Source organism: Rutidosis leptorrhynchoides, chromosome 2 (assembly GCF_046630445.1).
Source record: "Rutidosis leptorrhynchoides isolate AG116_Rl617_1_P2 chromosome 2, CSIRO_AGI_Rlap_v1, whole genome shotgun sequence".
NCBI lineage: Eukaryota > Viridiplantae > Streptophyta > Magnoliopsida > Asterales > Asteraceae > Rutidosis > Rutidosis leptorrhynchoides.
In genome coordinates, this window is record NC_092334.1 from 505501390 (window position 1) to 505573478 (window position 72089).

The window sequence follows — 72089 nt, forward strand, 5'->3', positions numbered from 1 at the left end:
TAATTTAGTAGTCTCATTTTATGTATATAACTCATTGTTAATATACTTAATGAGATACTTACTTATCATAATATCATGTTATATATATATATATATATATATATATATATATATATATATATATATATATATATATATATATATCCATATATATATCATCATGTCGTTTATAAGTTTTAACGTTCGTGAATCGTCAGGAAAACTGGGTGGTCAATTGTCTACATGAAACTCATTTCAATAAATCAAGTCTTAACAATTTTGATTGCTTAACATGTTGGAAACATTTATACATGTAAATATTAATCTCATAATATATATATATATATATATATATATATATATATATATATATATATATATAATCATGGAAAAATCCGGTTATGACATTAGGGATTTAATTCTCGGTGAAGACACTAGTAGGAGAAGTTCGGGGGAATTGTTATCCGGTTTTTTGTTAAGTACCGACAACCGTGGTAAGAAAATTGATCGCGGTGTGAAGAAGAGTAAAGGGAAGTTCAAGAAGAGGTATCCATCGAAAGATCGAAGTGATGTTAATTGTTGGGGTTGCAATCAAAAGGGGCATTATCAAAGAAATTGTAAGAATGCTCCGATTAAAGATGTTAACTTAATCGTCAAAGATACGGAGGATGCATTATTATGTAGTATTGAAAGTTCGGTGGAGTATTGGGTCTTGGATTTGGGAGCTTCATTTCACGCCACACCCACTAAGAGCGTGATGAATAATTTTCGGTCGTATCAAGGTAAAGTTAGATTGGAAAATAACAAAGGTCTCGAGATTAAAGGTATAGGAGATGTTGTATTGAAGACTACTCTTAGTTCTAATTGGACTTTAAAAAATGTGAGGTTTATTCCTAAGCTAAAAAGGAAGCTAATCTCGGTTGGTCAATTAGATGAAGAAGGTAATGAGGTTACTTTCAAGAATTGCCAATGGGAGGTGATTAAGGGTAGTAGTGTCATGGCTCATGGACACAAAAGGGGAACTCTTTATATGGTTGATATGTTTAAAGAAGACACGGTGATTTGCTACGGTTGATGTTAGAGTGATAAGGCTAAAAAGGAACATATATTTCATAGCAATATCCCTCCTAAATAATAGGTTTTCATATGTAATTGTATTATATTTTCATTGTAATTGTTTAAATAAATAAGTGCGAAGACAAAAGGCGAAAACGAAGATTTGAAGACACAAACGTCCAAAAAGCTCAAATGTTCAAGATACAATTCAAAAGGTTCAATTTATTGATGAAAAAGGTCTAAAAATGACAAGAGTACAAGTTACAAAACGCAAAGTACAAGATATTAAATTGTACGCAAGCACGTTCGAAAATCCGAAACTGGGACATGAGTCAACTATCAACGCCCGATTCAATGGACCAAAAATTATGAGTCAACTATGCATAAGAATAAAATATAATATATAAATAATTATATAAATTATTTATATATTATAAATATATATATAATCATGTCGACAAGCTATGAGACAAAGGATCCTGAGCTGGATTTTCAAACTCCACGACTCGCGGAGTTTGAAGGCTAAAAACTCCACGACTCGCGGAGCTGTCAGAAATCAAAAGGCCATGCATTCTGCCGAGTTTATAGATAATAAATAATATAATAATACTCTGTAATAAATAAATAAATAAATATATATATAATATATTTAGTATAGGGTAGTTTTATATTAGATTAGTTCGAGTTATGTAAAAGTTATTTTTACGGGTTTTTGAAGTCGAAATTCTGTCCGTGTAACACTACGCGATAAATACTCAATGTAAGTTATGTTCTCCTTTTTAAATTAATGTCTCGTACTTAAGTTATTATTATGCTTATTTGAGCCAAAGTAATCATGATGTTGGACTAAATATTAAAGACGGGGTAATTGGGCTTTGTACCATAATTGGGGTTTGGACAAAAGAACGACACTTGTGGAAATTAGACTATGGGCTATTAATGGGCTTTATATTTGTTTAACTAAATGATAGTTTGTTAATTTTAATATAAAGATTTACAATTGGACGTACCTATAAATAACCACATACACTCGATCGGACACGATGGGCGGGATATTTATATGTACGAATAATCGTTCATTTAACCGGATAAGGGAATGGATTAATAGTCTATGGAATTATTAAAACAGGGGTGGAATTATGTACAAGGACACTTGACATAATTGATAACAAAGTATTAAAACCTTGGGTTACACGCAGTCGATATCCTGGTGTAATTATTAAACAAAGTATTAAAACCTTGTTACAGTTTAAGTCCCCAATTAGTTGGAATATTTGACTTCGGGTATAAGGATAATTTGACGAGGACACTCGCACTTTAAATTTATGACCGATGGACTATTATGGACAAAAATCAGATGGACATATTAAATAATCCAGGACAAAGGACAATTAACCCATGGGTATAAAACTAAAATCAACACGTCAAACATTATGATTACGAAAGTTTAAATAAGCATAATATATTTTATTTCATTTTTCCTCGTACTTTTATTTATTGTCATTTTAATTATTGTTATTTATTTTATATTGTTAGTTAAATATCGTCATTTACTTTACGCTTCGCTTAAAATATAAAATCGACAAACCGGTCATTAAACGGTAAAACCCCCTTTTATATATTATTAATATAATATATTTTGTACGAATATAATTGTTTAAAATATAATGTGAAATAAGCCAGCTCCCTGTGGAACGAACCGGACTTATTAAAAACTATACTACTCTACGATTAGGTACACTGCCTATAGTGTTGTAGCAAGGTTTAGGTATATCCCATTTGTAAATAAATAATTAAAACTTGTGTAATTTGTAACGTATTTCGTAGTAAACTATAGTACTATCACGTACCCCCACGCTACCACATCAAGTTTTTGGCGCCGCTGCCGGGGAACTTGGCGAAACGCTAGATTTTTAATTTATTTTTGTATAAATATATTTATATATCATTTTAGAAAAACAATAAAAATTTAAAAAAAAAAACCGAAAATGCAAACTCCACGACTCGCGGAGTTTGCAGGCTTAAAACTCCACGACTCGCGGAGCCACCCTGACAGACGCACCCAGAACCCTAATTTGGCATTTATTACGAGTATAATTTAATTATTATTATTAAAACTTAATTAGGTTTATATTTAATATTAATATTTAGTTTTAGTTTTAAAATTAATTTGTATTTTAAATATTAATTAGTATTATTAAATATATATATATATATAAATTAATACTTTTATAAAATAAATAATATAAAAATAATATTTTTATAAAAATAAATAATTTTTATAACTTTAAGTTTATTTTTAAATTTTGTATCTTTTCATTTGTTTTAGCGTAATATTTGTATATTTTTCGTTCGTAGCTAGTTTTAAGACATAGTTTTTGCCGTAGCTTATTTTTATTTTCTAGATTTTTAGGCTTTGCCGTAAAATCCCTTAAGTGCTTTTTCTTTAGACTAAGATTTAGGTGCTTTAGAATTTTGCAACGCCGTTTTTCGCTTTAGTTTTAAATAGATTTTAGTGCCTTTAAGTAATTGCCGTTTTCTAAATAAAATTGCATTTACCTTTAGACCTTTAGGCGCAACTTTTTAGATATAATTTTTAGACTTTTAAGTTACGACGCGCTATTTTCTTATTTTTATTTTTTGACGTTTTTCGACGCGCATTCTTTTTCTTTCTTATTTCTCGACGCTTTAGTTTTTAGGACTTAGAAATTTTCTCTACTTCTTCTCTAATAATTCCAAACGGAAAATTATTTTAAGTGGTTAAATTGATAGACATCCAAATTTTCTGCTTCGTAGTAATAGTTGGATTTGTTAGTGGCTGAGTTGTGAGCTTCCGATTTAAAGGGTTCTGGCTCCCTGCTGCATCTATTGGCTATTCGAAACGTGGGCAAAAGCAGAAAAGTCTATTAATTTGATAACTTATATAATTTTTATATTTATAACTAATAGGATAATTAAAATTTGGTAATAAGCGCATTATGAAAAGTCTCGAAGATATTTTGGAAACTTTTTACGACATACGAAATCAATACTCTCAACCGAGTGTTGATGACAATTCATTCGGTCAATCTTGGATCACGAATGACGAAACAATAACTGGTTGTGAAATCTGTGGAGATTATCACTCAACATGGGAATGCTATTATTACGTTCCTATGGAAAATTACGCACCCACGGAACCTGAATGGAATGATTATGAAGAATACAATTCAAATTGGGATTATTCCCAAGAATATTTCCAAACTCAACAACCAGTAGACGAGGAAAATTACGTGTCTGAAAATTTATTAGACAATATGAAAATCAAACTCGAAGAACTCAATGCTCAAAATGAACAAATGAGAGAGTTTGTAAACCGGCAAGCTGAAACTCTATCAGACTACATACCTGTTGATCTGAGGAGTATTGTACAAGAAAATCTCATATCATCGAATTTTGATGAATTCGAGAGCTCCGAAATCACCAACTATCCCGATGATACTTTTTATTCAGTCTTACCAATTTCACAACATAATGACACATTAGCCTCTACCGACGAAATCATCAATCCATCAATGGATGATGAAGAAGAAGTAAGGGTGACAAATTGGTACTCTTGTGAAAACGATAACGTTGAAAATTTTACCCCCGAGGCCAAATCGAACTTCACCATTACACAACCTTCCAACCCAATATTCTCAATAGACGAGTCATCTACCGAAAATGAACTACGAGCTGTAATAGATAATGACACCTCGGATTTCACCCAATTGGGTAATAGAGGTGAAAACTTTGATCCCGAGAATAAACGGAAGGATATGTTAGGAATTGTCCACCCTATAGAAATATGTATGTCGGTGTATATCGATCCATTTGACCAAGAACCAGAAAAGAGACATATCCATTTACTAAAAGCTACACTTAAAAAAGAATTAAGTAGTGACGATCGGGTGGGTCTAAACTTTAAACCCATTGATATAATATATACCACCCGAGATGTAAATAACTAGCTCACTATTTTAATTCTTGGAACTTATTCTACCGACTTCACATGTCGTCAGCTAAGTGTGGGGAAGTTTAACCCCACTTAACGTTAAATTAGGGGTTCGGGTTAGTGCATAACTCGTTAATAAAAATGCATGATTAGGGTAAAAGACGCTTTTTCAAATATTAGTAAACAGTTCAGAAAAGCAGCCGTTTTTGAAAAAAAGCATGTGTGATAAAACAAGAAGGAATGAACGATGAGGCGCGCCATCTATCATTCGACGAGCTTTGTAATTACAAACTGGGTATTTTCAATCACTTTTCTACACTAATCGCCCTCATGAATTTATAATTAGAGTCTGATTTCATGCAAATGAGGGCATTGCATGATCTCAAGTGTGGGGAAGGGTTATAAATTCTCTCGGGTTTACACTTGGTTTTATTTGCCAAATTTTGTGAAAATTTGAAAAATTTTCAACTAAATGAATTCAAAATCATGTTTATACATATTTATGAACGATGAAAACTAGGTGTTAATACCGAAATTATCGTTACCTCGGAAAGGACATAAATTGAGAAACACCCTAAAACGATTGAATTCATTTAAAATGGAATAAAGGAGAATAAAAAGGCAAAGAAAGAAACTAAGTGTGGGGAGAATGTACCAAGTTATTCAATTAAAAACTATCTATCACATGTTTCTGTAAAGTTATTGCAGGTACTTTTATTTTGGACGATTTTAATCAGTTTTACCCGATTTACTGTAATACTTTTGAAAGAACGATGGATCTACACAATGAATCAATTCCATCATTAAAAGGAAGTAAAGTCTTCCGAAAAAGACACGCGCTTCTTGATTTAGGTCAAGAATTTGTCGTCCAGACCAGCTGTAGGTTGACGAAAAATCTAGAAAAGTCATCTCTAAAATCAGCAGGAAATCCACGGACCTCAGCATCAAACAGGGTCGCCAAGTGGTCAGATTTATCCTAACCATGAGAAGGATTTATCTCGTACAATGGGGGGCACCGTGCAAATTAGCTTGATAAGACTAATGAATCAGATCCCCAGAAAGGATAATCTCCTTAAAGATTAAAAATCAGCTTTTAAGCCTGATATTACTCAATCCTTGAGATTGACCTTAAAGATTGAGAATTACAAACTCATGGAATTCAATGATATCTAAACTCGAGCTTGAACGAGAAAATATTTTGATCAAAATTAAAACCGATTTGTTTTCTGAAAACCTATTTTCAATGCGTTCATTACCATTGAACGTAAAATCCTAGGAATTCATATGAAATTCATTAGGTCACCTGAACCAAATCGGGTGTCAACCGTAAGAATGGTGGTTGCATAGCATGGTCAAAGACAGGACCTTGTGCCAGACCAAAAAATTATAAGGGTGAGCTTTACTATTACTCCTACAAAGGATAGTAATTGAGTCCGACACGTTATAGACCATAATTAAAAGCATGTCAGGGGACATTGCCTTAACAGTTGCTTGTTCAACGCTTTCCTTTACAACCGGACGGTAGTTTACCGAAAGGTAATATACGGAGCAAGTATACTGGACGTGTTGCTTTCCTAATACAAGGTTAGCAAGTGAGTGACACAAAACCATAATTTTTGAGCTAAAATTTTCAAATCTGAAACCCACAAAAACATTTTGCAAACACCGGTGAAGGGTTATTCCGGAAAACTTATCTAGGATAAAAGCTAGAATGAATTTTTAAAAGATCAAATGTTTTCATAAAGATCCAATTTCCTAAAGGATCTAAATTTTTATAGTCATGTGGGACTGTAAACCACATCGTTACTACCATTGTTCATACCGCCATCTCAAAATCACTAATGTATAAAGTGTGAAGAATAAAAGAAGTGATTCGTGTGATGTATGTTTTTATTTCAAGTTCTGTATTGCTTGAGGACAAGCAACGCTCAAGTGTGGGGATGTTTGATAAGGCTAAAAAGGAACATATATTTCATAGCAATATCCCTCCTAAATAATAGGTTTTCATATGTAATTGTATTATATTTTCATTGTAATTGTTTAAATAAATAAGTGCGAAGACAAAAGGCAAAAACGAAGATTTGAAGACACAACCGTCCAAAAAGCTCAAATGTTCAAGATACAATTCAAAAGGTTCAATTTATTGATGAAAAAGGTCTAAAAATGACAAGAGTACAAGTTACAAAAAGCAAAGTACAAGATATTAAATTGTACGCAAGGACGTTCGAAAATCCGGAACCGGGACATGAGTCAACTATCAACGCCCGACGCAATGGACCAAAAATTATGAGTCAACTATGCATAAGAATAAAATATAATATATAAATAATTATATAAATTATTTATATATTATAAATATATATATAATCATGTCGACAAGCTATGAGACAAAGGATCCTGAGCTAGATTTTCAAACTCCACGACTCGCGGAGTTTGAAGGCTAAAAACTCCACGACTCGCGGAGCTGTCTGCCGAGTTTATAGATAATAAATAATAATAATAATACTCTGTAATAAATAAATAAATAAATATATATATAATATATATAGTATAGGGTAGTTTTATATTAGATTAGTTCGGGTTATGTAAAAGTTATTTTTACGGGTTTTTGAAGTCAAAATTCTGTCCGTGTAACACTACGCGATAAATACTCAATGTAAGTTATGTTCTCATTTTTAAATTAATGTCTCGTACTTAAGTTATTATTATGCTTATTTGAGCCAAAGTAATCATGATGTTGGACTAAATATTAAAGACGGGGTAATTGGGCTTTGTACCATAATTGGGGTTTGGACAAAAGAATGACACTTGTGGAAATTAGACTATGGACTATTAATGGGCTTTATATTTGTTTAACTAAATGATAGTTTGTTAATTTTAATATAAAGATTTACAATTGGACGTACCTATAAATAACCACATACACTCGATCGGACACGATGGGCGGGATATTTATATGTACGAATAATCGTTCATTTAATCGGATACGGGAATGGATTAATAGTCTATGGAATTATTAAAACAGGGGTGAAATTATGTACAAGGACACTTGGCATAATTGATAACAAAGTATTAAAACCTTGGGTTACACGCAGTCGATATCCTGGTGTAATTATTAAACAAAGTATTAAAACCTTGTTACAGTTTAAGTCCCCAATTAGTTGGAATATTTGACTTCGGGTATAAGGATAATTTGACGAGGACACTCGCACTTTAAATTTATGACCGATGGATTGTTATGGACAAAAACCAGACGGACATATTAAATAATCCAGGACAAAGGACAATTAACCCATGGGCATAAAACTAAAATCAACACGTCAAACATCATGATTACAGAAGTTTAAATAAGCATAATATATTTTATTTCATTTTTCCTCGTACTTTTATTTATTGTCATTTTAATTATTGTTATTTATTTTATATTGTTAGTTAAATATCGTCATTTACTTTACGCTTCGCTTAAAATATAAAATCGACAAACCGGTCATTAAACGGTAAAACCCCCTTTTATATATTATTAATATAATATATTTTGTACGAATATAATTGTTTAAAATATAGTGTGAAATAAGCCAGCTCCCTGTGGAATGAACCGGACTTACTAAAAACTATACTACTCTACGATTAGGTACACTGCCTATAGTGTTGTAGCAAGGTTTAGGTATATCCCATTTGTAAATAAATAATTAAAACTTGTGTAATTTGTAACGTATTTCGTAGTAAAATATAGTACTATCACGTACCCCCACGCTACCACATCATAGAGCTAGTTCTACTCTATGGCACCGAAGACGCGGGCATATGGGTGAGAAGGGTATGAAGGTTCTTAGTTCGAGTGGGAGGATTCCGGATTTGAAAAAGATAGAGCTAGGGTTTTGCGAACCATGCACTTATGGGAAGCAAAAGAAGGTGACTTTTGTTAAATCGGGGAATTCACCAAAGTTAAAGAAATTGAAGCTAGTTCATACGGATGTTTTTGGGCCAACAAATGTAGAATCACATGGAGGTTCTCGTTATTATGTTACCTTCATTGACGACTCCACTCGAAAGGTATGAGTTTACTTTCTTAAAGCTAAATCCGAAGTATTTGGTACTTTTGTGAAGTGGAAAGCTATGGTTGAGAATGATACAAATTTAAAGGTCAAGTGCTTAAGGTCGGATAATGGAGGAGAATATGGTAGTTTTGAGTTTAAAGACTATTGTGCAAAGCATGGTATTAGAATGTTGAAAACGGTACCGGAGACACCGCAACACAATGGGGTCACCGAACGTATGAATCGTACGTTGAATTAAAGGGCTAGAAGTATGAGACTACATGTTGGTTTGCCTAAGATGTTTTGGGCGGATGCGGTTAATACGGCGGCTTATTTGATTAGTAGGGGACCCTCAACACCATTGGGTTTTCGAATTCCCGAGGAAGAATGTCTAGGTAAAAGAGTTAGTTATGATCATCTTAGAATCTTTGGGTGTAATGTTTATGTGAAGACCAAAGATATTAATAAAGATAAACTTGAAGCTAAGTCAAAGATGTTCATTGGTTATGGTTCGGAGGAGAAGGGCTATCGTTGTTGGGATAATGAAGCTAGAAAAGTTATTCGATCGCGTGATGTTACCTTTGATGAAGATTCGGTTTATGGCAAACCGAAAACGGGGAGTCAAAAACCGGATCAAGTTATTCTTGATGATGTTTCTCTTGATGATCTTACGGGTTTTAGTGGGAGTTCGGGGAACAATGAATTGTCGATTAATGGTGATAGGTCGGATCTTGACAATGATGGGGATGGTTCGGATAGCGGTGATAATTTCGAACATAGTGCGAGTTCTAGTGATGAAGAGACTACTAATGAAATTGGTTCAACCATACCAGTTGCCCCTATACTTAGACGAGCGACTAGAGTGCTCAAACCTAATCTTAGGTATTTTCCATCAATAAACTACTTGCTCTATACCGAGAATGGTGAACTCGAAAATTACTTTGAAGCAAGAAAGTCCAAAGAATCCATACAATGGGAGCTTGCTATGAAAGAAGATATGGGGTCACTTGAGAAGAACAAGACTTGGTCACTAGTAAAATTACCTCATGATAAAAAGGCGTTGCAAAACAAATGGGTATATAGAATAAAGAATGAGGTGGATGGCAAGACGAGGTACAAAGCACGGTTAGTGGTTAAAGGGTTTCAATAAAGGAAAGGGGTTGATTACCAAGAGATATTTTCACCAGTGGTGAAGATGACTACTATTCGTTTGGTACTTTCGGTGGTCGCATCCGAGGACTTACATATACAACAACTAGATGTGAAGACTACATTCTTACACTAGGATCTTGATGAAGAGATCTATATGAGGCAACCCGAGGGCTTTGAGATAAAGGGTAAAGAGAAGTGGGTTTGTATGTTAAAGAAAATTTTGTATGGATTGAAGCAAGCACCTCGACAATGGTACTTGAGATTTGATGAGTTTATGAAGAAGGTTGGTTTTGTAAAATGTGAAGTGGATCATTGTTGTTACTTAAAGAAATTCAAGTCTTCTTACATAATCTTATTGTTATACGTTGATGACATGTTGCTTTCGGGTTCTGACATGTCCGAGATCAACAAATTGAAAGATATGCTTTCAAAATAGTTCGAGATGAAGGATCTTGGTAGTGCTAAGCAAATACTTGGAATGAGTATTGTGCGTGACCATGCTAAAGGTGTTCTATACTTGTCTCAATCTAAATATATTGAGAAAGTAGTAGAAAAGTTTAATGTTGATAAATCAAAGGCTCTTACTATGCCTTTGGGTAGCGCAATGAAATTATCGAAGAATCAATCACCTAAAATGGAAGAAGACAAAACGGAGATGAAAAAGGTTCCGTATAGATCAGTTGTGGGAAGTATTATGTATTCCATGGTTTGTACGAGACTGGATATAGCTCATGCATTGGGAGTTGTAAGCGGTTATATGTCTAATCCTGAGAAAGAGCATTGGGAAGTGGTCAAATGGTTGTTTCGTTATTAGAAAGGTACTTCTAGTATGGGATTGTGTTTCACTAAGGGAAATGTTGTACTTAGAGGTTATACGGATGCAAATTTGGGTGGATTTGGTGATTCGGGTAGAGTACTACGGGATATGTGTTCATGGTTGGTAAGGTGGCGGTTAGTTGGATGTCTAGACTACAAAGGAGTGTTGCTTTGTGATGTTATGCGAGATGTATACAAAATAGTAGTATTTTTACTACAAAATACTATTAAATACGATACAATTTTACACAAGTTATTTATTTATTTAAAGAGTTGATATACCTAAACCTTGCTACAACACTTATAGGCAGTGTACCTAATCGTACAGTAGTGTAGTTTTTAGTAAGTCCGGTTCGTTCCACAGGGAGCTAGCCAAGTTTAACGCTATATTTTTAAAAATTATATTTGTATAAAAATATATATATAGGAGTAGTATTATTATTATAAAAGGGGGTTTTTACCGTTTAATGATCGGTTTGTCGATTTTAAAACTTTAGTCGCAGTTAAAATCTAATGTAAAATATTAAAAATAAATATAACTTAATTTTAAGCGTAAAGTAAATAACGATAATGAAATTGCGATAAATAAAAGTGCGATAAATAAAATGACAATAAATTAAAGTGCGATAATTAAAAAGTACGATAATTAAAATGACAATAAATTAAAGTGCGATAATTAAAAGTGCAATTAAATATGAAATAAAGGAATTATGCTTATTTAAACTTCCGTAATCATGATGTTTGACGTATTGATTTTAGTTTTATTACCATGGGTTAATTGTCCTTTGTCCTGGATTATTCAATATGTTCGTCTGGTTTTTGTCCATAACAGTCCATCAGTCATAAATATAAAGTGCGAGTGTCCTCGTCAAATTATCCTTATATCCGAAGTCAAATATTCCAACTAATTGGGGACTTAAACTATAATTACACCAAGTGTCCTTGTATATAATTCACCCCTGTTTTAATAAGTCCAGTGACTATTAATCCATTCCCGTGTCCCGTTAAATGAACTATTATTAGCACTTATAAATATCCCACCCATCGTGTCCGATCGAGTGTATATGGTTATTTATAGGTACGTCTAATTGTAAATCTTTATATTAAATTAATAAACTATCATTTAATTAAACAAATATAAAGCCCATTAATAGCCCATAGTCTAATTTTCACAAGTGTCGTTCTTTTGTCCAAACCCCAATTATGGTACAAAGCCCAATTACCCTGTCTTTAATATTTAGCCCAACATCACGATTACTTCGGCTTAAATAAGCATAATAATAACTTAGCTACGAGACATTAATTTAAAAAGGTTGAACATAACTTACAATGATTAATAATAGCGTAGCGTTACACGGACAGAATTTCGACTTACACCCTTACAACATTCGCTAACATACCCTTATTATTAAAATTAAAATTAAAATTAAAATTAAAATTATAATATATATATATATATATATATATATATATATATATATATATATATATATATATATATATATATACACGTGAGATTGAGAGATAGAGAAAAAGGTGTGTTTGTTCGCTGAAACTCGTCGCCTTTTATAGATGTGGCCAGCATTTCAGGGTCATGCGACCGCATGGAATTTTCACTTCCAGGCCATGCGATTGCATGGCCTGCTTTTCCAGCTCACATTTTGTTGTTTGCTTCTTGCCGACGGTTTTATATAATAATATAATATATATACAATTTTAAGAATTAATTATATATTATATTATATTCATGTGCATAGTTGACTTGTAATTTTTAGTCTGTTGCGTCGAGCGTTGAGAGTTGACTCTGGTCCCGGTTCCGAATTTTCGAACGTCCTTTTGTACAATTTAATATCTTGTATTTTGCGTTTTGCGGCTTGTACTCTTGTAATTTTGAGACGTTTCTCACCAATAATTTGAACCACTTTGATTGTACTTTGTACTTTTTAGCTTTTTGGTCGTTTGTGTCTTCAATTCGTCGAATCTATCTTTTGTCTTCACCTTTTATTATTTAAACGAATATCACTTGTAAATAGAACAATTGCAACCAAAATCTTGTCTTTCTTGAGGGATAATGCTATGAAATATATGTTCGTTTTTAGCATTATTACTTTGTCAACCACCGATGCCGAGTATATGGCTATTGCGGAAGCTTCTAAAGAGCTTGTTTGGTTGAAGAACTTCTTGTGTGAGTTAGGTAAAAGACACGACAATTGAATCTTATATTGTGACAACCAAAGTGCAATCAATCTCACGAAGAATCCGGTGATTTTCATAATCGTATGAAACACATTGATTTGAGGTATCATTTTATTCGAGAATGTATTGAGAATGGTACTTTGATATTGGAGAAAGTCCTTGGTATGAAGAATCCCGTGGATATGTTTACTAAGGTGGTGTCAATGGACAAGTTGAGGTTTTGCATAGCCTCAACGGGTCTTCTCATGAACTAATGAGAAGGTGGTGACCGACTAGGGAGATAGAGAGATGATGATTCGATTCTAACAAGAAGTGTTGAAGACCTTGTATCAAAAGTCTGCTTATCCGGCGTATGTGATAGGAGTGTGCATGTCACAAATGGAGTTTAGCGGTAAAGGGTGCTTTGGCGATCTTGGTTAGTTTGTTGATATGATGGGTTGATAAAAGTGAGTCATGGTTTTTACTATCTTCAAGTGGGAGATTGTTGGATGTGAAGGATATCAAAACAAGTCGAAGGAATCAGTTCAAGGGAAGAGGTGCGATGCTGCCATTGAATGGCGCGACATGGCCTAATGCATAAACAGAGCATCAGATTGGAGAAGCTTCTGCCCTGGATTTTGCCTTGGAGGCGCGGCGCGGCCCAATATAGCCGCGACGCGGCTAGGCCTGACGGGCAGTTTCCATATTTACGTTTTTCTTGTTCTCCAAGGTGTTTCCTTGTTGTTTTTAGCCTATATAAGCATCCTATTGTAACCCTTATGTATATGCACGAATTATATCAATAAAATCTCTCTAGTTGGTCTATGGATTAAAGTAATCGACATTCGATTACATATAACCACGTTAAATCTTGCGTTCTTTAATTTTTGATTATTGTTCTTCCGTTTGTCGATTGTGGAGGGGTAATTCTCTGGAATTACTCTATTGTTTGGGTCCTATAATCCTTACAGATGTATATTGTGTTTGTATGTATATATTTTTTTTATCGGATGTATGTTTTCTTGAGTATGTATTATGTGTTTAGCTTTGTTAAGCTGTTTGTAATCATGAAATATTATTTAATCATTCCATATTGAGGATGTAGTGATATACATTTGTAAAGCAATATGTAATAGCATGTATTTTGGATATGGAAATTAACACTATCTTATTTGGTTTATGAAGGTTCTTGTAATATAATGTCAATACATTGGTACATAATGACAAGCCCATCTACTAATAAAAGCACATACAATTTCTTCAAGCATTACAAATATTTTGGAGTTCATGTTAATTAGATGAGCTAATTTTTTTTGCAAATACTTTATAGATCTGTCATTGGACATTTGCATATATATTTTGACAGAAATTGGTTATAACATCGTACGGTTTTAAAGGGCGCTTGCAAACATGTAAAGATGGATTATGATGATGGAAAAGCAAACATGAAGCTACCATTTTCATCGGGTCATCAATTGTGGCATTTGATATCTATTAGTAAGTTTGGACAGGTTTCACACATCTTGCTGCCTTTTAAGAATGCTCTATTATACGTGATTACAAAACATGCGATGTAACATCCCGCCTTACCATGACCACAATATTGTTAGCTATGCCCACAATATTGTTAGCTTGAAAACATGTAAAGATGGATTATGATTATGGAAAGCAAACATGAAGCTACCATTTTCATCGGGTCATCAATTATGACATTTGATATCTATTAGTAAGTTTGGACAGATTTCACACATCTTGTTGCCTTTTAAGAATGCTCTATTTTACGTGATGTAACATCTCGTCTTACCACGACCACAATATTGTTAGCTTTGCCCACATGCACACGGCTTGTTCTTGGCGACCACACGGCTTGTTCTTGGTCACCTTTCCTAGTACTACTCCCGCTCGAGCTCCCTTAATTTTAGAGTTCTGAGGGGATCTACTGTGATTGTAGCCCCAAAACGTGTTGTGTCTGGTAAGGATGTGAATTACCTTATAAGGGACTCGCACTTTATTACTTAAACCGATGTATTTTTTGATGAACCAAACAATGCAAAGATCTATCAATGAGTTTCAAACGAATCTATAGTCAATGGAATTCAAACGAATCTAGAGTCAATGTAATTCAAATGAATCCATAATCAATGGTATTCCTACTAATCCATAGTCAATGGGGTACGACAATCCGAGCTCCAATACAATACAATACAATACAATGGGACTGAACTCGGGCGTAACAACCGTGGGAGTAAAATCCCATCATCATCACTGTCCCAAAAATACCAATCTGTCTCCCGTAATTCTCCCTCATCAATACATCGCTAAAGCATTGAGAAAGTAGATACAACGGGGGTTATAGGTGGTTTAATGATGGTAGGCTCAAAATTCACCGGATCGGATATCTGCGCATTACCCCTCAAAACATCAAGTGAATCAGCTGAAAAAGTGTTTGGCTCTCGTTCTTTAATTTGCTGGAATAGGCAGCTCTTGGTCCTCTCTAAACGTTGAATGGATTCTTGTTGACTTGCTAGTATTTCCTTCAATTCTTGTATTTGCTGGTTGAAAGCTTCAGTCCGCTCGGTATGGATTCTCATGAAGTCTAAAGATACCTCTTCCAGATTCGACCGACTCTCATCTCGTTGTTGAACTTGAAAGTGTTGGTGAGAAGAATCCTAGGTTGAGTTACCCTCCTCATAATAATCTCATGGCTGGTCCATGGGGGCAAAATGCTACATAAAACTATCATCACACTCCCCGTTCAAATGGTAACCTTCATAAGTCTCACACAATGGCGGATCTTTAGGAGGGTATGGGTGGGCCAAGGCCCTCCTAAAAGAATCGGCTAATACTATTGCTTTGTAGGACAAAACACAAATATCAACCTGGTTCAATGGCTCTAGCTTAATATCTATTTGGTTCAGTTCAAGTCCTGCATCCACTACTTTCCTATATTCAGTTTTTTATTTTTTTTCAATACTATATTAGTAACTAAACTATGATTAATATTTAACTATAATATATATTAATTAAATTAAGATTACTTAACAATTAACAATAATATATACATGAAAACTAAAAATATATTATTAAATTAAATATTTGTCATACATACATGATATCTAATAAGCTATTTTATTTATATAAATATTCGTCGTATATTATGTTCACGATAACCTTTTGTAAATTATGTTCAAGGTTGGCTCCCTCAAATATCATGTTCAAGATCTGCCACTAGTCTCACAAACACCTGGTTCAACCCTAGCTTCATAAAAATGCATATAGCAATCATCATCCACACCTATAAAACCTGAGGAGTCAACCGATCATTAGATACTATGCATGGATTCTGAAGTCATAAAATCATACCCAACCATAATATACCTGTAACCTACTTAATCACACCACATAAAATAAAACAAAAACAAAAATAAAGCAAGTAACTTTCATGGATATAAATTCCCACGAAAGGATCGAATAACTAAAAGCTACTTAAAATCCTAATTTAGAACTGATCCCCGCCAGCGGCCCCAAAAAATTGATGGTATGAAAACCGATCTTTAAATTAAACTAGAAAATATATAGATAATCACAACAGTGGATCTTTCAAGAAAGCGCAATTAATTAAACATAAAAACCTCAATAAACCATTAAATAGAACAATCCATCATCATAAGTTTTACATTAAAGCAAACACAATAATATTTAGCCTAGTAGAATAAATGATGAAACAATGAAATAATTGAACATGGTAGAATTCTTGATTAAATCACTATAATAATGAAAACTAGGTGTACCAATGATGATCTTGATCCAATCCTTGATCTTGATGATGCACTAGCTTGAAAGTGGTGAAAAGTAGCTCAAAACCCCTTCAATTCATAGCAAAATTCGTGTGGAAAACCAAACGTTTTTTTCAACTAGGGTTTACAATTGAAGTAGAAGAGAAACCAAACGTTTTTTTCAATCTAGCATGTTTTTGTATCATAATTCTGCAGTTATATGGATTGAAATAATAAAACGGACGAATATACCCTCACATGTGAGGGATTATCTGTTAAAAAGTGACGGCAGTTTGGAGTGTGTATCAATCACGTAAGTTACACAAAAGACGTACTAATCATGCAAAAAAAATAGTTTGGATGTTATGATACAAAAGAGAACAAACCAACCGCCTAATTTTTTGGGTGATGATACTTCCACCATCAAATTTTATCCTTCCACCATCATTTGATGCTTCTATTCCAACAATATCCCTAAAAAAACTATAACAACAATTTTGTACAAGCCTGTTAAATTATGTAATGGAACTTATTTCATTGATCTGCAAATTACACCAGAGAGGCTGTTATATAGCCACAATACAAATGCCCTAGATCATAAAAGGGCTGAGTCCAATAATAACAATAAATGGGCTAACTAATATATAGTCTAACAATATCCATCTAACATCCCCCCGCAGTTGTAGCGGGAGCTGGGCGAACGCTTAAACTGGATCGAAACTCATCAAAAAGTGCAGTAGGTAGGCCTTTGGTGAAGATGTCTGCAAACTGATACCGAGAAGGGACATGAAGGACCCGAACATGACCCTTAAGAACAAGTTCACGGACAAAATGGATGTCAATCTCAATGTGCTTGGTGCGCTGATGTTGCACCGGGTTACCAGACATGTAAACAGCACTAACGTTGTCACAGTAGACAAGAGTAGCAGATGAAAGCGGACAATGGAGCTCACGTAGAAGATTACGAATCCAACATGTCTCAGCAACGGCGTTTGCGAGGCCGCGATATTCAGCTTCGGCACTGGAGCGTGACGGAGTCTGTTGCCGTTTAGAGGACCAAGATAGTAGATTGTTACCTAAAAATACACAGTATCCAGATGTAGAACGGCGAGTAGAGGGACAACCAGCCCAGTCAGCATCAGAATAAGCAACCAATGAGCAAGTGCTAGATGAAAATAGCTGTAGACCAAGATCCAGAGTGCCCTGGACATAGCGAATGATCCTTCGGAGAGCAGCCATATGAGGCTCTCAGGGATCATGCATAAACAAACAAATCTGCTGGACAGCATAAGAGATGTCAGGCCTGGTAAAAGTGAGATACTGGAGAGCACCGGCAAGGCTGCGATATAAAGTGGGATCCTTAACTGGGGGACCAGCAGTGGTTAATTTGGTGCCAATATCGATCGGTGTGCGACTAGATTTACAACCAACCATGTCTGCACGCTCAATAATCTCATATGCATACTTCTTCTGAGAAAGAAACATACCAGAAGGAGTACGAGTGACAGAAATGCCAAGAAAATAATTTAACGGGCCAAGATCAGTCATGGAGAACTCCTGATGTAAAGAGGTGATAACCCGATGAAGAAAGGCTGTTGATGAGGCAGTCAAGACGATGTCGTCCACATATAATAACAAATAGGCTGTGTCCACGCCGTGATTGTAGATGAATAAAGAGTTCTCACATCTACTGTGTTGGAATCCAACACGCTGAGCATACCCGGCAAATCGCTGAAACCAAGCTCGAGGAGCTTGCTTCAATCCGTATAAAGATTTCTGCAGAAGGCAGACATGATCGGGACGACTAGGGTCCCGGAAACCAGGGGGCTGATGCATGTAGACGGTCTCAGAGAGAGTACCGTGGAGAAACGCATTCTTGACATCTAGCTGATGAATGGACCAATGTCGAGATGCAGCAAGACTAAGTACAGTCCTAATAGTGGCCGGTTTTACAACCGGACTGAAAGTCTCATCACAATCAATACCAACCTGTTGGCTTCGACCGTTAGCGACAAGTCGAGCCTTATATCTGATTAGTGTACCGTCTGCATTAAACTTGTGCTTAAACAATCACATGGAGCGAACTATGTTCGTGTCCGTGGGGCGAGGCACAAGAGTCCAAGTACCATTTTTAATCAAAGCATTATATTCCTCTGTCATAGCGTTATGCCAGTTAGGGTCGTTAAAAGCATTGGAATACGATTTTGGTGTAGGAGAAGGTGTGGAGACGTGGAGATTAAGACATTGAACAGGTTTAGTGGTGCCAAGGCGGTGTCGAGTGACCATAGGGTGAGTGGAGGTCGTGGTTTGAGGTGGTGGAGGTGGTGAGGGTGCGGGAGTGGGAGGAGAAGGAGGGGTAGGAGTGTTGGCTGATGAAGGAGTGGCAACAAGAGGTGAAGATATGTCTGAGAGAGTGCGAGAGAATAGATTTGGAGGAGGGTCGAGAAACTCATATGATGGGGGTGGGGAGGTAGTAGTAGAGCTATAAGGGAAGGAAGTTTCATCGAAGGTGACATGACGGGAGAGAATGATTTTGTGAGTGGCGAGGTCGAGACATCGGTATCCGCGGTGATTCGATGGATAACCGAGGAAGATACACGGGGTGGAGCGTGGAGCGAGCTTGTGAGTGTTGTTGAGGTGGGGATAGCAAAGACAACCGAAAACACGAAGGGTGAAGTAGTTGGGCGGATATTTATAGAGGCGTGTGTGGGGGATTTCGTGGTTTATTGCGGATGAGGGTAGGAGATTGAGTAGATAGGTGGCCATGTGAAGGGCCTCGACCCAGAAAGTAGGGGGTAGGTTTGCTTGAAAGAGGAGGGTGCTTATGAAGTTATTGATAGTGCGAATCATCCTTTCAGATTTTCCGTTTTGTTGGGAGGTTTGCGGGCAAGAAAAGCGTATTTGAATACCGTTGTTTTGGAATAATTGTTTAAGTTGATTGTTGTCGAATTCACCGCCAAGATCACATTGGAAGGCTTTGATTTCAGAATTGAATTGAGTTTTAATGTATGCACGAAATTGAGTAAATTTATTGAAGACTTCAGATTTATTGCGTAATGGAAAGACCCATAAATAATGTGAGTAATGATCTAGGAAAATGACATAATATTTGTAACCACTAAGACTCGGGATAGGTGAAGTCCATAAATCCGAGTGAACAATATCAAATAACGAATTAACATGAGAAACTGAACTACTAAATGGAAGTCTCACATGCTTGCCAAGTTGACAGGCATGACAGAGAGCAGGAGACTTCATATTATTACATGTAATAGAATTATTAGAAGTAAGACGACGAAAAACATCAGTGCTTGGATGTCCGAGGCGCTGATGTCAAATGCTGGGTGTGGTGATGAGAGCATGATGAGGTGGAGATGGTGTTGGATTCGTGAACGAGTAGAGATCTCCGGTGCTATCACATCGGAGGAGCAAGCGGTGAGTCAAGTAGTCTTTCACAGAGAAACCAAACTCATCAAATGAAACAGAAACTTTATTATCACGAGCAAAACGACGAGCGGAAATAAGATTTTTAACTATGTTAGGTGTAACAAGAACATTAGACAGGTGTAAAGGTCGGTTAGCATTAGGCAAAACGCTATGACCAGTGTTGACAACGGGGATGTGGTTCCCGTCACCAACGGTAACTGAAGGATAGATGCAATGATTAAAAACAGTACTTAAATTTTTAATGCTAGAGGTAAGGTGAGTTGACGCACCAGTGTCCATAGTCCAACCGGAATTACCGTAGTCTGGGGTAGTGTTGACATTAAATGCATTGGGTATAAAAGTCTCCCGATGATGCATTGGACCGACAAATGGGCTGTTAATAGGTGCAGCCGGCCCGCTAAAAAAGGTTATAGGTCCAATACCGTGTTGCTGTCGTTGGGCTTGCATAATTTCAATATATACTAATTAAGAATCAACAGCGGCTTCTTTTGTTTTTGTATATGCCGACTAACCCACAAACCCCAAGTTATAACCAAAGCCTTTTTAAATCTTGTTCTGAGTTGAAAAAGAAAAATAATATACTAAAATTAATATGGATCTCCTCTTTTCAAAGTGATACGGAACATATGTATAGATTATTTAATTTTTTTTTTTTTTTTTTTTTCAAGAAAGAGATACACGAATAAGATATATTGGGTGCAAAACAAACACCACTGAATTAATATAAAGCAATTGATATGCGGCTGACACCGTGACACATGATCAATTCGGTAAGTTGTTGAGGATGCTAGATAGATGTGCTTAATGAAAATAATAATAATAATGAATAATAAACAAAAAAATAAAGAGATAAAGGAAAGATGATACTAAATGACGGCTGAGTTTTGTGATATATTTGGAGATGATCGTTTTTCCTTCTTTTTTTTTTTTTTTTTTTTTTTTTTTTTTTTTCACCGAGAATACTTCCTATGAAGAAGAAGAAAGATGTCAATCACAGATGGCCAAACGAAGGGGAAAAGAAATTAGGGTAGTACAAAGTAGGCTCTTTATACCATGTTAAATTATGTAATGGAACTTATTTCATTGATCTGCAAATTACACAAGAGAGGCTGTTATATAACCACAATACAAATGCCCTAGATCATAAAAGGGCTTAGTCCAATAATAATAATAAATGGGCTAACTAATATATAGTCTAACAATATCCATCTAACAAAGCCATTATTAAAGGTAAATTAGTACATCTGGATGGATATAGTAAAATTCAAGGTCGAAATATCAATCCTATTTTTTTTCATTTATGGATTTTTTTTCATTTATGGGTTACTAAACTAATTATTTAGTATTTATTTTATTTTACATTAATCTATAAAAGAATGACAAAAAGACAAAACCAGCTTTGTGGCTGCAAATTGCCTATGGTGATCCCATTTGATGAAACCAATCTTCTTCCTTTCGCATTCTTACCCACCTTTAAGTTTTTGTTATTATTATTACTCATTCAATTTCCAGTAATGAGTGTTTATTAAGATTCTTGATTGACCTACCCACATCAAATTGCAAGTTAAGTTTCCAACTTGTTATTGCTTTTACCCCTAAAAGTTGATTCTTCGCCCACATGGGTGAAGGAAAAAAAAAAAAAGAAACTAAGGATAAGAGTATAACCAGTGAACCCTTTTGTTCTCCTAACACCACTTGTCCATAATTACACGTGTGCTATTTTGACTAGATTTTAGATCAGGCTATCTCAGACAAAGAATTCCGTTTCCATGAGATAAAAAGCTTCAAAATTGGAATTTGGTTTTTTCAAAAAGTAGTTTATTGAAGTGGGAGTTAGGTGTCTGGTGAAAATATAGATTTAAAGTTTCTTTCTTTAGGATTCTTGAAAAGTTGTTAGCTTGAAGTGAGATTTAGGTCATTTTAGAAAAAAGATTCATAATTTTTTAGTCTAGCAATTTGGGGTTTAAGTTACATGAAAAGGTTATATCATCAGTAGTTAACCGAATTAGTAGTATTCTGAGTTCCTTTCTTTATTAAATTAGGGTTTTTATATAATAGTAATTGAAGATGACAGGTGGGTGTAGTATAGTATGGTTTAGGAGAGATCTGAGGATAGAAGATAACCCTGCTTTAGCTGCTGGTGTAAGATCAGGTAAAGTGATAGCAGTATTCATATGGGCACCTGAAGAAGAAGGTCATTATTACCCTGGAAGGGTATCAAGATGGTGGCTTAAACAAAGTTTATCATTACTTGATTCATCTTTAAAAAATCTTGGAACATCACTTATCACAAAGAGATCTTCTGATAGTGTTTTGTCTCTTCTTGATGTTATTAAATCCACTGGTGCTACTCAGCTTTTTTTTAATCACTTATATGGTTAGTCCATTACTTTAAGTATTTGTTTATTAGTATGGGGTTTTGTTGAAGATTATTATAATTCTCTTTTGTTTATTACTGATTTTATTATATATATTTTTTTTTATATCTAGGGAGTGTTCGAGCGATCTTTTAATATATTAATTGTGATTTGAGTGTCTATTAGAACTCTTTTATTATAAACGTGTAAACGGATTAGGTTTTCCCTTTGATAGGCTACCCGGTAAAGGCGAGGATTTTTTCACAGATGTATGTAGTCTAACCGGGTTATCCCTTACTGTTTTCGACCCTCTTCATTGACACCAAAAAAATATGTTGCTAGTGATGTTTAAACATGATATAGGACCGAACCACTAGACTATGGATTAGAAATCTTCTATTATGATAAATGTAAATGTAAATTTACCGGACTAACAACTATGCGTAGTTCAAACATATAAATATTTGATTATTATTCAATTTGCGTCAATCATTTTATACAAATACATCCAGTACCCCTTAACTGTGATAAGTTAGCTATTAATTGGTTTATGCAAATCAGTAATGTACTATTTTGGTATTCATCCTCAATTAAATAGCTCTGTATTGTATTAGTTTTTTGAATTTTTCTTATGTTATGTAGATCCTTTATCTCTAGTCAGGGATCACCGAGCCAAGGAGATTTTAACTGAAAATGGGATAGTTGTACGCTCGTTCAATGCAGACTTGTTGTATGAACCATGGGAAGTTGTTGATGATGAAGGTCGACCGTTCATTAGGTTTACATCATTTTGGGATCGGTGTCTTCGAATGCCATATGACCCCGAGCCTCCACAACTGCCACCTAAAAGAATAATCTCAGGTTACTTTCGTCATGAATTCAGGCATATATTTGTGTAACTTCGTTCTTCATATGTTTTTGTACAATGGGTTTGATTTAAATAATATATATGTGAGACTCTTTGGGATGTTTAGATTCATGATTTTGGTTTTTTAGTTAGTCAGGGTCAAAACAGTTGGGTTCAAATACAGGTGCAGTTTTGACCCATTTAGTTGTTGGTTTTGTTTAGGTGACCTGTCTAGATGCCCTTCGGACACTTTAGTTTTTGAAAATGATTCAGAAAGAGGAAGCAATGCACTTCTAGCTCGAGCATGGTCACCGGGGTGGAGCAATGCTGACAAGGCACTAGCTACTTTCATCAACGGGCCATTATTAGACTACTCTACCAACCGTCGAAAAGCGGATAGCGCCACTACATCTTTTCTTTCTCCACATTTACATTTCGGTGAAGTTAGTGTTCGAAAGGTCTTTCATCAAGCCCGAATGAAACAAATCTTATGGGCCAATGAAGGGAACAAAGCTGGTGAAGAAAGCGTTAATTTGTTCCTTAAATCAATCGGGCTTCGTGAATACTCAAGATACATGAGCTTCAACCATCCGTATAGTCACGAAAGGCCTCTTTTGGGACACTTGAAGTTTTTCCCTTGGGTAATTGATGAAAACTATTTTAAGGCATGGCGACAAGGTAGAACGGGTTACCCGTTGGTTGATGCGGGTATGAGAGAGTTGTGGGCCACGGGCTGGTTGCATGATAGGATACGGGTTGTCGTTTCGAGTTTCTTTGTAAAGGTTTTGCAGTTACCTTGGAGATGGGGTATGAAGTATTTTTGGGATACGTTGCTCGATGCCGATCTTGAGAGTGATGCTCTCGGTTGGCAGTATATATCGGGTACTTTACCTGATAGTCGCGAGTTTGATCGCATTGATAATCCTCAGGTATGACCATTAGTTTGACTTCATAATTAACGTGAATCCAACACATCTTTCGTGAATTTTTATGATGATTATGTTAATTAATGGTTAAAGTTGCTATAGACATAAGGATTATTGTGATATTCATAGCAAATCACATCAAAGTTTTGATCTTTAATATCAAGAATTGCGTTAAACTTGTGACATCTTCTGAAAATCACATCAATGTTTTGATTTTTAATATCAAATCACATCAAAGTTTTGATCTTTAATATCAAGAATTGTGTTAAAATTGTGACATCTTCAGAAAATTAAGAATTGTTTGTTTGTTTCTGTGATAGATTGAGGGCTATAGTTTTGATCCGAACGGAGAATACGTAAGAAGATGGCTTCCAGAACTTGCTAGACTACCAACTGAATGGATACATCACCCATGGGATGCACCTGAATACGTGCTTCAAGCTGCTGGAATCGAACTGGGTTCAAATTACCCTCTCCCAATTGTTAAAATCGATGCTGCAAAAGCTCGATTACAAGAAGCCTTAACACAAATGTGGCAACACGAAGCTGCTTCTCGAGCCGTTGTTGAAAATGGGATGGAAGAAGGGCTCGGTGACTCATCGGAAGATACTCTGATCGCTTTTCCTCAAGATATGCAGATGGAAATGGATCACGATACCGTTAGGAATCGTACAACCACCACCACAATCCGCCATTATGAAGATCAAATGGTTCCTAGTATGACCACATCGTTGCTACGAGAAGTTGAAGAAGAAGAAGAAGAAGAATCGTCTTCGGATCGAAGAGACGTTGAAATGGATAGCCGAGCAGAAGTTCCTAGTGATGTTATGAATCAGGAACCAGCAAGAAATGTTGAAATTAATACTCAATCATTGTTGCCACAGTTTAATATTCAGATAGCTTTAAGAAACAATCAAGATGCTCCGGCGGAATCTTCTAGCGGTGCAACGACATCTAGGCGGGAACGAGATGGTGGTGTGGTCCCCGTGTGGTCGCCTGCAACTTCTTCTAGTTATTCGGAGCCGTTTGTTGGTGATGAGAATTCGTATTTGCAACGGCATCAACAGATCAACTGGAGGCAGCTTTCTCAAACCGGGTAAAGTCTTCGTATTCAAAGTGATTATCAGATTAGGTGTAGAGGTGGCATAACGGGTTAACCAACCCCCAAATGGGTCGGGTTGGATTGACCAAATCATTTTTGCTCCAAATTTACCCAAAATGGGTCAGGTTGGATTGAACCGGAACATTTTTGCTCCAAATTTTAGATTTTCAAATTCGAACAATATCTGATGTCAAAATTTCTTGAAATATAAACAGGTAATTTATGGGATTGCCAAACGATGTCAGCCGTAAAGGTTTCTGTCAGCGTCAAGGTTTGTCATTTTCCAAGACTCGATCTATGAACAATCTAGATCACAGATTTGAACAGGGAAGGTGAATTTTCTATAATCTAATATTAGTGTATGTGCTGTTCATGTTATTCTTATGCTGTACAGTAAACAAAAAACAGTATTTAGACATAAGAAATGATGGAATCCTCTAAAAAAACCCAGATATTTTTTGACACTTTCTATTTTATGTCATTGTTGTTGTATTTGGACATAATACATTTTCTGACTATTTTGTGCCATCAAGTGATAAAAAGGTGTAACCTTTGTTAGTGAATGGGTTTAAGATTGATAATCTTGGATTATTCTTGAATGGTGAAACATTTTCTTAAACACGTATTTCGAGTTTTCGACCCTATTACTATCTTGACAAGAACTACAATTTGTGTGTGTAGGCAATAAAATCACGAAATTTATATTAGAGAATTTGTACATGACCCTTTGTTTTGACGGGAATTTCGTTATGTATTTTGGCGGGAAATGTCGTTATGTATTTTGGGGGGAAATGTTGTTTTTTATATTTGGTATACTAAATACACCGTTTGAGTCGGGGGTGGCAGGCACCTCACTAGGAGCGCAGAGCCCACACCTGCAAGGGGCACCGCCCCCCTTGACCCAAGTTGTTTTCGAGACAGTTTGAGTTAGCTTGAACTAATGTGCACTCCGCACTCTATAAACTTGTCATTGAGCATGTAACTAGATTAAAATTTCTTTTTAAGTGAATTGCAAATTGCAATCAACCAAAACGTTTGTTGATAACACTAAAAACACCTAAATGACCTTTATGCTATTGAGTGTGAGTACATATTGTTATAAATGATGCTTTTGACACTCTCAACTTCAATATCTTGGTGCTCTTGCTTTGGTTGCCGGAGAAGACTGTAAATAAGAGTCGCGGATACAGCTCCAAGAATAGGCGCAATTATATAAATCCATATATTTTTGAATTCATTAGCCACAACCGCAGGACCTATGCTCCTTGCAGGGTTCATAGAAGCCCCTGTAATTGGCCTACAATCATTATTTAGTATCAGAACCGAAATTTGAACATCTTATTGTTCCATTAGATTAGTCTTATCGGAGTAAAACGAATAATTACCCTGCTATTAGCACATTGAACGCGAGTGTCACTCCAATTGCGACTCCTGCAAGCTCCTTGTTCTGCATTAATCATTTCTTGATCAAATTAATGCCTTTAAATCTTTAGTATTCAAACACAAACAATATCTAGAAAAAGATAATTCGTACTGATCTATCATCGGTTGCAGCACCATTAATGATGAACATCAAGATGAAAGTGATGATGAATTCCCATAAGAAAGCTTCTTGATCAGTTGTTGGAGTCGAATACCTAGTTACAGTTGGCAGTGTATCATCTTGATGGTTGAACAAAACTTTCAAAGTGAGGCATGCAAGTGTAGAACCCAATATTTGAGACGCCACATACATTGGCAACTACAAGATCAAAATCCCATATCAAAAACAAACACGAAAATATATATTATTAATAATAAAAAAAAGCACGGTTCTTACGTATATCAGAGGCAATTTCTTGTTAAGAGTAAAAGCAATAGAAACGGCAGGGTTTAAATGGGCACCAGAAACATGTCCAAGTGTATAAATAAGAGCGATCAGACAAAAACCCCACACAATTGCAATCCCCAAGATCGTTAAGGATCGATCTCTATCTACCAGTGCAGCGCCACACCCTATGAAAATCAAGATATACGTACCTACAAGCTCTGCGATAATCTAATTTTGTTAACAGAAACAACAAGTCATCAGTAATTTCAAGTTAAACGAATAATGGTGAAAAACCCCTGATAAAAAGATTGAAAATTCGCTACCTTTTGACAATATGACGGAAGAGCAACAACATTACTGACATCTTTTCTAGGTGTCATTGAAATTTGTTTGTTTTTGAGTAACCGGCAAAGTGTTATTAGGAGCGTGTTCTTGTGAAAATGTATAAGGTGTTGAAACTGAGTCATTCATCGCTCAGCTTTAGAGCTAGAAAAGGTTAAGTGTGAGGTTTTTAAACTTGAGAGAAGTTTAATTTCTGCAGCAGATATGGGGTTTGATTGTTAGATTTATTTGATTTTGATGTAAGATGTAATAATTCATATGGTTAATAATACAAGAGATGAAGCCGGCTATTGAAGTGGATGTTTGTAAGTGAAGTTGAGTGACTGAGTTAAAGTTAACATGTATAGACAATGCCGTATCAAGAGTTATACATTTTTCACTGTTGGAAATTAGACATATTTGTATGTAGTTTTTGGATGTAAGTTTGTAATAGTTAGTAAAAGCCGTAGGATTTATTATGCCATAATCTGATTAGGTTAATGTTAAATATCCAAAGTACATAGTTAAATTTTAACAGGATTCTATATCCTTATCCATATATGAATTACAGGTCCGCTAAGATTAGCATTTATGATCCCTATATACAGGGCCCTTGGTTTAATGAGAAGGTAACAATTTGCATTATTCTATGGTATCAGAAGCCCTAATACAACCCGATTCCCATTCTTCTCTAAAAAGATAATCATTTAACAATTAATCGTAGATGTTGTATAGTTTCAATCATTTTGTGTTTTGTTGTTGTTCTGCTTCTTTCATCATCATATGAAGTTGTTCTCCCATTTAGAAAAACAAGATTCCATTCAAGAAATAATAAATTAAAATCATCTTGGCATCCACTCAGCAAATCTCAAAAATTTAAGTTCTAAAGAAACAATAGCAACTCATTGACCCCTAAGTCCTAACTACTACTACTATTAATTCATTAGATTAATAGACATGTTGGTGGTTTTGAAGTACAGTGGAAGAAAATCGATCATACGGCCTGTTATGGATTATAGACATGTTGGTGGTTTTGAATCAGGATTTGAGTTGGATGAGCCTGGTATTATTTTCGGAACGCTTGATGAGGCTTCTTTGATCGGGTCAGGGTCCAAGATGGTCTGTAGTAATGGGTCACAGTGAGTGGGTGATGGGAAACCCAATGATCTTGTTTCTGAGGATGGGCTTCTATGTAAAGAGTTTAATTTTGGTTCGTTTGCGGTTGACAATGTCGATTTGGTGAAGCTAGATTCAACAATTGACAAAGGAGTTATTTTCGGGGATAGTATGAAAAAAGCATCCAACGTTTATCCAAAGTCAATTGAAAAGGATCTTGTCGAAAGGACCAATGACGTTTCTTTTGATGTCTTGGAGCCAAATGATAAAAACATTACGTTTGCGGTTAGATTGGATCGTTTGAAGAAAGAGAAAAAGAAGGAAGATTTATTGGCAAAAAGAAAGGTTGAATTGAATGGTGATAGGCCCAAACCAATTTTGATTGGTTGTAGTAGTGGAAGATCGTATTGTGATTGCGAGGTCCCATCATGTGACGGTTTTTTGTAAAGCGTGGATTATTTTGAACAAGGATGTCTCCAAATGTCTACTTAGTGAGGTTAACCCGAAGTCAAGAAAGAAGGCAAACGAGGCTTCTACTTCGGGTGTTTATAAGCTTAAGGATAACATTGATGACGTGGATTACGGGGACGCAATTCAAAACTTTTTTATGGGTCACAAAGATGGAAGAGTTTGCGGTTCATCGACAATTGGGAGAGGAAATATGTCCACGGAGGCTTTCGCGGCGTTCGATGTTATGATGACACGGTTGGCTGGGGAGCGCACCGGGTGATGGGTCTGCTAACGTGTTATCTTACAAGATTAAGAATCGGTCCGGGAAACATTCCTTGAAAGAGACGGTCAATGGAAGGTTGAAAAGGGCCGGTCCTCGTGGTTGATTGCTTTTATCCGTATTATATTCTTCGGTTGGTTTCGATCCTTGTATTATCGTGAATATTTTCGGTTTTTTGTTTGGTTTTATGTTTGTTAGGTTTTTTTTTTTCGGGAAGTTAGTGAGGCTCGTTTATAGATAATTTTGTTTAGTTGGTTGTTTTTTTGGTGCGAGCTTCTCCGTTTTCCCATTGCCTCCTTTGTACTCCTAGTTGAGGGCGTTTTCCTTTGAAAAACGACCTCGTTTCTATGAGTTTTCGTTTTTTCTCCCAAAAAAATAAATAAATAGCATATCATTGACAACAATGACTTCATCATGTATTACTACAGCTACAGCTACAGCTACAGCTTCAGGTACAAACCTTGCGTTTTTCAGTTACTAAATAACGGTTTTCTTCACAATAAATAAATCCTTGTAGTATTGTTAGTTACTTCTTTAAGAAGTACATGCCGTCTCTAAATTCCAACTTCTCTTCTGCAACTAGACTGAACAAGTAGCTTTGCAGTTGTTGGAGTGACTTGTCATATACAGGATCCGTCACACAAAACATCTGCAACCAACATACACGTACGTCTCACTATTTCAATTGCACCTATTATTACACATATCTCACTAGCACCTAGGGATAGAAAAACAGCCAGAGCAAATGGGTTGGGTAACGTTTCAAAAGGGCAAGTTCGGTCCCTTTGAATAATTAGTGTGTGGAAAGCGATTTTACAATACTAAACAGTAGAGCTTTAGTATTTATAAATATAAGAATAGTTTTGCTAATGTGTGCCCCTGTGGTAATAGACGTTATTGATGTAAAGGTGCATTTAATGACCCCGTAATTTCCTTAAATATCATAATATATAGCAAGTGCACGCATACAAAATGTTGATATTAGATTGAACTAATGAGTATATATAACAACGTACGAATATTGTTAGCATCTGAATATACGTTTTGACTGTCTCATCGGCTTAAACGATTTCTAAATGACTCATTTGATATCCCAAATCACTCAAGATTCATATACAACCTGAACTGATTAATAAAGGTTTAAATTGTTCTCGTAACACGGGTTGTATACGTCACGGGATTGATCCCACACCAATGGGTTTAGGGCTATTCCGAATCAACTAGCATGAATCTCACCTAAAAGTCAGTCAAGAGTAGTCAACGCTGGTCAACATCGGTCAACAATTCAAATTCTGGATTACTCGATCAAAGTGGGTATTTGTTGTTCAAAATGGTCAAAGTCAAACTTGAAGTACTTTTGGACAATTGTATTTTCATATTTTTAAACAATTATGTTTATGTTTCTAAAATTATATTTATGTTTATATTCTTTAAAGTAAACATTTAGTTTTAAAATTTATTATTTTTGTATAAAAATATTCACTCAGATTAGTCCCCGCCTAGTAGTTCCTACAGTATCTCTGCCGACTAAGCCCCAAATAGCGATTTTTACAACCTTGCAACTAATTGGTCTATTCATATAATAATAATTGTTTTGTCATCAGAGATTCAGAGTAACAATACGCTACCTTGACAGCGTTCTGAATTCGATCCAACGTCATGCTGCCAAAGTTTGTAAGCATCCCCATGATGAATTTCTGCAGCAAAAGGTAGAATTTGTCATCGGACATATGCAGATTTAGCCTACCTTCTTAATTGATGCTATAGTAATATCTCATGATAAGCCCATAAATCATAATCTTGAGTTAGATCTATCCTTTAATGCACTTTGAAAAAAGTATTTGCGAGCTGAACTTGTGATGATTTAATTTAAACATATCAGGTTCACACAAGTGCAACAGAACTGATTATTTATGGGCTGGCTAAATATATACGATTTTAGGCTTTTAGCAACTTTTTTTTTTGGTTCACAAACTGTCTCTACTTTGTTCTACCAGAATGTCATCTTATCTATTATCCTCTTAACCATATTGAACATGCTAAACATTCAAAAATCTGATAATATAACCATAAACATCACTAGCGAATCCAAACAATATTTTTTGCCGCCCATAAAAATCGACTATGTAATATCACATAATCACTTCAATGATACACATCTGAACATCCCCAATGACAAACATACCTCATACACGGTCATTTCTTTTCTTAATTGATCCTCAGCTGATGCCACTAATCTTTCAGCATCATCGTCGGCTACCAGATCATCACTATTTGTCACAGTCTTACCACCATCAACCATGGCATCCACCAGAGTATACAAGGTTTCATTAGAGTCAGCACCCAAAGACTCTGTAACAATCCCCTAATTCACAAGAAACACGAGACAAAAGTGAACATAAATAATAAATAATGGAAACTTCATAGAAGAAATATAAAGGAGGGCAACCTTGCTTATCCAAAAATTTATCCTCCTTTGAAGTGTGTCTACTGGAATCCCAATGGCAACTGCAAGATCCTTAGAAGTCCACCTGTCAACAAAATATGCAAGTAAATACTTTGATCTTCTTCTATTAAGAAGCAAGAGGTCTTAGGTTCAAATCTTGTGGTGGCCAGAGAACGCTTTGGAAACGGTCACGGATTAATCTGGTTAGGCCGTGACTATATTATAAATACTCGCTTTTCCCGAGTAACCCGAACAGGGAAAACCTTATCACTTTATTAAGAAACATTTAAAAAAAAGTTATTACGTGATGAACAAAGTTGGTGACCATACTATGGTTGTGAAAGTCCCCCAATAGGCCAACTAGTCCCCAACTAGTCGGGATTTTGAAGTAGTCCGAGTAGCCTCCAACCTAGTAGATTTATTTTGGCAAAGTTGTCAAAAGTCCAATTTAGTCGGTCAAAGTCGGATTAATTAGTTCAAATACCGACAAAATCATAGTTGGTCAACGTCTTACTAGTCCCCGACTAATTTCCGACTTGGCCGATTAGTCCCCTACAAGGTCCTGTCTGACTAGTTCTGGAATAGTGACTTTTACAACCATTGGACTATACCTTGTTTGATCCTGAAATTGCATAATGATTGAAGCATGTACAGGAGTGACTATGAACTGCAGAGTTCTATCTTTAAATTCCAATTCTAACTGAAACAGATGAGCGAGCATTCTTATCAGTTCAAAAGTTAGATAAATCAACAACTATAATCGAAAGATTAATTCAAGCGACTGACCTTCACTGTACCAAGGTTTTTCTTCCATAGTAGCTTGCGAGGAGTTTTAATTTCATGAAATCTCTTGGCATAATCGCTTAAAAGCTGGTCAACAGGCTCGGGTATATTGACATCCTCTTCCTGTAACATTGTTTCTGATTTACTATTATGTGAAAGATAGATAGATACAGTTATATATGAGTTGTATAAATATCTTAACCTGTATAGGTGGCCAGAAATTTGAAGATATGATTGTAGCATCAATAATATCAAACGGAATTTCATGGTCCCAAGCGTCAGCACCTATAGTTTTAGGTGCATACAATGTTCAGAAAATCATATCGATGCATCAATGATGAAGTTAATTTTTATGTTACCTGTTCGAGATAACTGATTGATGGTAGTTTTTATATTTGTGTTTGTCCGTTTAGAATCAATCAGATCAGTCAGCATGATCTCACATTTCTGCATGCTACTTTCACCAAAATGTATCTACATACGACGAAACAAATTTAATCATTAGATAACAAGATGCAAAAGCTAAGCCTGTAAGCCCTAACATGACATTTTTTGTAAATCACCTACCTTGAGAAGCTCTAACGTGCGTATTTCCGTATCGATGTCATAATCAGTTTTGTTCAAAAGCTTTTCAGCCAACATAACACGATATTCGTTAATCAATTGATCTTTTGAACCGATTATACCAACAATCATCCCTAGTACATCTACTTTCCTTCGATATCGACTCCCCTTACCGGGATCAGCTTCAACGGGGTCGGGTTCCCAGCTGATAATTGTTCACAATACAACATCAGATATTTATCTTATCATAGAAATATACGAGTTAAATGTCTTAAAATGCATCACAATTACTCAAAAATCTACTGTATGTTCTATTGTAAAAATATACGAGTTAAGTGTCTTAAATGCATCACAATACTCAAAAAACTATTGTATGTATCCGACCAAACTATAACTGTAATTTGTTGATGTGGCAGGAGTTTTTATGACATCGGATCTTATATGGCTACTACCTAAACAAAAAAACTACACAGGTTAATTATTAAGTCATCAGATACATCAATGAACTCGAGGTTGGATACATACAATATAATTTTCAAAGTTGAAAACAAACAATAGCATTTCAGAAAAGATTGACACAAAGAAGATGAGACCTAAAGGTTTTGTATGCTGAATACCGAAGACTGTAAAATAACTTAATCATGTCTGCAGCACTTAAAAGCATATTTCTAATTCTGCGAATTTGCAAACAGTATATCTTCATAAACAAACAGTCTGCACTAAAAACGTCTACGGGCACACATACATAAGACATAATAAGATCTCTGAAAAACAAACACCTTAACCTTACTAAATGATGATCCATAACAACATACCGTTGGATATCAATCCATGCTTGTTTATCATCAGTATTAATATCGTCATCAAGACTATTACTTTCTTGATTTTCTTCATCTCTGTTTAATTCTTCAAGGAGACTATCTCCATTTCCAGGGCCGTTATTATTTCCGCCAGTGCCATCGGTAAGCATAGTCACAATACATTTAATGGTATCTTTTCTTCCTCTAAGGTATTCCCTAATTGGTTCACCGACTGCTTCTAGAAAAACTCCAGCTGGGTCTATTGTTCGAAGTGCTTTTATAGTTGAAACATATTGGTGCAATATATCATTCGTTGAAGCACCCGCTGTTAACAGCCGGTATCGTAATGCAGAGATGAACGAATCCACTAGTTTCGAGTGTTGTCCGGTGTACTCAAGGCATTGTTTCAAGTCCTCAATAGCAGGTGCACTGTAGACATGAATATAATGTGCAAATTAGTTCATCCCCAAAAGGCTGAATTATGTATTTGTTGATAATTAACCTGTCAGGATAGTCGACAATGATCTCGAAAAGTTTAGCGATTCTTAAATCTTGCAAAGTTTCATAAGCAAAATACTCCAAACCCAACTGCCATCTAACGATTCTTTCAGATGGTTTACCAGCACCAGAATAGCATGATGATGGGCTTGATGCTAGAGGTGATTTTGTACTAGAAGGGATAAAAAATCCGACTGAATCACCAAGATAATCAAGAAGTGCGTGCAAAAACTTAAGAGGCACCGCCTACACAAATCAGCTTTATAGTGTTATAATAAAAAAGTAATCAAATTTAAATAATTTCAATCCTAAACATTATTATAACCTGTATCCATCCCTTAATAGACTCCAAAACAGAACACCTGTAATCATCGCCAGCTAGATCATGAACTTTAGCCTGCCATAGTTCAGAAAACATGTTAAGCTACTATACATTATAATGTGAAGCGTTTGATACAATTTTAAACACTTAAAACCAGTAAATATGCACCTTCAAAAGCAAAAAAATTGCAGAAGCATATGCATCTTCGGTCATAGATGTAAATCCAAGACTTCTGAGATTGTGAACAACGATCCCAATATTCCTCACTAGCTTATTCTCCATATTTTTCTTCTGATCATAGCTTCCATCTAACTCCATGCCATTTTCGTTTTGTGTTTCATTATCAACTTCATAATCCCCAGCCATAATTGCACTCAACTCCTCTAATTTTTCTTTAAAGTATCGATGCAGTACCTCTACAAACACATCAATAGCCAGATATTTCACAATTCTAACATAATTTCATGACGTAAAATGCATATAACACATCGTTAGAAACGCATACCAGTAAATTGCCGTGGCAGAGTGGTCATAAGAACCGATGAAACAATTAAACGATATTTAGAAAACAAGACTTTCTCGATATCCATCAATTGTACTTCGATTAATGTATTATTATTATTATTACTATTTTGGCATAGCTGTAAAACATTGATCAACATCAATAAACACTTCTCTTGATACTGTTTTTCCATCGATATTTCTTTCAACGCTTTACACAATAGCACTTCAACCTCATCCTCTAGCATCTGCTTAATTACAAAAGTATATTTACTATCGCTACACACACACATACATACATATACATATAAGTTATGATTAAACAAGTTAAACATTTACATCTTCATCATTCATCTCATGGTCTGGTACATTGCTGTAACCATTGAAATTATTCCAAAACTTTGGTACACTGTGCTTCTCTAATATCTCCTGCTCACATCAAACAACATTACTGAATCAGATTAAACAGTAACAATAGTTGATTGTTCTTTGAATCACCTAATTAGAGATGTATTCATACTTGGAGTGATGAAAGGAAGTGTTGTTCAACTAGAGATTGAAGACCGTACTTGCATAGACTACAAACATGCGATTCAAACTTTGAATATAATGACGTTATATTGACATCAGCATCACCACCACCATTAACGAGGGTTTCTGTTATGAAACAGAAACTGTTCCAGCTTTCTAATATCTCAGAGATTGAAGCTTGTGAGAGTGCATCGAAATTATCCATATTGTATACTGATGATAATGCGTCAGGTGTCATTTTGCCGAGGGTTTGATAAAATTAACAGGCAAATGAAACCCTAATTTTGAAATTATCAGTGATAGAGAAATAGATAGGCAGATTTGGCTTTAAAACCCTAATAATAATTAGTAGGTGAATGAAGAATTTAGCTTATGAATGAATGTGAATTTTCCGCCATTTTAGAAATTAAAACAGTGGATTTTGAACTGGGGATATAAGCTATAGAATGACGTGACATTTTTCATAGGTAAAAACTCCTCAGTATAAGCAGTGTCCATCTACATTTTTGTCTTATAAATTTAAAGGAAGTACTCACACACTCATTTTTCATTCATACACACTTAAGTTACTATTATAACCTTACTTATAATAGTGAAAGTTATCTCCCTACACAAACTTAGGGATATAATTGTAAGTTTTAAGGTAAAAAGTGTGTATAGATTAAAACTGGGTATGTGAATATTACCCCCGTAAACTTATAGTTATAGTTATATTTCTAAATTAATCTAGGAAGTTTAATTATATTATCATTTATGATTATAATAATAGATAATTAGGTGTGAATGGATAAAAAAGTTGGTGTATGAGGATCACATTTCATAATTAATATTAACTAGAGCTGAATCGGGCTGCGCGATGCGACGGGACCTTTCGGGTTGCATATCATATTTAGCATAGTGTGATGACCCGGAAATTTCTGATCGAATTTAAACTTAATCTTTAACGTTTCCGACACGATAAGCAAAGTCTATGAAGTTGAATCTCAAAATTTTGAACTATTCAATTACCCTTCGATTGTTCTCAACGATTCGCGAACAAATATATGTAAATAGATACATATATATACTATAACTTGAAAACGTAACAAAGTGTTATGAAAACGATACTGTGCATTAACCTTATTGATTTGATTATATGATTGATATATTTAACTTCGGAGTTAAAAGATTATGCCAAACGATTGAATTAAAAGATATTTACTGAGTCCCTTAAGGATTATGATATTATTACGGGTCTCTGTTGTAAGGTCCACGTTGATTTGGGAAATCATTCATGTTTAACGGTATTCGGAATTAATGGTAAAGTGATTGTTTAAATAACGTAATTTGGACACATACAATAATAAGGAATATTAACTGTTAGAATTAGATATATGAATAACTTGCAAAGTGTATTTAAAACGTGTTTATATATATATTAGATATATTTGATTTCAAATTAATTAAGTAAACGATTGTTACGCTCTCTTATGAATTCGATTGATATTTAGATATGTCATATAGTACATAAAAAAGTAATAAACGCTAGTACATAAATGAACTACTTAGTTAAGTTTTAAAATAAAAACGTCATATGATATAATAAATTTGAGATTAATTTAATTATAAAACGTTTTGAGTAAAAAGGATACTATTATATATATATATATATATATATATATATATGTATATGTATATATAACGAGGCGATAATTTATAGAAGTAAATGACCAAAACACTCGAAAGTTTAAGATATACTTTGAGTGGTATAGTTTATGGATAATTTAAGGCTATATTTTGACAAAGGTACGTGACACAAAACGTAAAATGCAAGTTTTCTAAGTGTACGAAAGGACATTCGAAAAACCGGAACCGGGACATAAGTCGAGTGACAACGTACGACTTATCGGAACAAAAATTACAAGTCAACTATGCACGTGAATTTAATATAATATATAATTAATTATATAAATTAAATATATTATATATATAATAAATTAATATGTCGATGAACTAGATTACAAATCAGATGTGAGCTGGAATCCTAGGTCATGCGATCGCATGGCCATAACACACAGAAACCATGCGATCGCATGGAGTATGAAATCTGGCCACACTATAAAGCTCGAGCATTCTGGTCTCTGTCTTACACACACATATATCATACTCCGTATTTATATTATTATTATTATTATTATTATTATTATTATTATTATTATTATTATTATTATTATTATTATTATTATTATTATTATTATTATTTTTATTATTATTATTATTATTATTATTATTATTAAGATTAATATTATTATTAATCTTATTATTATTAATATTATTAATTAGTATTATACATAAAATACTACGACGATGTTATGAGCGTGTCACTTTCAAAATGGTTTTCAAGCGGGATAGAGCTAAGGAAATTATGGGTTATTGCCAAGGAGGTTATGGGTAATGTTCGGGGGTATATTTGTGAATCAAACCTAGTGTTTATCATCTCCGTTGCGTCTACGTACTTTCCTCCAATATTGAATCTCAATATTGATACGTAAGCACTCATATTTTATCTTTTATATATTAATTGTGTATCCATGTCTAGTGCTCGAGTATATATATTTATACATGCTTGTATGCTAAATTTTGTCGTTAAACAGTTTATGATGAATCACGAATTAAATACATATATTATTGGTAAAAGGTATATGATATGCATGTTTTTGGAAAGCTGGCGAAAAATCAATGACTTTTCATTTAGATATCGAATAGTTTCGATGAACGGATTAAGAGATATGATCAACTGAATTATGATTAACGTTAATTGAATTTGCTTTTGAATCTGCAATTAAGATTTAAACAACTTGTCTACGAGATTGATAAAATAGATTTTTGAATATTACCAACCGAGTAAATGACTCCTTATATAAGGTATGTCTCGTTTTGTTAAACTATTGTCAAAATTGACTTTTTGAAACGACTTTGGATAACTTTTGTATGTCGATCTCGAGCATTAGGATTGTGATACACTATGACCAGACCTAGCTTGATAGACATTTATTGACCAACATATGTTCTCTAGGTTGAGATCTACGGTTATTTGGTAATCCGAGTTTCGATCACATTTTGGTGAACGACTTTATATGCTGCTAAGGTGAGTTTCATTGCTCCCTTTTTAATTGCTTTTGCAATCTATATTTTTGGGCTGAAAATACATGCAATTTATTTTAAACGCAATGGATACAAGTACATACTAAATTCTACACTGAGTTTGAACCGAAAATCCCTTAGCTTTGGTAACTAGTAGCTGCCAGTACATAGGATATGGACTGGTGGGCGCGAATAACAGTATATGGATCCATAGGGCTTGACATCCCCGTCCGAGCTAGAGCGCTAACCTTTTAACGGACGTGTGTTATTTGAGTTTAGGACACGTTGGTTTGCGTGTATTAAAATGAATGGGGTATTTATCATTATAACATTAAAGCTTAGTTACCAGGGTGCTCTGTTATGTAGAATCTATTGATAAACGTTTCTGAATGAAACAACTGAAATCTTGTGATCCACTTTTATATACAGATTATACGAAACACTAAAACTATGAACTCACCAACCTTTGTGTTGACACTTGTTAGCATGTTTATTCTTAGGTTTCCTAGAAGTCTTCCGCTGTTTGCTTATGTGTTAGACAAGCTATGTGCATGGAGTCTTACATGACATATTTTTCAAGGAAACGTTGCATTCACCAAATCATCACCATGTATCTTATTTTGACTGCATTATCAACGGAAGTACTATTGTAAACTATTATATTACGGTGATTGTCTATACGTAGAAATCATCAGATGTCGAAAACCTTTGATTTAAATATTCATTTATGGTGTACCTTTTCAAAAGAATGCAATATTTACAAAATGTATCATATAGAGGTCAAATACCTCGCAATGAAATCGATGAATGACGTGTTCGTCCATATGGATTTAGAGCGATCGTCACAGTTGGTATCAGAGCCTTGGTCCTAGCGAACCAGGTCTTGCATGAGTGTGTCTAACTGATAGTTGTTAAGATGCATTAGTAAGTCTGGACTTCGACCGTGTCTGCATGTCAAAAGTTTTGCTTATCATTTCTTGTCGAAAATTACCTGCTTATCATTCCTAGTCTAGACACGTTTTACTGCATTGATTGCATGAATAGTGTATAGACAAAATTCATATCTTAGCGTATCTGTTACTGTAAACTTTTCCTGACATCTTCCGAAAATTTCTCCGTGATTTATGGAATTTGGTATTATATATACATATGTAAATTATGTATTGAAGAATACCAAACTAAATTATATAATCTAATTCATATCAAAAATCATCTCCCTAATTATACAAGATGGATCCCGTATCTAGTTCAAATTCCTTAAACTCTGACAGCTATTCCGATATGGATATTCACCTGAATTCCGAAGACAGTGTAATCGGAATGGATCAACCAATTAGCCATCATCTATTCTAGATGAATTGGGGATGGGTTCGTAGCCTGCTTAATTATTGGAGACAAGAAGAAGGCGATCTCTTCCATCCACCACATTGCCCTCTTGGCGAAGAACCTGAAGCACTTACCGGCGAAACTGTTTGAGACACCATTTTCTCTCTCATTTCCAGAGTATCTCGTCACGATAATATACTATCTCAAATTCTGGATCTTATTCATCCGCTCGTCCGAACCGCCAATCATCCCGGTGTAGTAGAAGAAATCAACGAGCTTCGCGCTCGGGTAGTGGCTTTAGAGAATATGGTGCAAATGTTACAAGCACCAGCAGCATCACCGGCATCAACAGTATCACCAACAACAACACCAACAGTACCATTACCACCACCAACAACATCCGCATCGCAAACCTCAACTTCAAAATCTGTCCCACGAGCATCAACGTCATACGCACTGTAGTTACCAAGAAATACCAGCAACAATAACCGATGAAGTATTAACTCATTTCCCCTGAAGAAATTTTATGTATATTTAATATATATGAATTTTGAAATCAAAATAAATCTTTTCGTACTAAGCTATTACGTGTGAATCTTAACTGGTAGGTACTACTCGGTTAGTTCATATTACTAATATGCAATGATGTACATCCTTCCTTAACAACTTAACCATTGTTAACTACAATCTCTATTTCAACTTAATGAATTCCATTTCATAATAAACCAAGTGTATTATTCAATTACATAATTGATTTTACATTTTCATTTTCGATATACTCGAAACTTTCCAGAAAACATCATTTTTACCTTGCGAAGTTAGCAAGAGTTCCATAAGCACTAACATGATTCACTGAGGAAATATCAATAAAATTGAATAACGAAGTATTGATTACATTAGTAAAATACTCCACGAAGATTATGAAATCTTTTATGTTTTAGAGATTATTCATTTATAATCCAGCCAAAAAAAAAGTAAATGAGCTTAATATAATATTAACTCATTAAATCTGTATTATATCTGAAGAAAATTTACATACATTTTCATAAAGACGGTAATAAAAATTCTTTTGTACAAAGTATTAATTGTGAAATCTTTAACGGGTAGGTAATACCCGAGAAATATATAAGTTCGTAATTAATATGTTACATTGTACATTCTTCAACTTTGATTCAAAAATTATTAACAATGCTCACAACGATATACAATCATTTTCATACAAATGCAATTACATATTCTGATATTGATGGATCAGAATCCAAGTCATAACTCTGAACCGGTGACATCATTCTTAGATCTCTACATCTTTCAAATCTATACTTTGACTTCAAAACTGTGCAAGATCCTTTAGCGTTATTTTTACCGAAAATAATCTTGCAATTTCTTTTTCAAAGTATCCAGTTTTACCCCACTACCAACCAGTCAATTTCGACTTTTCAGATTAGTCTTATTATAACCTTGACATATACATTTTTGTTACCGGGGAACCTTTTATGTTCCACCACATTAGCAGTAAATTTACCAACAACTTCATTGATCCTTCACCTTCCGAAAAATCCTTATACTCATTGAAACCCTATCATGCACTCATCCACATCTTATAACGGTAATTGCCATACCAACTACCGGGAATTAGCAATCAGTATTTTGAATCTCACAGCATTTTCTACGATAACAGTTATATATAGATAACATCTATCTTCTAGACTTACATACTTCGAAGGTGAAGTTTCTGAAAAACATACCAAACTATGAACTAGTTCTCTGAAATTGGAACAATGCTGATAAAGCAGCAAAAACGGTAAACGACTTTAACAGTCAAAAGTTTAATGATAAAGAATAGTATGGTGATAAAGCTGAGAAAAAGAGAAGGTTTGGAATTGAAAAACGGATTGAGCAGACCATGAAGGAGGCTGTGGACAAATCACAAAGACTAAATCTACCTTCAAAAAATCCAAATGATTCCGTGTCTGCTGAAATCGTTAGCAAATACCTTGCTCCTTACTCTAAAACCTTTGCGGACAATATTCTTCATCATCATCTTATCTTAAATATTCAAAGATATCATCGTATCTCCCATTATAAATATCCTCCATATTTCTTAAGATATTTTTCGAAACCATTCTTATCTGAAATCATTACCTCTTCGCGCTATCTGTGTTACATCATAAAAGAAACTATTTTAGTTTCTAAAATCTGAAAAATTCGAAAAAATGAATGTTTTGAAGTAATGTTGGGAACTGAAGCATGAGTTAGTATAATATAATGACACTTGATCAACGTGATTATATTACAGTAAGTCATGCTGAGTTTCTAATGGAACGTGATAAAGGTTCACAGATCCCACCCTCATCATGAACCATGTTACATAACTCTTTCATTCCATATAATCTCTAAATATATCAAGAAAATATATTTCTTGATGATTCAGTCTTTTCCGGATATTCTAGTAATTTGACAAATCAAGATCGTGCCATTACAATTTCTTTCTTAGAACATTAACTATGTTCATTTCAAAATCCATACCTATGAATTCTGGACCATTATTCGCTTGACTTGGAGGCGGGAAGAGAGAACGAAAACATGAAGCTCCGAAATATAACGAAGAATATAAAGCCCGATAACAAACTCGAAATTACAAACCGTGTATATCAATGCGTATAGCAATATAAAGACACGGGAGAATGAAAAACACTATAACCCCAAGGTAATGGTAGAAGAAAATAACTTCCTCTGGTGGTAGATGAAAAAGAAGAATGACAGATATGAAAGTTAGAAGTATATATCAAGAATCAGAACTGGATGAAGCATTTCACAATCTTTTGAAATTATGAAATGAGGAAGAAGATGTAGGAGTGATGAAAATAATGAAAATGAAGTGGTTAATTTATAGTAAAATATCAGACATGACAATCGAAGCAGATTACACATTTAATCAAAGAAAATCCTAATTTTCGCAAATTCCGAAGAATCAAATCTTATTTAGATAATGAAGATTTTCTATTCCTTAAATTCCGAAAATCAATCGTTACTACGTCAAGAGATAGAACGGCTCTCTATTCCTTCATTTCACTCTATTACGATAACTTCTCTCATACGCTTCGAGTAATTGGATTGTTTTATCCATATTATTCAACGGTAATAAAACTCTATTTATCAACTCATGTACGTCATGAAAACATTTTTATTATTAGCCATGACGACCTCACTCAAATTTCAGGACGAAATTTCTTTAATGGGGAGGTACTGTGATGACCCGAAAATTTCTGATCGAATTTAAACTTAATCTTTAACGTTTCCGACACGATAAGCAAATTCTATGAAGTTGAATCTCAAAATTTTGAACTATTCAATTACCCTTCGATTGTTCTCAACGATTCGTGAACAAATATATGTAAATAGATAGATATATATACTATAACTTGAAAACGTAACAAAGTGTTATGAAAATGATACTGTGCATTAACCTTAATGGTTTGATTATATGATTGATATATTTAACTTCGGAGTTAAAAGATTATGCCAAACGATTGAATTAAAAGATATTTACTGAGTCCCTTAAGGATTATGATATTATTACGGGTCTCTGTTGTAAGGTCCACGTTGATTTGGGAAATCATTCATGTTTAACGGTATTCGGAATTAATGGTAAAGTGTTTGTTTAAATAACGTAATTTAGACACATACAATAATAAGGAATATTAACTGTTAGAATTAGATATATGAATAACTTGCAAAGTGTATTTAAAACGTGTTTATATATATATTAGATATATTTGATTTCAAATTAATTAAGTAAACGATTGTTACGCTCTCTTATGGATTCGATTGATATTTAGATATGTCATATAGTACATAAAGAAGTAATAAACGCTAGTACATAAATGAACTACTTAGTTAAGTTTTAAAATAAAAAAGTCATATTTTATAATAAATTTGAGATTAATTTAATTATAAAACGTTTTGAGTAAAAAGGATACTATTATATATATATATATATATATATATATATATATATATATATATATATATATATATGTATATATGTATATGTATATATAACGAAGCGATAATTTATAGTAGTAAATGACCAAAACACTCGAAAGTTTAAGATATACTTTGAGTGGTATATTTTATGGATAATTTAAGGCTATATTTTGACAAAGGTACGTGACACAAAACGTAAAATGCAAGTTTTCTAAGTGTACGAAAGAATATTCGAAAAACCGGAACCGGGACATAAGTCGAGTGACAACGTACGACTTATCGGAACAAAAATTACAAGTCAACTATGCACGTGAATTTAATATAATATATAATTAATTATATAAATTAAATATATTATATATATAATAAATTAATATGTCGACGAACTAGATTACAAATCAGATGTGTGCTGGAATCCTAGGCCATGCGATCGCATGGCCATAACACACAGAAACCATGCGATCGCATGGAGTCTAAAATCTGGCCACACTATAAAGCTCGAGCATTCTGGTCTCTGTCTTACACACACATATATCATACTCCGTATTTATATTATTATTATTATTATTATTATTATTATTATTGTTATTAAGATTAATATTATTATTAATCTTATTATTATTAATATTATTAATTAGTATTATACATAAAATACTACGACGAGGTTATGAGCGTGTCACTTTCAAACTGGTTTTCAAGCGGGATAGAGCTAAGAAAATTATGGGTTATTGCCAAGGAGGTTATGGGTAATGTTCGGGGGTATATTTGTGAATCAAACCTAGTGTTTATCATCTCCGTTGCGTCTACGTACTTTCCTCCAATATTGAATCTCAATATTGATACGTAAGCACTCATATTTTATCTTTTATATATTAATTGTATATCCATGTCTAGTGCTCGAGTATATATATTTATACATGCTTGTATGCTAAATTTCATCATTAAACAGTTTATGATGAATCACGAATTAAATACATATATTACTGGTAAAAAGTGTATGATATGCATGTTTTTGGAAAGCTGGCGAAAAATCAATGACTTTCATTTAGATATCGAATAGTTTCGATGAACGGATTAAGAGATATGATCAACTGAATTATGATTAACGTTAATTGAATTTGCTTTTTAATCTGCAATTAAGATTTAAACAACTTGTTTACGAGATTTATAAAATGGATTTTTGAATATTACCAACCGAGTAAATGACTCCTTATATAAGGTATGTCTCATTTTGTTGAACTATTGTCAAAATTGACTTTTTGAAACGACTTTGGATAATTTTTGTATGTCGATCTCGAGCATTAGGATTGTGATACACTATGACCAGACCTAGCTTGATAGACATTTATTGACCAACATATGTTCTCTAGGTTGAGATCTACGGTTATTTGGTAATTCGAGTTTCGATCACATTTTGGTGAACGACTTTATATGCTGCTAAGGTGAGTTTCATTGCTCCCTTTTTAATTGCTTTTGCAATCTATATTTTTGGGCTGAGAATACATGCAATTTATTTTAAACGCAATGGATACAAGTACATACTAAATTCTACACTGAGTTTGAACCGAAAATCCCTTAGCTTTGGTAACTAGTAGCTGCCAGTACATAGGATATGGACTGGTGGGCGCGAATAACAGTATATGGATCCATAGGGCTTGACATCCCCGTCCGAGCTAGAGCGCTAGCCTTTTAACGGACGTGTGTTATTTGAGTTTAGGACACGTTGGTTTGAGTGTATTAAAACGAATGGGGTATTTATCATTATAACGTTAATGCTTAGTTACCAGGGTGCTCTGTTATGTAGAATCTATTGATAAACGTTTCTGGATGAAACAACTGAAATCTTGTGATCCACTTTTATATACAGATTATACGAAACACTAAAACTATGAACTCACCAACCTTTGTGTTGACACTTGTTAGCATGTTTATTCTCAGGTTTCTTAGAAGTCTTCCGCTGTTTGCTTATGTGTTAGACAAGCTATGTGCATGGAGTCTTACATGACATATTTTTCAAGGAAACGTTGCATTCACCAAATCATCACCATGTATCTTATTTTGACTGCATTGTCAACGGAAGTACTATTGTAAACTATTATATTACGGTGATTGTCTATATGTAGAAATCATCAGATGTCGAAAACCTTTGATTTAAATATTCATTTATGGTGTACCTTTTCAAAAGAGTGCAATATTTACAAAATGTATCATATAGAGGTCAAATACCTCGCAATGAAATCGATGAATGACGTGTTCGTTCATATGGATTTGGAGCGATCGTCACACATAGCGTTATGTATTTACAGAATTAAAAACGCGTTATTGCGGGTGTGTTTGGACACGAGTGGGTAGTACCTAGTAAACTTAATGGCGTGCGTTTTTTTGACGCCGGAAAAATTGCGTAAAAAAGGGGGACGGTACGATCGATATGATGTAGTTAGTTTGGGTTGTTTATCATACGTGTATACATATATACGGCAGATATGCCGAAATATTTAGCGTTTTTTAGAAAATGCCCGCGTCGTGTGTAGTTAGTTTCGTTGCGTTTGTGAAATTATTTCGAGTTGAACGGTGATGTCGGAGAAATTGAACTCTTGACGAGCGGCAAGATACGGCCCGCTAAAATTTTGGGTGGAATTTTGTTTAAGTTATCTTAATAAAATGGGGAGTGATCCGTACACCACCAGTTTTTAGCCGTACACCACCAAACATGCATTATGATATTGTACTGTACAATAATGTAAAGCATGTTTGGTGGTGTACGGCTAAAAATTGGTGGTGTACTAATCATCACCCTAATGAAATATTGTTTTTACATTTTTTACCCCTAAGAAGTTTGCAAAGGTAAGACAGTTTGGGGGGCTGCTTTGTACAGGTAAGACAGTTTGGGGGGTTGTTTTGGAATTTTTTTTTATGTCATTTCTTACTTATCAAACGGCCAAATGTTGTTGGTCTTTTAGTATATGTAGAAATATTAATATAATATATAAATAATATGTACTCCGTATTAAATAAAAATAAATTAAACAAATAGAAAGTGATTCTCACAAACTACTTTTTAATCCATATACACTTAATTAACTATTATATTATATTATATTTAGAATGATGATAAAACTTCAATTTCCTAGATTAATCTAGGGATGTAACTGTAAGTTTATGAGACAAAAGTGTACACAGATAAAAAAAAAATTCATATGTGATAATCATCTCCCTAAATGTAAATATAACATAAATTATATACAAGATATGGAGCTGATCAAGAGGAAGCACTTTTTGGAGAAAGAGAAGTAGATTTTAATTTATTTTTCAGTTTTTTTTTTTAACTTTCACAAACATTAAAATTATGTGAAAATATGAATATTTAAAAAAGACATTTTGTGATAAATGTTATTATTCTTACCATAAAACGCTCGAAGAAATAACATTCATCCATAAATATTTCTGATAACATTCATCGTGATGCATCTTATTCTTCGAGCGTTTTTTTTCATCTTCTGTGAAGTTTTTTCCAAAAAACGCTCGAAGAAATAACATTCATCCATAAATGTTTCTGATAACATTCATCGTGGTGCATCTTATTCTTCGAGCGTTTTTTTCATCTTGTGTGAAGTTTTTTTCAAAAAACGCTCGAAGAATAACATGCATCACGATGAATGTTATCAGGAACATCTATCGATGAATGTTATTTCTTCGAGCGTTTTCTCGTCAAAATAATAACATTTATCACAAAGTGTGTTTTTTAAATGTTCATATTTTCACGTTATCTTAATGTTTGTAAAAAAATTTCAAAAAAGAAAAAAGTTTTAGTTCTCCCCTAAAAAAAAATTTGCTTCCATCTTAATTGAATCTATATAATATATAATATAAATATTTGGGCTAATCAGGGGGAAACACTCTGTGGGGGAAAAGGAAGTAAATTTTAATATATATTTTTCGTTTTTTTAAAAAGTTTTTGTACAAACATTAAGATTAGGTGAAAATATGAATATTTAAAAAAGACACTCTGTGATAAACGTTATTATTTCGAACAGAAAACGCTCGAAGAAATAACATTCATCGATAAATGTTATTCTTGATAACATTCATCATTTTTTTGGACATCAGTTTGGGATCACCCAGGGGGACTAAACCACCCACGCGTTCATCTCCGGTAGTTGCATAACACACCCTCAACTACTGCCCTGGAGGTAACCCGGACCAATTTGAGGGCATGGTCGGTAAAACCCCCCTCCCCGCTAGCCCCGCACTAAGCTAAAGGCGACCTGTGTGGATACTTCAGGTCAGGGATAACATTGAGTGCAATGTTGCAGCCCAACGGAGGCAAACTCCTGACCTCTCGCTAAGAGAGTTGAGCTACAACTCAATGTTGATAACACGTGTTGCATGTTATTTTTTGAACGTTTTTTTTTTTTTTTTTGTCATCTTTTGTGATTTTTTTTTTTCAACACACCAGTTTGGGAGGTGATACTAAACACAAACAAATTCACATAATGAGTAGTAAACTAATCACAACCGATTAAGATTATCTAACTTCAAAAAAAAAAAAACGCTTCCAAGACTTAGAAATGAAATCATGTCCCAATCCAAATCACCGCCGTACAATTTCTCCGTGAAGCACGACAAGTTCAAGAAGCCCAAGTCCGACCACTGAAACAAAAGATTACTGATACAGAACAAGGATTTTAACCATGGGAGATTGATTCGGGAACAAGCACTTGATGTATGTTATAGTGATCATATAATGTGGTTGAAGATGTAATGTGGTTAAAGTATGCTGATTTTGGGATGGGGAATGAGTTTGTTGATCACGCGACAGATGTTGGGAGACCAGGCAGTTAAGTTGTTACCTACGGTTGAGAAAGAACTGGTGCTCCAGAGCCTGAAGCAGAGAAAGGGACGACATGCACCGACGCGTTGTACGAACACCATGATGCTCGTTCATAACCTTTCTATCAACGACTAGGAAATTTGCCCATGTGTCAAGGGCCCATGTGTTTAGGATAACTTGTGTCAAGTCAAATACTAGACAAATACCAATATAATATACCATGTGACCCATGTGAAGCTTGCTACAACCATATATGACCCCAAAAGGCCAGAACCAACTCTGTCCTACCAAGGCCCAAACTGACCAGACTAAGCTGGCCCTAGTCTCTTTCCTGACTCGTATACTAGGCAGACAAAACAGTAATACCCAAACAGCATATAAAGTGCACAACACTGGGAGTTCTGCTAAAAAAGTACCAAGTACTAAAGAATAGAATTTAAATTTAGATATCAAGAATGTAACAAATATTTTCAACATCATAAAACAACAATATCGGCTTTCATTCGAGCCTCGTATATACTATCAACTTATTCTTATAATTAAATTACATCATATAGAAGTATACTTTGAGCCATAAGCTTCATGTATAAAAATTCCTCACCTATACTTTCGTATAATTACAACGGCCCTATGCTGCATAGGAGTTTGTTTGGTCCGTTCAGCAGATCCGTTTACTCTTCAATATCACCTATAACTTGAAGTTCCACCGGGCTTTCTTTTTCTGCCTGAAAGTTCTTCAATTTGACGGCGATAAATTGCTTAAAAACGAAGATAATGAATATTAAATGTTGTTATAATGAGTTTGTCTGGCTCCTTATTAAAGGTTTCTGGCAGACAAGAAGTTTTTCATCATTGTTACTCTCGATCTCCACAACTCGTGCTTCCCATCTTAATCTAGCTGTCATGACTCTGGCTGACTCAATCAGAGGAGCAGTGTCTCGTAGTATCACCCAACCCTGCATTTGATTTCCATAACGATTAGCAAAACGAAAATACCGTGTTCTATATATAACGTGTTTTAGTACTGACTCTGTTCTGATTTAGATCAAATAATCAGTCTCAAAACAGAATAATTTTCAAAAAAAAAAAAAACAGCGTATACACACACATAGATAAACACGCAGACCTTGTATCCACGCACCCTTTAATTCATTATTTTTTATATAATGTCTTGCATAAATCTAATAGAATTTAGATTACATGAGAAATTAAAGATACCTCTGGACGAAGTAAGCGGTCGATCTCATAAAAAAGATCCAGTGTGCTGCATCGAGACTGCTTTACAGTTTCAAGGGTTAAAAGTCCATCAGCATGCACCATATCATAAGTCCTAGGGTAAGTTGGAAATGCTTCACACCTAACAAAAACATCCCAAATTAATTTAAAAAAAAAAAACTAAGCATTATGCACATTAGTTTATTGTGAAAATGATTTGAAGAAGAGGTGTCATTTTCAAATCATTTACTTTTGATGGGTGTATCAGATTATATTTTATCTCTAGCGGGTATAATCAAAAAGTGGGCCAACGAAAAACATAAACTGTGTCAAAAGTCCCCAAAGAAATAATTGCATTTCATTAACGAACGGATAAGATTTTCCTTGTTCAGGCTACCGGGAAAGAAATTTTTTGTACAAAAGGGCTAACCGGGTTATCCCATAACCATTTCTGACAAAAAGAGAAAATATCAACCCAATTCAAGTTGTATTAAAAATAACCCATCTTGACCCATTACCCAACCCAGCCGCCCTACCCATCTTGTCACCTAATTCCAAGTATAAAAAAATATAGGACGTACCAGTCATGCAACACTCCAACGAATCCCCTGTCTAGGATAAGAGGAAGATGGTTGACGCCACTTGTGGGGACCACATTCATGACCCATACAGATTTTTTTGCATCCAACAATGCAGAATTAAAGCCACCAAAATGGGCATTCATGTCCAACACATTTCTGACCATATTATAAGGCGGAATTGGATCCTCCTCACCAGGTCTCTTTGGATGATCTGAAAATATCAACGGGGAGAGTAGAGACCAATAATCTCGAACAGCAGATTTCCAGTTAACGTTATCTTCCGTGAAGTCATCAGGAAGTACACCTGACAAAACCATACAAAAACTTTCTTATAAAAAGTTATATATAAAGGTAGTCAAACTAAGTTGACCGTGTCAATAATAAAAGCTTACCATGAACCGCAAGTTCTTTGGAACTCAATGTAGCTCGAGACGGCCAGGTTGGCCTATCCTCAATAGGAACCCATCGCCGGCTCCGGGTCCCACCGATGCATGCCACAAGTGGATGATAATATGGAGATTCGACATCACGACCATCTTTGCAGATTAAAGGACCCGGCCCATGTTTCCTATTAATGATGGTAGTTCAAGGATAATATTAACATCACTCACAAGTCACAACTTTGGATCAAGTTATAGAGATGGCAAGATGGTCAGGTTAGGTAACGGGTCAAAAATGTGATAGGATAGAAGCTGGTACTTTTTAGTACAAATCGGGTTGGCCCACAAACACTTTTAATATGGCAAAAAAAAAAATTATATTTGATTACATATACTCTTTAATTGTCTTAATTATGATCATAAGCTATTACAATAATAATCTGAATCTTTGAACAAAATGAAATGGAGCTATGTATGCATTGAAAAGATTTTGGACAACTTCCAAGTCTCAACCTTTTAACCCAGTCCACTTCGTCGAGATTTGAAGACTCGACCCATTCAAGATAAAATTCAAATCGAATTGTTCATAAGTAGATGAACCAAAAATTCAAATAGCCACCCCTAAACTAGTAATCAAAGATTATGCATTATTAGTATGGAAAGGCGGTTAAAAAAACGATGAAGATAGAAACGGTGTTAAATAAAAGAATGTACCTAGAAGCATAACAACTTTTCTTGCTAGGTTTTTTCCAAACAACTGTTTTATCTTGTTGTGATAACAAATCCCAACAGAGATCTTTTGCAATATTACGCACAAAATCCCATCTTTTTAAATTTTCCTTATCGCGCACAGAAGCTGGTGTGTTAGCAAATGGTGACGTCCACACAAAATATCCGCCAGGCCTCAAAACTCGGTTCACCTCTATTAAATGTACACCATCTGTAACAAAACACAGAAAAATAAATAATAAATAGAGTTTTAATGAAACCAGCAAATAAATGTAAGTAAGACACAAATGTACCTTTTTTATCCCATTCAACATCATCCGATGCACTATGTATCATGTCGAACGAAAGTGACGGGAACGGTAACTGTTTCGAAGTAAACGAGCCAACGATTGCAGGGAGACCACGTTCAAGCGCGATTTCAACTTGACTACCCGAAGCCTCGTAGTTTGCAATACACATTGTTAAAAGCTGTTTCGGAAATAAATGTGCTCCTAAACTACCATACCCACAACCTATATCTAATATAGTCCTTACCTGAAATAAACGCACACAAATCATAAATAAATAAAAAATAAAAGAACTTTACCAGAATGACATGTAAAACAAAATTACTTACTCCAGCCTGTACAAGATAAGACTCGTTTCTCAAACCGATCATTTCTGCAATCTGATGAGAGTAGTCTTCTATATTATCATCTACCATTGAAGACGCAAAACTAAACGAGATCTGATCTTCATCTAACATCATCATCCTACAACCATATAATTAATTATTATCAGGGCCCACACAATTCAATATATCAACGGAAAAACAGAGACATTTAAACAAATAGTAACAAACCTTTTTGTTAAGCTTCCTGATGAAAGTACCTCCTGTGCAGTAATTTTGACATTATCTATCCAGATTACATCTCTACCAGTAGGCCACCTATGGGGAATTTTGTACTTGGGTGGAGCAAGAATTAAACAATTCTGCTTCGACATGGGCCCACAACGACGGTCAAACTCTTTCCCATCGGTCAAACCCGACTCAAGATTTTCAGTTACATTGAAACAAGGTACATAATTTTCGGATTCAGTTGAACAAAACTCGGATTCTTTGAACCTAGACGCACCGAGTGAGAGCTCGCCAATGTCCCACAAGTCTGACACAAGCCGTTCTTGCAGCTTTCGATACCCACGAACCGTATGACCTTTAGATGCGTTCGTGAGCGATGTTGTCCATAAAAACGACACTGTAAGACCGAAGATCACGATCGCAACTAAAATGAACTTAAGAAAAAGTAACGTCAGCATATGGCGATTCTTTAAGGATGTTGGATGGGTAAATGGATCTGAAACGGATAATCCATTTTCGATGGAATCTTGTTTGGAAGATGAGTTTTCAAATAGAAATTGAAATGGATTCCTTAAAGATAATGATACTTGATCAGATGATGTTTTCAAATTCTTATCAAAATCTGTTTTAATCTTCATTTGTGAATCTGCTAAATAATCTTGAATGTTTCCTGAAAGTCTTCCACCACCCACAACACCTCGATGAAGAGGCCGGGACATTCTCCTACATTTAAACCAGCCCAGATCATTCCATATCTCATAAAACATAAAAAAGAGCCTATTTTTCAAAGTAAAACAATAACATAACATATTCATTTAAAGCTTAATATAAGATCTATTCAAGTCTTCATAGTTCATCATAGCTCATATAATAACTCCACTAGATCTAATAACACATGATCAGTTCATTAACTTTTTCAAATAATGCACCAAGATCCTACATTACTGCACTTTACTAAAAACTAAACTGATATAATATCACAATAAAACAGTACCACAGTATAAAAAACAAAAACAAAAATTTAAAAAGAGAAGAAAGATCAAATTTTTACCTCAAAAGATGCAATGAATTCAATCAAAATACTAAGGCCAGCAATTCAGCTACAAAATCCCATCATTTCATAGTACATAACCAATATTTTCAATTAATTTCTCACTAATAAAAAAAAAACAGACACACCCTAATGAGTTTTAATTAATAAAAATCAGAATTCAAGAAAAAAATGGGAAAATATTTGATCTTGCAAATGGATCCAATCACAAGAGTGTGTCCACTACTTATTACTAGTCACTGGTACTCTCTCTATAATATGATGACAGATAGAGACTGAGAGAGACAATATATATATAAAGTATATATACGTATACATATACATACATATATCTATTACTTTGTGACTATATGACCAATGTAGACTAAATGTGTAATATATCAATGTCAACTTAAACGCGCAAATTACAAGCTCGTAATTAATTATATCAGCATAAAGTCAATCAATTCAATGAGATTCACATCTATTTAATTAATTTATTTGAAATAAAATATATATTATATTATATACGAGTATTATACAAACAATCACACACAGGGTAGAATTACCTCGAACCACCAACACCGTCAAAGTGTAGATCTGTATCCACTATTGCCGCTAAAATATATGTGTGCCCACATTTATATATTTATATACGTATATATAAAAATAAAAGAATACTAATTATAGAAAGTCAGAACAAAGTAAACTTTTAGATTGTTACAGTGGAATGGAATGAAAATATGAAATGAAAGAGATGATATAAAACCCTAGAATTTATACAGTAAATGCCAAACGTTGAAGGGGAATTTGGTACTTTGATTGAAAGAGAGCATATGGAATTTAAAACCCTTATTCAGGTTTTATTAACACTTTTTACTGTTTATAAAATAAAATATAACAATATTAATTTATATATTCAATATAAAGTACTCGCACATCACTTTTTAATCCATATATATTTTTATCTCATAAATTTACAATTATTCTCATAGATTAATCTAGGAAGTTAGAACTTATTGTTATAAAATATCTAGATTGGATGTTAATTTTATTATTATTATATTTCTTGCATAGTAATATTTTATGCTATAAATAGACATGTATGGTAGCCATTTAAGGTGCACCATTTCTCTTGAAATATCAATATCAATATTTCTTCTCTCCTTCTTCTCTCTTTTTCTCTCTTTGTTCTTATAACCATTAAAGGTAGTTATAAGCCTACTGAATTATAACACGTTATCAGCACGAAGAGCTTAGTGTAATCAAAGGATATCTCAAACGATCACGAGTCACTAATCAAGGTATGAAATTATTAATAATTTTCAGACTCGGACATATCAAATTTTGGACTACTAACATTTTGAACTACTAATTTTTATTAAGTTCTTAGTGCATTTGTATTGTTCTTATTATATGGTTGGCTCTGCCACCTAAATTATATATGGTCGACACTGTCGCCTAACTATCATTTATGTAATCTAACTTTTACTAACTTCACTAACATTTATATTTATGTTATTTAAGTTATATATGGTCGGTTATACCACCTGAATTATATTTCTGTAATCTAACTTTTACTAACTTCACTAACATTTATATTTATGTTATTTAAGTTATATATGGTCGGTTATACCACCTGAATTATATTTCTGTAATCTAACTTTTACTAACTTCACTAACATTTATATTTATGTTAATAAGACCTCATGATTGTACGCAACACGTCATTTGACAACACGGTACTTTATGTACGCAACACGTCATTTGACAACACGGTACCATGGGTCGAGATTAATTCCGATCAATACGAATACGACGGGGTCTTTATATGTTATCTAACATTTATGATTACTTATGCAATTAATCATTATTTATTTCATGCATACTAATGTTTATTCTTAAATTTATAATTTTAAAAGTTAAAATAAAAAAATAGTTTGTATTTTTATTAAAAGTAAATCTTAAAAGTTAAAATAAGAAAAAGTAGTTTGTACTTTTATTAAAAGTAAATCTTAAAAGTTAAAATACAAAAAGTAGTTTGTATTTTTATTAAAAGTAAATCTTAAAAGTTAAAATAAGAAAAAGTAGTTTGTATTTTTATTAAAAGTATATCTTAAAAGTTAAAGTAAGAAAAAAAAAGGGATGGTAAAATGGAATAGTTTTTTTGTCAAAAATGAAGTATTGAAAATGAAGTGGTCTCCTTCTATAACTAAAAAAAAAACTTTTTTCCAAACAAAGGTAAATGAAAGTAGGACTTAATACAAGAAAAAAGTAAACATCTCCTAGACGTGATAAAATCTATCAATGATAAGTATTAGACTTGATGAGCCAAATGTGACAAAAATGTTTCAACATGTCTTATGTTAATTTTCTAAAATAAGTTATTATTATTCCGAGTTTAACACATATACATATGTTAATTAAAAACAACCTTTTATTCTTATGTAGTGTTGGGTTGCAATTTTGGTTGTATGCCATAATTCCATCCAGTAGAGTGACAATAGAAAACTTTTGATGATAATCAATAAAAAACTTTTTTCCAAACTTGTCAAATGTTTTGTTAAAAACGTGACCGTTGAAAAAAGGAGGTTGAATAATAAAACTTAAAAAACAAATTATTTTTTTAAGAGTGTGCATCAAAATGGCCCGTTTAATAATGGGGAGTAAAAATATAGTCAAATTGTTTCAACGAACAAGGGTTCAATTGGATGTCTCTTAAAAAAAATCCGCGGGTACGGGTGATGGATCCAATGGATCCGCATCCACGACCCGCGGGTGCTATCCCTAATTGTGACAAGTACAAATCAACTAAAAGTCTAAAAAATAAATGCTCTTATAGGGACCAAATGTTCACAATAATTGCCTAAGCTAGATATGAAACAAATAGTTCATAAAAAAAAAAAAGGTCGTTGTGCGTTTTCGGGATGATAGCCGAAATACACTTACAAAAGTAGGTCAGCCGTCAATTCTTTATGGCCATATCAACGTAGATCAATAAAATCATTTATGGTTTTGATAAAAGATTAATTAAAAATTAATTGTTTTTTGGTTTTGGATTCTCGGTAACAAAAGCAAAGGTTGTTTTTGGTTGCCACAACAAACAAAACAGAGGTTGTTGACTTTTGTTGTTAAACATGGCACAAGTGAACAATAACAATAGATTATTGTTTTTGAAAAGAATAATGATGCGTTAATTTTATTGTATAAAATAAAATTAAAGAAAATGGTTTTCATTGATGACTATGAACAAACGCAAACAAAGTGTTTGTGGTATTTGGTGATTAAAAAAAAGTGCATCTAAAGCTTCTACTGAAAATAATATGCATCTAAAGCTTCTACTGAAAATTAATGTGCAAGGTACAACGTATAACTATATGGTCAAATTCATTTGAGCCTTCGGAGTCACAAGTATATGATATATATATATATTACTCAATTAACAAAATAGTAAATCTAAATTAATTTATATGAATAGTAAAACGAAATTAATTAATTTACTATTCACATAAAAAAGCGCATATGATAAAAAGCGCATCGCATATGATAAGCGCATATGATAAAAAACGAATATGATGAAAAGCACAACGCATATGATGAAAATCGCATATGATTAAAAGCGCATATGGTGAAAAACACAGCGCATATAATTAAAAGCGTATATGGTGAAAATGATATATAATGAAAAAGCACATATGGTGATTTATGAAAAAAAAAACACATATGATTATTAATGAAAAGTATATTGTGAAAAAGAATCACAAATGTTTCTTGAAAGAATTCAAGGTAAGATATATGAACCAATTCATCCATCATGTGAACCATTTTGATATTTCATGGTTCTAATAGACGCATCTAGCGGATGGTCTCATATTTGTATGTTATCAAGCCGTAATATGGCATTTGCAAAGTTTCTTGCACAAATTATTAAATTGAGAACACATTATTCTGATTACACCATTAAAAGGATGAGACTTGATAATACCGGTGAGTTAACATCTCAAGCATTTAATGATCATTATATATCTACAGGGATTGTTGTTGAACATCCAGTTGCTCATGTGCATACACAAAATTGGTTTAGCTGAATCAATAGATAAACGCTTGCAGCTAATAACTAGACAATTGATAATGAGTACAAAACTCTCGATATTTATATGTGGACATGTAAATTTACATGCTGCGACATTAATTCGCATTATACCATGTGGAAGTCATAAATATTTTCACTTACTACTTGATTTTGGCCAAGAGCCAAATATTTTCCACCTTATAACATTGGTTGTGCAGTGTATGTTCCAATTGTATCACCACAACACAATAAAATGGTTCTTCAAAGAAAGATGGTAATATATTTTGGATATAAAACATCTTCAATCATAAGATATATTGAACCCATGATGGGTGATGTTTTTACAGCACGTTTTGCTGATTGTCATTTTAATAAAACATTGTTCCCTAGATTAGGGGGAGAAAAAAAAAATAAAAAATAAAATGATGCTTCATGATGTGAACATCAATTAAGGTATATTGAACTCGCACAAAAGAATGTGAAACGAAAGTTCAAAAATAATGCATATGCAAGAACTTGAAAATTAATTACTTTATGCATTTACAGATATAAAAAAAGTGACTAAATCATATATACCAGCGATAAATGCTCCAGCTCGAACTGAAATTCCAAAAGCTGGCAATAATGTCACTGTTGAGTCTTTGCCACGCATCAAACGTGGAAGATCAATTGGTTCCGAAGATAAAAATCCTCGAAAAAGAAAATCAGCTGATAATGAGGTAAAAGAAAGTGTTCAAGAAGAACCACAAATCAATATTCCTTCTGCAGAGGATATTGATAAATGTAAATACTAAAATTGCGATAAACTATGCAATATTATGGAACCGAAATGAAATTAAAATCTCTATGAGATATTTTCATATAATGTTACAATGACATCATGAATAAAGATGATGATCTGGAACTAAAATCTGTCATTGAATATACAAAATGGACATGATTGAGCTCAATGGAAAGGAGCAATACGAGCTGAATTAGAATCGCTCGATAAAAGAAAAGTTTTCGGATCAATCGTTATCACTTTTAAAGATGTGAAACGTATGGGATACAAATGAATTTTTATCCGAAAAGAAATGTGCAAATGAAGTTACAAGGCAAAACTAGACTTGTAACTCAATATTTTCCACAAAGACCAGAAATGAATTAGGAGGAAAACTTATCCTCCTGTAATGGATACAATTATTTATTAGACACTTAATCAACCTGGTAGTTATTTAAATGCATCTCATGAATGTTGTTACTACTTATCTGTATGGATCACTTAATAGTGATATATATGAATATACCTAAAGGGTTAAGGTATCATAAGCATCTAATGTAAAACCCAAGGGAATATATTCCATTAAATCACAAAGATTTCTAAATGGGTTTATACAAATGGTTATGTCAATGTTCTTAACATCATATGAACAAATAAAGAAATCTATGAAATCATTCAACTTCTAAAGAATTATTTTGAAATAAAAAATCTTGAAAAAACCAAGTATTACCTTGGATTGAAAATTGAGCATATGCCTAATGGTCTACTTGTACATCAAACAACTTATACTGAAAAGATTTTAAAATATTTTTTTTTAAGATAAAGTCAATTGGTTGTTAGATCACTCAATATTGACACTGATCCATTTCATCCCCGTGAAGATCATGAAGATATTAACGGATCAGAAGTTCCATATATTAGTGCAATTGGGACTGTTATGTATCTTACAAATTGTACAAGACCTGACATTTTTTTGCAGTTAATTTGTTGACAAGGTTCAACTCAGCCCTTACAAAAAGACATTGGAATGGGATAAACACATATTTTGATACCCTTGAGAAACTGCTAATTTAAAATTATTTTATTCTAACGTTTCAAAACAAGATTTGGTTGATTATGTATATGCAGGTCATTCATCAAATCCTCATAAAGATAAATCTCAAACTCGATATGTATTCCTAAATGGAGGTACCACAAAAATCATGGCGTTCTTAAAATAAACACTTGTTGCAACATAATCAGATCATGACGAAGTGATTGCATTATATGAAACTACTCGAAAATGTGTTTGGTTGAGATCAATGACACAAATCATTATTGATTCTTGTGGACTAGAACGCTATAAAAGACTAACAACTATCTTCACCAACAACTATATATGAAGATAATGCAGCTTGCATAATACAAATGAAAGAAGAGTATCAAAAGTGACTGAACAAAATATAAATACTGACGAGGCGCCAAAGCCATAGACGGTCTTAACGGTCATAAGTTTGATGGAAAAGAATGGTATGTTGGTAAGGCTCAGAAAAAACTACAAGGGAATAGGAATTGAAACAAGGGTTTGAGCAAACCATGAAGGAGACTGTAGACAAATCACAGGGGCTAAACTTGTACATAAAAGATTTAGATGATACAGTTTCAGATGAAAACCTCAAATTCTTCTCATATACTCAAGATCTCGTAAAAGACAACCAGATTAAAATGAGATACGTTCAATCAACAACTCTGCTGATCTTTATACCAAAGCACTGCCAACTGCTATTTTCAGAACACACGTTCATAATATTGACATGAGGCATGTTCAGAAGATGTAACAACTCAGACGTTGCCTACTTGAGGGGGAGTCAACTCTATGCTGCACTCTTTTTCCCTTAGCTAAAGTTTTATCCCAATGGGTTTTCTTTAGCAAGGTTTTTAACGAGGCAGTACTAGTTATTCTCTAATAAAATTGTCATCCAAGGGGGAGTGTTATAAAATATCTAGATTGAATGTTAATTTTATTATTATTATATTTCTTGCATAGTAATATTTTATGCTATAAATAGACATGTATGGTAGCCATTTAAGTTGCACCATTTCTCTTGAAATATCAATATCAATATTTCTTCTCTCCTTCTTCTCTCTTTTTCTCTCTTTGTTCTTATAACCATTAAAGGTAGTTATAAGCCTACTGAATTATAACACTTATATTATTATTGTAAGTATAATTAAAGAGTATAATAGGTAATTAGGTGTACATAGATAAAAAAAAAAGGTGTATGTAAAATCACTTTCGTTAGTATTAGTATGGTATTTATATATTTATTTTATCAATTTTGTAACGACCTTTGTAGCGACCCGTCAAAATTGAAATGTCCCGTTCTTATTGATTAAAAACGTTCCATATTAATTGATTTCGTTGCGAGGTTTTGACCTCTATATGAGACGTTTTTCAAAGACTGCATTCATTTTAAAACAAACCATAACCTTTATTTCATCAATAAAGGTTTAAAAAGCTTTACGTAGATTATCAAATAATGATAATCTAAAATATCCTGTTTACACACGACCATTACATAATGGTTTACAATACAAATATGTTACAACAAAATAAGTTTCTTGAATGCAGTTTTTACACAATATCATACAAGCATGGACTCCAAATCTCGTCCTTATTTAAGTATGCGACAGCGGAAGCTCTTAATAATCACCTGAGAATAAACATGCTTAAAACGTCAACAAAAATGTTGGTGAGTTATAGGTTTAACCTATATATATATCAAATCGTAACAATAGACCACAAGATTTCATATTTCAATACACATCCCATACATAGAGATAAAAATCATTCATATGGTGAACACCTGGTAACCGACATTAACAAGATGCATATATAAGAATATCCCCATCATTCCGGGACACCCTTCGGATATGATATAAATTTCGAAGTACTAAAGCATCCGGTACTTTGGATGGGGTTTGTCAGGCCCAATAGATCTATCTTTAGGATTCGCGTCAATTAGGGTGTCTGTTCCCTAATTCTTAGATTACCAGACTTAATAAAAAGGGGCATATTCGATTTCGATAATTCAACCATAGAATGTAGTTTCACGTACTTGTGTCTATTTTGTAAATCATTTATAAAACCTGCATGTATTCTCATCCCAAAAATATTAGATTTCAAAAGTGGGACTATAACTCACTTTCACAGATTTTTACTTCGTCGGGAAGTAAGACTTGGCCACTGGTTGATTCACGAACCTCAAGTTTAGTAGGTAAACCTACTGGAAGTGACAAGAAATGATCTAGCTTCAAAGGATCTTGGATGGCTTGAAAGTTCTTGAATAGGAAAGATAACCTACTGTATATAACAAAGGTTTCTTGATCTTAGATGATTATTTGGAATGGATTAGAAAGCTTGGAAGTAAATTAGTAAACTTGAAGGGATTTTTGAAGTGTTCTTGAAGTGTTCTTCCTATGATGATTATAGCTTGATTCTTGAAGTGATTTTTGATGAAGATGATGATTAACTACTGGAAAAATACGTTCATAATAGTGTGTGTGTGTTGAGAGAGAATTAGAAAGAGAATTGGAAGTGAAATGGAGTGAATGATGAGTGGTAATTGGTGAGTGGTGAGTGGGGTTAAAAGGAGTTCTAGTTAGTTGACTAGCTCATGGTAGAAGTTATTATTGATTAGTCATACATGACATAATCAAGAGTGGAATCCCATGCTAGTTCCTATTGGTATATACCCATAGTAAGTACGTTTTGAAGCTGTGTATAATACGGGTAAGAATACGACTAGAATTCTTGATGAAAGAAAAGAATGGGAAAGTAACTGTAACCATTTTCGTTAAGTATGAGTGTTTTGATATATGTCTTGAAGTCTTCCAAAAGTATTTTAATACATCTAAATACACTACATGTATATACATTTTAACTGAGTCGTTAAGTCATCGTTAGTCGTTACATGTAAGTGTTGTTTTGAAACTTTTAAGTTAACGATCTCAATTAATGTTGTTAACCCATTGTTTATTATATCTAATGAGATGTTAAATTATTATATTATCATGATATTATGATATATTAATATATCTTAATATGATATATATATACATTTAAATGTCGTTACAACGATAATCGTTACATATATGTCTCGTTTCGAAATCCTTAAGTTAGTAGTCTTGTTTATATGTATATAACTCATTGTTAATATACTTATGGAGATACTTACTTATCATAATCTCATGTTAACCATATGTATATCCATATATATATCGTCATGTCATTTTTACAAGTTTTAACGTTCGTGAATCGCCGGTCAACTTGGGTGGTCAATTGTCTATATGAAACATATTTCAATTAATCAAGTCTTAACAAGTTTGATTGCTTAACATGTTGGAAACATTTAATCATGTAAATATCAATCTCAATTAATATATATAAACATGGAAAAGTTCGGGTCACTACAGTACCTACCCGTTAAATAAATTTCGTCCCGAAATTTTAAGCTGTTGAAGGTGTTGACGAATCTTCTAGAAATAGATGCGGGTATTTCTTCTTCATCTGATCTTCACGCTCCCAGGTGAACTCGGGTCCTCTACGAGCATTCCATCAAACCTTAACAATTGGTATCTTGTTTTGCTTAAGTCTTTTAACATCACGATCCATTATTTCGACGGGTTCTTCGATGAATTGAAGTTTTTCGTTGATTTGGATTTCATCTAACGGAATAGTGAGATCTTCTTTAGCAAAACATTTCTTCAAATTCGAGACGTGGAAAGTGTTATGTACAGCCGCGAGTTGTTGAGGTAACTCAAGTCGGTAAGCTACTGGTCCGACACGATCAATAATCTTGAATGGTCCAATATACCTTGGATTTAATTTCCCTCGTTTACCAAATCGAACAACGCCTTTCCAAGGTGCAACTTTAAGCATGACCATCTCTCCAATTTCAAATTCTATATCTTTTCTTTTAATGTCAGCGTAGCTCTTTTGTCGACTTTGGGCGGTTTTCAACCGTTGTTGAATTTGGATGATCTTCTCGGTAGTTTCTTGTATAATCTCCGGACCCGTAATCTGTCTATCCCCCACTTCACTCCAACAAATCGGAGACCTGCACTTTCTACCATAAAGTGCTTCAAACGGCGCCATCTCAATGCTTGAATGGTAGCTGTTGTTGTAGGAAAATTCTGCTAACGGTAGATGTCGATCCCAACTGTTTCCGAAATCAATAACACATGCTCGTAGCATGTCTTCAAGCATTTGTATCGTCTTTTCGCTCTGCCCATCAGTTTGTGGATGATAGGCAGTACTCATGTCTAGACGAGTTCCTAATGCTTGCTGTAATGTCTGCCAGAATCTTGAAATAAATCTGCCATCCCTATCAGAGATAATAGAGATTGGTATTCCATGTCTGGAGACGACTTCCTTTAAATACAGTCGTGCTAACTTCTCCATCTTGTCATCTTCTCTTATTGGTAGGAAGTGTGCTGATTTGGTGAGATGATCAACTATTACCCAAATAGTATCAAAACCACTTGCAGTCCTTGGCAATTTAGTAATGAAATCCATGGTAATGTTTTCCCATTTCCATTCCGGGATTTCGGGTTGTTGAAGTAGACCTGATGGTTTCTGATGCTCAACTTTGACCTTAGAACACGCCAAACATTCTCCTACGTATTTAGTAACATCGGCTTTCATACCCGGCCACCAAAAATATTTCTTGAGATCCTTGTACATCTTCCCCGTTCCAGGATGTATTGAGTATCTGGTTTTATGAGCTTCTCTAAGTACCATTTCTCTCATATCTCCAAATTTTGGTACCCAAATCCTTTCAGCCCTATACCGGGTTCCGCCTTCCCGAATATTAAGATGCTTCTCCGATCCTTTGGGTATTTCATCCTTTAAATTTCCCTCTTTTAAAACTCCTTGTTGTGCCTCCTTTATTTGAGTAGTAATGTTATTATGAATCATTATATTCATAGATTTTACTCGAATGGGTTCTCTGTCCTTCCTGCTCAAGGCATCGGCTACCACATTTGCCTTCCCCGGGTGGTAACGAATCTCAAAGTCGTAATCATTCAATAATTCAATCCACCTACGCTGCCTCATATTCAGTTGTTTCTGATTAAATATGTGTTGAAGACTTTTGTGGTCGGTATATATAATACTTTTGACCCCATATAAGTAGTGCCTCCAAGTCTTTAATGCAAAAACAACCGCGCCTAATTCCAAATCATGCGTCGTATAATTTTGTTCGTGAATCTTCAATTGTCTAGACGCATAAGCAATCACCTTCGTTCGTTGCATTAATACACAACCGAGACCTTGCTTTAATGCATCACAATAAATCACAAAATCATCATTCCCTTCAGGCAATGACAATATAGGTGCCGTAGTTAGCTTTTTCTTCAATAACTGAAACGCTTTCTCTTGTTCATCATTCCATTCAAATTTCTTCCCTTTATGCGTTAATGCAGTCAAAGGTTTTGCTATTCTGGAAAAGTCTTGGATGAACCTTCTGTAGTAACCAGCTAGTCCTAAAAACTGGCGTATGTGTTTCGGAGTTTTCGGGGTTTCCCACTTTTCAACAGTTTCTATCTTTGCCGGATCCACCTTAATACCTTCTTTGTTCACTATGTGACCGAGGAATTGAACTTCTTCCAACCAAAATGCACACTTTGAAAACTTAGCATACAATTCTTCCTTCCTCAATACTTCTAACACCTTTCTCAAATGTTCACCGTGTTCTTGGTCATTCTTTGAGTAAATAAGTATGTCATCAATGAAAACAATGACAAACTTGTCAAGGTATGGTCCACACACTCGGTTCATAAGGTCCATGAACACAACTGGTGCATTAGTTAAACCAAACGGCATTACCATAAACTCGTAATGACCGTAACGTGTTCTGAAAGCAGTCTTTGGAATATCATCTTCTTTCACCCGCATTTGATGATACCCGGAACGTAAGTCAATCTTTGAATAAACAGACGAGCCTTGTAGTTGATCAAATAAGTCGTCGATTCTCGGTAGTGGGTAGCGGTTCTTGATGGTAAGTTTGTTCAACTCTCGGTAGTCGATACACAACCTGAATGTACCATCTTTCTTCTTGACAAACAAAACAGGAGCTCCCCACGGTGATGTGCTTGGTCGAATGAAACCACGCTCTAAAAGTTCTTGTAATTGGCTTTGCAGTTCTTTCATCTCACTGGGTGTGAGTCTGTAAGGAGCACGAGCTATTGGTGCAGCTCCTGGTACAAGATCTATTTGAAATTTAACGGATCGATGTGGGGGTAATCCCGGTAATTCTTTCGGAAATACATCGGGAAATTCTTTTGCAATGGGAACATCATTGATGCTCTTTTCTTCAGTTTGTACTTTTTCGACGTGTGCTAGAACAGCATAGCAACCTTTTCTTATTAGTTTTTGTGCCTTCAAATTACTAATAAGATGTAGCTTCGTGTTGCCCTTTTCTCCGTACACCATTAAGGGTTTTCCTTTTTCTCGTATAATGCGAATTGCATTTTTGTAACAAACGATCTCTGCTTTCACTTCTTTCAACCAGTCCATACCGATTATCACATCAAAACTCCCTAACTCTACAGGTATCAAATCAATCTTAAATGTTTCGCTAACCAGTTTAATTTCTCGATTTCGACATATATTATCTGCTGAAATTAATTTACCATTTGCTAATTCGAGTAAAAATTTACTATCCAAAGGCGTCAATGGACAACTTAATTTAGCACAAAAATCTCTACTCATATAGCTTCTATCCGCACCCGAATCAAATAAAACGTAAGCAGATTTATTGTCAATAAGAAACGTACCCGTAACAAGCTCCGGGTCTTCCTGTGCCTCTGCCGCATTAATATTGAAAACTCTTCCGCGGCCTTGTCCATTCGTGTTCTCCTGGTTCGGGCAATTTCTAATAATGTGGCCCGGTTTTCCACATTTATAACAAACTACATTGGCATAACTTGCTCCGACACTACTTCCTCCGCCATTACTCGTTCCGACACCATTTGTTCCTTTCGTTCTATTAACCCCTGGTCCGTAGACCTCACACTTCGCCGCGCTATGACCATTTCTTTTACACTTGTTGCAAAATTTGGTGCAGAACCCCGAGTGATACTTTTCACACCTTTGGCATAGCTGCTTCTGATTGTTGTTTTTGTTGCGATTATTATTGTTTTTGGGATGATTGTTGTAGTTGCTGCTGCTGCTGTTGTTGTTGTTGTTGTTGTTGTTGTTGTTGGACCGTTTGTTGTAGTTGCGATTGCTGTTGCGATTGTTGGGATAATTGTTGCGATTATTGTTGTAATTGCTGTTGTTGTTGTATTGGTGATTCTTATCACCGTTTTCCTCCCACTTTTTTTTGACTTGCTTCACATTGGCCTCTTCAGCAGTCTGTTCTTTAATTCTTTCTTCAATCTGGTTCACTAGTTTGTGAGCCATTCTACATGCCTGTTGTATGGAGGCGGGCTCGTGTGAACTTATATCTTCTTGGATTCTTTCCGGTAATCCTTTCATAAACGCGTCGATCTTCTCTTCCTCATCTTCGAATGCTCCCGGACACAATAGGCACAATTCTGTGAATCGTCTTTCGTACGTGGTAATATCAAATCCTTGGGTTCGTAACCCTCTAAGTTCTGTCTTGAGCTTATTGACCTCGGTTCTGGGACGGTACTTCTCGTTCATCAAGTGCTTGAATACTGACCACGGTAGTGTGTACGCATCGTCATGTCCCACTTGCTCTAGATAGGTATTCCACCATGTTAACGCAGAACCTGTGAAGGTATGCGTAGCGTACTTCACTTTATCCTCTTCAGTACACTTACTTATGGAAAACACCGATTCGACCTTCTCGGTCCACCGTTTCAATCCGATCGGTCCTTCGGTTCCATCAAATTCCAAAGGTTTGCAGGCAGTGAATTCTTTGTAGGTGCATCCTACACGATTTCCTGTACTGCTAGATCTAAGGTTATTGTTGGTATGTAGCGCAGCCTGTACTGCGGCTATGTTTGAAGCTAGAAAAGTACGGAATTCCTCTTCATTCATATTCACGGTGTGTCGAGTAGTCGGTGCCATTTCCTTCAAAATAGTCAAATGGAACAAGTTAATCATACAGAATATTAAGAGTAGTTAATAGTATTTCGTAGCATAATATGAACTCATTTATAAAAGCTTTTTCTTCATATTAGCGTTTTATAAGTTTAAATTCGGGTAGTACCTACCCGTTAAGTTCATACTTAGTAGCTAATATACAATTCAACTACTACAATTCTATATGAAAAACTGATTATAATAATATTTCGCGTTCAAACTTTTACACAATATTTTACAAACTTACAATACCGCTTATTTTACATATAACATGAAATATAGCACACAATAAATTTGATACAAGATGGTTGTGAAGATAATTCTAGCTAGTACACAAGTCGTTCAGCAAAGGCAATAAAGACACGTAATTCATACGTCCAGAAACAAGTCATGCATTCTGGTTTTACTAGGATTACTTCCCATCCTTGGTCTTGTGGAACATAACCGTTATGGCCGTTGATAAGACAGCGTGTTGTAACGTCGTCAAAGGGACGAGGGTTACGTAATGTCCAACAGTCCCGTAACAATCTAAAAACCTCATTTCTTACCCCAATTACCGACTCTGTCACTTGTGGGAACGTTTTGTTTAATAGTTGTAGCCCGATGTTCTTGTTCTCACTTTGGTGAGAAGCGAACATTACTAATCCGTAAGCATAACATGCTTCTTTATGTTGCATGTTAGCCGCTTTTTCTAAATCACGAAGTCCAATATTCGGATATATTGAGTCAAAATAATTTCTTAACCCATTGCGTAAAATAGCATTTGGGTTCCCCGCAATATATGCGTCAAAGTAAACACATCGTAACTTATGGATTTCCCAATGTGATATCCCCCATCTTTCGAACGAAAGCCTTTTATAAACCAAGGCATTCTTGGAACGTTCTTCGAATGTCTTACAAACTGATCTCGCCTTAAATAGTTGTGCCGAAGAATTCTGACCGACTCTAGACAAGATTTCATCAATCATGTCTCCGGGTAGGTCTCTTAAAATATTGGGTTGTCTATCCATTTTGTGTTTTTATACTGTAAAATAGACAAGAGTTAGATTCATAAAAAAAAATACTTATTAAAACAAGCAATTTTTTACATATATCATAAAGCATAAGTACACTATATTACTTATATTACACCACACGAATACAACTATCTTATTCTGACTCGCTTGTTTCTTCTTCTTCGGTTTTGGTTCGTTTTGCCAAGTTTCTAGGGATATATGATGTTCCCCTAATACGAGCCGTCGTTATCCACATTGGTTTAGAAAAACCTGGTGGTTTAGAGGTTCCCGGGTCATTGTTACAACTTAAGGACTTCGGGGGTTGACGATACATATAAAGTTCATCGGGGTTGGAATTAGATTTCTATATTTTTATGCCCTTTCCCTTATTATTTTCTTTTGCCTTTTTAAATTCAGTTGGGGTAATTTCTATAACATCATCGGAATTCTCGTCGGAATCCGATTCATCGGAGAATTGGTAATCCTCCCAATATTTTGCTTCCTTGGCGGAAACACCATTGACCATAATTAACCTTGGTCGGTTGGTTGAGGATTTTCTTTTACTTAACCGTTTTATTATTTCCCCCACTGGTTCTATTTCTTCATCCGGTTCCGATTCTTCTTCCGGTTCCGATTCTTCTTCCGGTTCTGACTCTTCTTCCGGTTCCTCTTCGGGAACTTGTGAATCAGTCCACGAATCATTCCAAATTACATTTGACTCTTCATTATTATTAGGTGAGTCAATGGGACTTATTCTAGAGGTAGACATCTATCACATAATATCAAACGCGTTAAGAGATTAATATATCACATAATATTCACATGTTAAAAATATATAGTTTCCAACAAAATTTGTTAAGCAATCATTTTTCAAGTAAACACGGTCGAAGTCCAGACTCACTAATGCATCCTAACAAACTAGATAAGACACACTAATGCAAAATTCTGGTTCTCTAAGACCAACGCTCGGATACCAACTGAAATGTCCCGTTCTTATTGATTAAAAACGTTCCATATTAATTGATTTCGTTGCGAGGTTTTGACCTCTATATGAGACGTTTTTCAAAGACTGCATTCATTTTAAAACAAACCATAACCTTTATTTCATCAATAAAGGTTTAAAAAGCTTTACGTAGATTATCAAATAATGATAATCTAAAATATCCTGTTTACACACGACCATTACATAATGGTTTACAATACAAATATGTTACAACAAAATAAGTTTCTTGAATGCAGTTTTTACACAATATCATACAAGCATGGACTCCAAATCTCGTCCTTATTTAAGTATGCGACAGCGGAAGCTCTTAATAATCACCTGAGAATAAACATGCTTAAAACATCAACAAAAATGTTGGTGAGTTATAGGTTTAACCTATATATATCAAATCGTAACAATAGACCACAAGATTTCATATTTCAATACACATCCCATACATAGAGATAAAAATCATTCATATGGTGAACACCTGGTAACCGACATTAACAAGATGCATATATAAGAATATCCCCATCATTCCGGGACACCCTTCGGATATGATATAAATTTCGAAGTACTAAAGCATCCGGTACTTTGGATGGGGTTTGTCAGGCCCAATAGATCTATCTTTAGGATTCGCGTCAATTAGGGTGTCTGTTCCCTAATTCTTAGATTACCAGACTTAATAAAAAGGGGCATATTCAATTTCGATAATTCAACCATAGAATGTAGTTTCACGTACTTGTGTCTATTTTGTAAATCATTTATAAAACCTGCATGTATTCTCATCCCAAAAATATTAGATTTCAAAAGTGGGACTATAACTCACTTTCACAGATTTTTACTTCGTCGGGAAGTAAGACTTGGCCACTGGTTGATTCACGAACCTCAAGTTTAGTAGGTAAACCTACTGGAAGTGACAAGAAATGATCTAGCTTCAAAGGATCTTGGATGGCTTGAAAGTTCTTGAATAAGAAAGATAACCTACTGTATATAACAAAGGTTTCTTGATCTTAGATGATTATTTGGAATGGATTAGAAAGCTTGGAAGTAAATTAGTAAACTTGAAGGGATTTTTGAAGTGTTCTTGAAGTGTTCTTCCTATGATGATTATAGCTTGATTCTTGAAGTGATTTTTGATGAAGATGATGATTAACTACTGGAAAAATACGTTCATAATAGTGTGTGTGTGTGTTGAGAGAGAATTAGAAAGAGAATTGGAAGTGAAATGGAGTGAATGATGAGTGGTAATTGGTGAGTGGTGAGTGGGGTTAAAAGGAGTTCTAGTTAGTTGACTAGCTCATGGTAGAAGTTATTATTGATTAGTCATACATGACATAATCAAGAGTGGAATCCCATGCTAGTTCCTATTGGTATATACCCATAGTAAGTACGTTTTGAAGCTGTGTATAATACGGGTAAGAATACGACTAGAATTCTTGATGAAAGAAAAGAATGGGAAAGTAACTGTAACCATTTTCGTTAAGTATGAGTGTTTTGATATATGTCTTGAAGTCTTACAAAAGTATTTTAATACATCTAAATACACTACATGTATATACATTTTAACTGAGTCGTTAAGTCATCGTTAGTCATTACATGTAAGTGTTGTTTTGAAACCTTTAAGTTAACGATCTCAATTAATGTTGTTAACCCATTGTTTATTATATCTAATGAGATGTTAAATTATTATATTATCATGATATTATGATATATTAATATATCTTAATATGATATATATACATTTAAATGTCGTTACAACGATAATCGTTACATATATGTCTCGTTTCGAAATCCTTAAGTTAGTAGTCTTGTTTATATGTATATAACTCATTGTTAATATACTTATGGAGATACTTACTTATCATAATATCATGTTAACCATATGTATATCCATATATATATATCGTCATGTCATTTTTACAAGTTTTAACGTTCGTGAATCGCCGGTCAACTTGGGTGGTCAATTGTCTATATGAAACATATTTCAATTAATCAAGTCTTAACAAGTTTGATTGCTTAACATGTTGGAAACATTTAATCATGTAAATATCAATCTCAATTAATATATATAAACATGG

General features: G+C 34.3%; 4 protein-coding genes across 5 annotated transcripts; 1 reads left to right on the plus strand and 3 right to left on the minus strand.

Annotated features, from left to right (window-relative positions):
* The first annotated feature begins 21881 nt into the window (after positions 1–21881).
* On the plus strand, positions 21882–26205 carry LOC139894531 (cryptochrome-1-like). Its single transcript, XM_071877870.1, has 5 exons — positions 21882–22788; positions 23411–23629; positions 23838–24544; positions 24862–25637; positions 25859–26205. Exons 1-5 carry the CDS (start codon positions 22479–22481, stop codon positions 25860–25862), a joined length of 2016 nt encoding a protein of 671 aa, XP_071733971.1. The 5' UTR covers positions 21882–22478; the 3' UTR covers positions 25863–26205.
* Positions 26206–26711: 506 nt separating this feature from the next.
* On the minus strand, positions 26712–27833 carry LOC139889514 (nodulin-26-like). Its single transcript, XM_071872461.1, has 5 exons — positions 27777–27833; positions 27463–27681; positions 27178–27384; positions 27029–27090; positions 26712–26940 (listed from the first exon to the last, which is right to left on the minus strand). The coding sequence occupies exons 1-5, from the start codon at positions 27831–27833 to the stop codon at positions 26712–26714; spliced, it is 774 nt and encodes a 257-aa protein (XP_071728562.1).
* Positions 27834–30025: 2192 nt separating this feature from the next.
* On the minus strand, positions 30026–36503 carry LOC139894532 (anaphase-promoting complex subunit 2). The gene is made up of 16 exons (XM_071877871.1): positions 36055–36503; positions 35874–35963; positions 35539–35782; positions 35202–35449; positions 35037–35108; positions 34716–34957; positions 34229–34642; positions 33417–33618; positions 33209–33323; positions 33052–33134; positions 32853–32972; positions 32678–32766; positions 32070–32151; positions 31806–31985; positions 31249–31317; positions 30026–30269 (listed from the first exon to the last, which is right to left on the minus strand). Exons 1-16 carry the CDS (start codon positions 36301–36303, stop codon positions 30147–30149), a joined length of 2622 nt encoding a protein of 873 aa, XP_071733972.1. The 5' UTR covers positions 36304–36503; the 3' UTR covers positions 30026–30146.
* Positions 36504–49797: 13294 nt separating this feature from the next.
* Positions 49798–54839, minus strand: LOC139892776 (probable pectin methyltransferase QUA2). 2 transcript variants are annotated; one of them, XM_071875899.1, is made up of 9 exons: positions 54675–54839; positions 53079–53798; positions 52854–52989; positions 52531–52771; positions 52223–52448; positions 51521–51696; positions 51129–51432; positions 50551–50689; positions 49798–50288 (listed from the first exon to the last, which is right to left on the minus strand). In XM_071875899.1, exons 2-9 carry the CDS (start codon positions 53792–53794, stop codon positions 50124–50126), a joined length of 2103 nt encoding a protein of 700 aa, XP_071732000.1. In that variant the 5' UTR covers positions 53795–53798; positions 54675–54839; the 3' UTR covers positions 49798–50123. The 2 variants fall into 2 exon arrangements, with proteins under 2 accessions (XP_071732000.1, XP_071732001.1); XM_071875900.1 differs by lacking the exon at positions 54675–54839 and adding an exon at positions 54127–54249.
* Between the last annotated feature and the right edge of the window lie 17250 nt (positions 54840–72089).

Bases quoted from the DNA above. Each gene is read 5' to 3' on its own strand.
- LOC139892776 (XM_071875899.1), bottom strand. From the start codon at position 53,794: ATGTCCCGGCCTCTTCATCGAGGTGTTGTGGGTGGTGGAAGACTTTCA. The intron at 51,697-52,222 runs GTACATTCTTTT...CATCATTAATAG, and splicing joins AAAAGTTGTTATGCTTCTAG to GAAACATGGGCCGGGTCCTT. The intron at 51,433-51,520 runs GTAAGCTTTTAT...TGGTTTTGTCAG, and splicing joins CAAAGAACTTGCGGTTCATG to GTGTACTTCCTGATGACTTC.
- LOC139889514 (XM_071872461.1), bottom strand. From the start codon at position 27,833: ATGACACCTAGAAAAGATGTCAGTAATGTTGTTGCTCTTCCGTCATAT. The intron at 27,385-27,462 runs GTAAGAACCGTG...TTGATCTTGTAG, and splicing joins AGAAATTGCCTCTGATATAC to TTGCCAATGTATGTGGCGTC. The intron at 26,941-27,028 runs GTAATTATTCGT...TAATGATTGTAG, and splicing joins TTCAATGTGCTAATAGCAGG to GCCAATTACAGGGGCTTCTA.
- LOC139894532 (XM_071877871.1), bottom strand. From the start codon at position 36,303: ATGACACCTGACGCATTATCATCAGTATACAATATGGATAATTTCGAT. The intron at 34,643-34,715 runs GTTAATTATCAA...TCATGTCTACAG, and splicing joins ATTGTCGACTATCCTGACAG to TGCACCTGCTATTGAGGACT. The intron at 33,324-33,416 runs GTAGGTGATTTA...CGTCGTATGTAG, and splicing joins GCACGTTAGAGCTTCTCAAG to ATACATTTTGGTGAAAGTAG.
- LOC139894531 (XM_071877870.1), top strand. From the start codon at position 22,479: ATGACAGGTGGGTGTAGTATAGTATGGTTTAGGAGAGATCTGAGGATA. The intron at 22,789-23,410 runs GTTAGTCCATTA...TATGTTATGTAG, and splicing joins TTTTTTTAATCACTTATATG to ATCCTTTATCTCTAGTCAGG. The intron at 24,545-24,861 runs GTATGACCATTA...TTTCTGTGATAG, and splicing joins ATCGCATTGATAATCCTCAG to ATTGAGGGCTATAGTTTTGA.